The 72,089-nt window shown below is 39.4% G+C and overlaps 1 long non-coding RNA gene across 1 annotated transcript; it reads left to right on the plus strand.

The window, feature by feature from the left end:
• The first annotated feature begins 648 nt into the window (after positions 1 to 648).
• Positions 649 to 34,046, plus strand: LOC118245063 (uncharacterized). The gene is made up of 3 exons (XR_004777746.2): positions 649 to 1,050; positions 11,930 to 12,043; positions 33,706 to 34,046. It is a non-coding gene; the product is annotated as an uncharacterized LOC118245063 (long non-coding RNA).
• Positions 34,047 to 72,089: the final 38,043 nt, after the last annotated feature.

Raw genomic sequence — 72,089 nt, forward strand, 5'->3', positions numbered from 1 at the left:
ATGATCCATATGTTCTACAAGTTTCTATTAGTAACATAAAAAAAAATAGAAAATGTTTAGAAGGCTGAACCTAACAAATCAAGCAAGAAAACAACTTTAAAAAAATAGAATACTTAGAAATTCACTAATTCCTTGCAGTCCAGGTATCATGATAGAAATTATTATTTTCAAACCAAGCATCTCCAAAAGGCTTGAGAAGCTTTAATACACACACACACTGTAAGCAGGAGAGGCAGATGTATACAGCAGGAATCACGTCTCCAGCAAGTCATGGAAAGGCAGATGATGTAGAAGTGGGAAGTGTTTCCCTTCTCTAGTTTAAAAAAGGAGAATGGGGCTGTCTACATTGTCTGCACATTGTGAAAGTCTTTAAGCCTGTCTCACTCTGAAAACAGCGAGGGAGGGGAAGGCTTTTTTTTCCTATCTAATGTACAGAAGCGAGGGAGGTTGGATTCCATCACTTCCTAGCCTGCCAACCAGCCAAATATTAGAGCCCACAGGAAGACTGGTTTGTCACGTTGTGCTGTTAACACAGGCTTGCAAGGCAGTCCATCTGCTCCCACTGTCATGCTGGTGCTGTTATAAGGAAGAGCTGCCGGAGAAGACACCCAGCTTCTGTGCTTTTTATTGAGTCCTTGGGAATAACAAGCATGGTGTGTTCAGCGGTGCTGGAGAAGACTGTGGGAATGGGAAACTCGATGGATTTGGGGGCAGGGAGAATGTGAAGCTGCTGGATTTTCTGGGAAAGTGTGCATGAAATCAGTGGGCTGTTATAGGGAAAAGAAGGAAGAATTTCTAATTCATATATTTGTTCTCTGATAGGGAAATATAATACTGGTGGATTTGCTTTTGAGAGAGGGAATAAATAAATAAATAGATAAATAAAACTATTTGAGAAGAAGGTTACTTGCATGACTAGAAAATGATTGACGGAACTCCATTTAAAAGGACTGGATGCCTAAGCCTGAATTAATGAACTATGAACTGCTGTAGCAACAATGCAAAGAATTTCTGAAGGAAAGGCAGAGGGAACCTTGGAAAACCAAGAAGGTAGGAAAAATCAACAATTTAATGATCAGTTACAAAACATATCAGAGATAATTTTACTGGCTTATTTCCCCTCCCTCCTTTTATAATCCTTTTTCACAGAGATATATTTTAAGTGGAATTATATATAATTAATACCCTATAAATTCTTTGGTTTTGAAGGGAAAAGAGAAGGGCTGCATGTTGTTTCCTTTCTGGGGAAAAAAAAAAAAATCAGAACTGAAAATTGACTCTCAGGGTATTGCTTCACTTTTCAGAGATATGACCATAGATATCACCTAGGCTGAGATCTCATAAATTTTCAAAGCATATTCCAGTGTTTTTCCACAGTTTGTTTTTGAAATTTGATATTTCCAAATAGTTCTATATTAGGAGGGGAAATGTGTAAATAAATTAGAATTGAAAACCTAAAAGATTTGGCTGGCTCAAATTCTAATGTGTTTGCAGTTGTTGTCTTCTGTATTATTGCCACTGGTAATTAAATGGTAGTGTAATGGTAATGTCTTTTTGTCAGTGCTGCAGAGTGAATTAGGAGAGTGGATTTCACCGATGCCAGCTGCAATTAAGCATGAAATTTCAATTTTCGTTTTTACCCCTTGTCTCAGTGCTTGTAGAATTTTTACCCAATCTCTCTTTGATCCATGGGAGCCTTTTCCTTTTTTTTACAACCAGATGATCTCTAAAAGTTTCTTTTATAGACAGACCTTCCTTTGGTTCCCAAGTAGAATTTTATTTCTAGAAAGCCTGAACAAAGCAGCTTGTATTTTGTAGGAAGACACTTGATAGTAGACAAAAAGCTACAGGCTTTCTAGCTTAATTTCCTATGAAAACAAGATTGATGTTAACTAATTTTGATGTCTGTTATTCTCCCCTCTGAACAGAATATGCCTTTGAAACCCCTTTCCAATTTCAGCCTGATTTGACACTGCAGTTTTCAAAGACTGAACTGCAAATTACAATAAATTGGCATCTGGGACAGTAGAACCAAAGTAGTCTTTACTGAGTGAAAAATTGGTGCACAAGCTCAAATATAATATCTGAAACCAGAGCAACAACTAAGCAGCAATGCAATGGAAGTGCTCTAGACACGAAACATGCTTTGGCCAGAATTTGTAATTCAGAGGACAGTTCAGCCACAAAATTTAGAATTCCAGGGTATTTGGATTCATGTGTTCTGCTGACAATGGAACAATTCATTTTTCTAAGAAAAATGACTTGTGACTGAAGTATTTCTTTGGTGATCTGGATTTTTTCATTTATTTGAAGACAATTACATTTTTTACTCTAAAACGTAACAGGAAATGAAGAAAATGTTCTTTTTCTTACCTTTCTTTCTTACTTTCTGACAAGACAGTAAATCCCATGCATCCATTTACCTTTCTCTGAAGCCCTTCTATTATTTCATATGTATAATAAGCACATATATTTGTATTTTTATTTATGAAAGACAAATAAGAAGTCATTGATTCCTTTTACTACATCAAGATTCAAATGTTGCCAAAATGAAGTAATTCATACCCCAGGTCACTTTGCTATAGCCATTTGTAATAGTAGAGTATAGATTGTGTTAATAACTTTGGACTAGTGAAATTGCATCTAAATCTATATGGCAACATTTTTTTTTTCTCTCGTTCCATCATTGTATGTACAATTCCTCTTTTGGATTGGAACATCTTGTCTTTTGAATTCAGAAAATGAGTGGTTTTTTTGTTTGTTTTTGTGTGTTTTTTTTTTTCCTTAACTCAAGAATTTAAATAAATGTTACAATTAGAAGAAAAAGCTGAGGAAGAATAAATGCTGTACTTTGATAAGAACTGTCAAGGGGATAAATACAAGGTCTGAAACAACTGAGTAGACAGTGGTCCTACAAAAGGTAATTTGAATGCGATTGAGCTAATAAATACTGCTGAAAAAAAAAGAAGTACTCATAGAGGCTGTATAAATGCGGGTGTGCTTTATAAGATATGGGAAGTAATACTTCCCCATACGAGTAAAATTTCAGCTAAGATAGTGTGTCCAGCTAAGGGCAGATATCAGTTCAAGAAATGTCTGTACCAATTGGCAAGAATCTGGAGGTGAACAAAAATAATTATTAGAGGTCCAGAAAATAAGACTTGTGAGAAAGGATTGAAAGATTTGGGCTTGTTTAGTCTAGTGAAGGGAAGAATATGGAGGGACATGACAGTAGTCACAATGAACAGGACAAGACATGATGTGTTTGAATTGTCTCAACAGAATTAGGGTGGGCATTAGCCAAAAAAACCTTTTTAATGGTAAGATAGTGAAATGCTACATTAGCTCGATAAAAGAAGCTGTCGTGTCTTTCACTAGATATCAGGATATTTAAAGAGCAATTTAGACAAACATTTAAGAGATATGAGACTGAAGTTTGCTCTTATGTAATCTTGCTTAGGGTAAGAGAAGGGACTGGATGGCCTTTGAAATAAATTTGATTTTTGAGAAAATTTGCTGGTGATACTAAACTGGGAGGAGTTGTTGACTCTGTTGAGGGTGGAAAGGTCTTGCAGAGAGATCTGGACAGATTGGAGAGCTGGGCAATCACCAACCACATGAAGTTTAACAAAAGCAAGTGCCGGGTCCTGCGTGTGGGATGGGGCAACCCTGGCTATACCTACAGACTGGGCGACAAGATGCTGAAGAGCAGCCCCGCAGAGACGGATCTGGGTGTTTTGGTTGATAGCAAGCTGAATATGCGCCAGCAGTGTGCCCTGGCAGCCAGGAGGGCCAACCGTATCCTGGGGTGCATCAAGCACAGCATTGCTAGTCGGTCGAGGGAAGTGATTGTCCCGCTCTACTTCACGCTGGTGCAGCTCACCCAAGTACTGTGTGCAGTTCTGGGCACCACAGTACAAAAAGGACATAAAACTGTTGGAGAGTGTCCAGAGAAGGGCTACAAAGATGGTGAAGGGCTTAGAAGGGAAGACATATGAGGAGTGGCTGAGGTCACTGGGCCTGTTCAGCCTGGAAAAGAGGAGGCTGAGAGGGAACCTCATCACTGTTTACAGCTTCCTCACGAGGGGGAGTGGAGGGGCAGGTGCTGATCTATTCTCTTTAGTGCCCAGTGATAGGACCGGAGGGAATGGAGTCAAGCTGCGACATGGGAGGTTCAGGCTGGATGTCAGGAAGAGGTTCTTCACCAATAGGGTTGTCGTGCACTGGAACAGGCTCCCCAGGGACGTAGTCACGGCACCAAGTCTGTCGGAGTTTAAGTAGCGTTTGGACTATGCTCTTCTTAGTCATATGGTCTGAATTTTTGGGTAGACCTGTGTGGTGCCAGGAGTTGGACTCAATGATGCTTGTGGGTCCCATCCAACTCAGGATATTCTATGATTCTGTGAATCTATGACGTCTTAATGTCTATGGCAGCCTACTTTTTATTTCAGTTGCACTAGAGAGCAAGTGATTTTTTATCTCTGTTTAAAATCATGTTTGATTTTTTTAAATATTTTTTTTTAAAAAATGGGATCTAATCCTCTGTTTCCTCGCATACAATACTTCTACTTACCTGCAAATAAGTGTATGCAAACCATCATTATCTTGACTGATTATTACAGTCTGTTCATTATCCTGAACATTTTATGTCCAGAAACAAGTAAATTAAAGAATCTTTATATTAAATCTAATTTATATTTTATATTTAGTGTTCTCCATTCATACTAACTATGCAGTGTGATATACCTTTTTTTTTTTACCATTAAAAATAACTTCTATTAATAACTGATATATATTTTACTCAAGATAGTTACTTACGGGGCATATTCAGTTATACCTTCTAACATGAGAATAATGAAAAATTCTGTTACTTTCGTTCTTCTTAGCTGTGAAAAATACATGTAACAGGCAGATGAATTTGACATTGACTGAAATATCATTTCCCTTTTATCAATTTTAACTTTTCTGACTTTTAACTCTACTTCTTTTCCTCTACTCCTGAGTTATAGGTCAATGTAAACAAAATGGCATGGTTTGCATGCCTTATACCAATCCTTTCAGGTACATCTTTACCCAGTCACCTTTGTGAATGACCTACCATTTTCAGTCTCTCTCACTTACGTCCATTTGTCCATTCTGTGTCAAAATATGGTGTTGACTGAGTGTCTTCTGAGCAATAGCATGTCACATGCAGTGAGACATGGAGAGACACCTGACAACAGCATCTTTGGAGTAGTAGCAGAATGGGCAGGTGGCTTTATTTTGACATTTTGGACTATTTTATGTAGTCAAGACCACAAGACTTACTAAGAAGACCAGTTACATAACATTTTTTAGTATCTTCCTCCTGACGGGAACTTCTAACAGCTACAGAAAAGCTATCAGCCTTCCAGGAAAAGAAATTCTGTATTCAGAGGGTGGTGAGGCACTGGAACAGGTTGCCCAGAGAAGTTGTGGATTTGCCATCCCTGGAACTGTTCAAGGCCAGGCTGGATGGGGCTTTGGGCAACCTGGTCTAGTGACCCCGCCAATGGCAGGGAAGTTGGAATTAGTTGATCTTTAAGGTTCCTTCCAACCAAAACCATTCTGTGATTCTATGATTCTATAACAAAATATAATCTACCTCAAACAGTAGATTTCAATTTTATTGCTTACAATCAGAGACTGAATTGAAGCATGAAGAATACAGCTTCATGGTAGGAAATGTAACTAATGCTCTGAGGAAAAAAAAAAGAGACAAGTGTAATAGGGACAGGTAATAAATACCTTCTTGGTCCAACAGAAATAGCTGGAAACAAGAAACAAGCTACTGAAAACAAAATCATCTCATTGTGTCGGTCAAAACATGAAACTTAAAGCTAAATATATGTTTTTAAAAATCTTGTATGATTTTGTTTGGACTGATAATTTATTTGAATTGAGATAAAAACATAGTTGCTTTTTTTGGAGGAGAGGGGTATTTTGCTATGTATGTGACAGAGAGAGAGATCAGCACATGGGTGAAAAGATTGTAATAAGTGTAAAAACAGTATGTCTATCAAGTCAGTATGTTTCATTATCTAACAGAATAACAAATGTCAGTTTTCCAGATGTGCAAGATTTGTTTCCCTGACAGCTCAGAAATAGATCTATTATTTGGTGAAAAATGTTCTGCCAATAATGGATACTTCTATCATTTATCTGCTGTTGAAAAGCTCATCTTGGTCCAAAGGAGATTTTTTTTTTTTTTTTTTACCTGTTTTAGTGGTTTTAAGAAGTTCAGTTTATTTTATATACACAAATATAGGGTTTGTGGATGTTTTGTGGATGTTATAGTTTTATTGACAGCAAACACTGATTATTGTGGTTGTGAAGGTATTTGAAGAGGTTTAGACAATGCTACCTTAGAAAGGCTGTTCTTGACTGTTGTTGGCTTTGTTGAGTATTTAAACAATTTAAAATCTATTAATGAGGACAACAGGCTAATTTTGTAGTCCAGAGTACATGGCAGTCATCTAGATGGTCCAAAGAGTCAAAGCAAGGATTTGAACCTTAGTCCCCCTCAGTGGCACAATTTTTCTGTCTGTCCCTCAATATGCATTGTAGTGGTGGGGCTGGTCTTTTTTTATTTCTCCTAAGAGGGGAAAATGTTTTCCAGTGCAATTTTTGCTCAAATTCACTTTTTCTTCCAAAAACAGCAGAACAAAACATATGCTGAAACCCCTAAGATGATAATAAAAATGTAAAATTCTTGTCTTCCAAACAGCTCTAGAAGGTGCTTGTTGCCAGTTTTTGAGAAAATATTGATACAGCTTCAGGAAATTAAAAACAGGGAATAACCTTATATTGGAAAGATATCCAACGATATGGCCTCTGGTTTGTGTGTGTATTCTGAAGATCTCTGTGATGTGCAGTTCACCAAAAGTCATTTTCCACACTGGAAACAATAAGGACCCAAAGCATTAACTTGTGCTAACCAGTCTTGATGATGTTGTGCTGTCTTGGGGTTTTGGTCAACCTTGAAAACAAATTGCATTATTGCTTTATGAAAAAAAAAAAAAAAAGTAAACCTGCATATTTTCCAGCTGGATATCAATTCCCTATATGGGACTGCAAAGTGACATCTAAGTTGTGATTTATTTGTATAAATTAATGGCAGAACCATCATACCAGCCATATAAGACTTTGTGTGTTCGCTACAGCCAATTACTGCGGAAACTGCTTAAACAAATTAATGATTGGACTATGATTTGGAATAAACTCCATTAAAAATAATAATAATAATAAAGTAGAATATCATTAGACCAAGAGGTTCTAACCACTTCACTTGTTTATCACTAAATCTATATCCTTCCCTGAAATTCTTCACTGCAGATCTACAAAGGAATAGATGAAAAGCTGCTGTTCTCCCACTTAACCTACAGCAAGAAGCCTTTAAAAACCACTCTTCTCATCTGTTACATTCCAACCATATTGAGCTGTTTTTATCAGTGCTCCAATGTCTGGCTATAGGCTCTTCAGAAGGGACAGGCAGCACAGAAGGGGTGGTGGTGTGGCTCTCTATATTAGAGAGTGTTTTGATGTTGAGGAACTTGAGGCTGGGAATGATGAGGTTGAGTCTCTATGGGTTAGGATCAGAGGGAAGGCCAACAAGGCAAGCATCCTGGTGGGGGTCTGTTATAGATCACCGCACCGAACCAGGATGAGGAGACAGATGAGGAGTTCTACAGGCAGCTGGCAGAAGCCGCAAAATTGTCAGCGCTTGCTCTCGTGGGGGACTTCAAATTCCCAGACATATCCTGGAAGCACAACACAGCCCAGAGAAAGCAGTCAAAGAGGTTTCTGGAGAGCATGGAAGATAGCTTCCTGACGCAGCTGGTTAAAGAGCCTACCAGGGGAGGTGCCCCGCTAGACCTTCTCTTCACAAACAGTGACGGACTGGTGGGAGATGTGGTGGTCGAGAGCTGTCTTGGGCAGAGTGACCACGAAATGGTTCAGTTCTCTATTCTTGGCAAAGTCAGGAAGGGGACCAGTAAAACTGCTGTCTTGGACTTCCGGAGGGCTGACTTTGAGCTGCTCAGGACACTGGCTGGCAGAGTCCCTTGGGAGGAGGTTCTGAAGGGCAGAGGAGTCCAGGAAGGCTGGGCACTCTTCAAGAAGGAAATCTTAATGGCTCAGGAGCGGTCTGTCCCCACGTGCCCAAAGACGAGCTGGCGCGGAACTAGACCGGCCTGGCTGAACAGAGAGTTGTGGCTCGAGCCTAGGAGAAAAAGGAGGGTTTATAATCTTTGGAAAAAAGGGCGGGCTACTCAAGAGGACTATAAGGATGTTGCGAGGCTGTGCAGGGACAAAATTAGAAAGGCCAAAGCTCATCTGGAGCTCAATCTGGCTACTGCCGTTAAAGATAACAAAAAAAGTTTTTACAAATACATCAACACAAAAAGGAGGACTAAGGAGAATCTCCATCCTTTACTGGATGCGGGGGGAAACTTAGTTACAAAAGATGAGGAAAAGGCAGAGGTACTCAATGCCTTCTTTGCCTCAGTCTTTAGCGGCAAGACCAGTTGTTCTCTGGATACCCGGTACCCTGAGCTGGTGGAAGGGGAGGGGGAACAGGATGTGGCCCTCACTATCCACGAGGAAATGGTTGGCGACCTGCTACAGCACTTGGATGTACGCAAGTCGATGGGTCCGGATGGGATCCACCCGAGGGTACTGAGCGAACTGGTGGAGGAGCTGGCCAAGCTGCTTTCCATCATTTATTGGCAGTCCTGGCTATCAGGAGAGGTCCCAGTTGACTGGCGGCTAGCAAATGTGACGCTTATCTACAAGAAGGGCCGGAGGGTAGACCCGGGGAACTATAGGCCAGTTAGTTTGACCTCAGTGCCAGGGAAGCTCATGGAGCAGATTATCTTGAATGTCATCACGTGTCACTTGAAGGGCAAGCAGGCGATCAGGCCCAGTCAGCATGGGTTTATGAAAGGCAGGTCCTGCCTGATGAACCTGATCTCCTTCTATGACCAAGTGATGCGCTTGTTGGATGAGGGGAAGGCTGTGGATGTGGTCTACCTTGACTTCAGTAAGGCTTTTGACACCGTTTCCCACAACATTCTCCTCAAGAAACTGGCTGCTCGTGGCTTGGACTGGCGTACGCTTTGTTGGGTTAAAAACTGGCTGGATGGCCAGGCCCAAAGAGTTGTGGTGAATGGAGCCAAATCCAGTTGGAGGCCGGTTACTAGTGGAGTCCCCCAGGGCTCAGTGCTGGGGCCAGTCCTCTTTAATATCTTTATCGATGACCTGGGTGAGGGGATCGAATGCACCCTCAGTAAGTTTGCAGATGACACCAAGTTAGGTGCCTGTGTCGATCTGCTCGAGGGCAGGAAGTCTCTGCAGGAGGATCTGGATAGGCTGGACCAATGGGCTGAGGTCAACTGTATGAAGTTTAACAAGGCCAAGTGCCGGGTCCTGCATCTGGGGCGCAACAACCCCAAGCAGTGCTACAGGCTGGGAGATGAGTGGTTGGAAAGCTGCCTGGCAGAGAAGGACCTGGGGATACTGGTTGATAGGCAGCTGAATATGAGGCAGCACTGTGCTCAGGTGGCCAAGAAGGCCAACAGCATCCTGGCCTGTATAAGAAGCAGCATGGCCAGCAGGTCTAGGGAGGTGATTGTCCCTCTGTCCCTCTGGTGAGGTCGCACCTCGAGTACTGTGTTCAGTTTTGGGCCCCTCACTACAAGAAGGACATGGAGGTGCTCGAGAGAGTCCAGAGAAGGGCGACGAGACTGGTGTGGGGTCTGGAGAACAAGTCTTACGAGGAGAGGCTGAGGGAGCTGGGGTTGTTTAGCCTGGAGAAGAGGAGGCTCAGGGGAGACCTCATCGCTCTCTATAGGTACCTTAAAGGAGGCTGTAGAGTGGTGGGGGTTGGTCTATTCTCCCACATGCCTGGTGACAGGACGAGGGGGAATGGGCTAAAGTTGCACCAGGGGAGGTTTAGGTTGGATATTAGGAAGAACTTCTTTACTGAAAGGGTTGTTAGGCATTGGAATGGGCTGCCCAGGGAAGTGGTTGAGTCACCATCCCTGGAGGTCTTTAAAAAATGTTTAGATGTAGAGCTTAGTGATATAGTTTAGTGGAGAACTTGTTAGTGTTAGGTCAGAGGTTGAACTAGATGATCTTGGAGGTCTCTTCCAACCTAGACGATTCTGTGATTCTGTGATTCTGTGTGAAATTAGTTGTAAGGGTTTTACAATGTTGAAATACGAGGCTATGTGGATATGCAAATACTGCTCTGAATCCACTATAATCCTGAACATATGAATTTGTCCCATTGAAACCAAATTCATAAAAGCATACTTGTACACACCTTTCCTCAATTCAATTCCAAGTCCCTCGGTCAACTGTAATCCTGCTGTCTGTGGCAAATCTTGCTTCTTCAAAGAAAATCATACTTTAACAATAATCCAGTATCTTACCTTTTTGTACTCATTCCCTTTAATCTTTCCAAACAGCATGGATGGAACAAGTAAGAAAATGCACAGATGGCACACAAATTCAGTATGCTTTAATACTTATCAACAAATACAGACATATGCAGACATAATTTTACGTATACTGAAAGAAAGACTGTGAAGTATTAGACTGTTTCAGAAGTGTTAAAAGCAATGCTTGCTTTGTGTGGATTCAAATAAAGAATATCACATGCTAGTTGGTCTACTATCATGTTATCACATGCTAGTTGGTCTACTATCATGTGACATTACCTCAAACATGCAACATGTTATCATACTAAGTTACTAATTCTCTTTTCAGTTTTCAGTATTTTTATTAGGTTTATATAAGATTACTTTGATATTAATCCACACAAAACATTTATTTCATTTATCTTCTTTCTTCCTCTACAGTTTTTGTTCTTTTCTTGCTGTAATCACAGGTTTCCCAGGCAATCTTGTTCTCAATGTCCTATTTACCACATTATCTACATTCACATTTCTTATTTTTAGTCACAAGGAGAAAGGCTTATTATTACAATAATATTGGCTGCAGAGCTCCCAACTTCATACATACAGCATGAAATGTTAGGAGTCTCTAACGGTTACTGAAATTCATTCTATTTATAGTGAAGTTAACAAGGTCTTGATTCCCATAGGTTTATGTCTCAAGCTTGACCTCTGTTGTGTATTTTCTTATAGTTAACAAAGACTCAAATCATACTCCATCATTACCATCAATGAAGAACTAATAGAGTCACTTTCTGCTGTCCAACAGCCCATTTTTACAAAATGTATCAGGACTTACGAATTTTGAGATTTCTGGTCCCCTAAAAATAGGGCTGATATGTAACATTTGGCCAATTATTAAACAATTTATGTTTGGAGGGGGAGTGCCATGAAGTAGTTGAGTTTAAAATCTTTGGTGATAGAAGGAAAACTACCACCAAAACTTCAGCCCTGGATATGAGGAGAGCAGACTTCAGGCTGCTCAGGAAACTAGTTAATAAGGTCCCCTGGGAAACTCCATTTGAAGGCATTGGGGTCTATCAGTGCTGGTGCCTTTTTAAGTACCACCTTTTAAGAGCACAGGAACAGGCAATTACAAAATGTTGGCAGGTAGAGCAGGTTGGTGTGGCTAAGCAGGGGTTGTCTTCTAGAGCTTAGGCAGAAAAAGGAAATGTACGGCCACTGGAAATGAGGTCAGACGACATGGGAAGGCTACAGAGATGCTGTTCGCCATTGTAGGGAGAAAATTCATGCTGCCAAAGCTCAATTAGAGTTGAAGCTGACCAGTACTGTGGGGGACAAAAAAAAAGGGGGCTTTTTTATATATCTTGACAGGAAAAGGAGTACCAGAGATAACATTGGTCCATTGCTTGACGAGGATGGTCACTTCACAAATAGGGACGTAGACAAAACAGAGATGCTTAATGCCTTTTTTGCCTCTATCTTCAACACAGATGATGGGCCCTGGGACCACCAGAGCCCTGAGTTGGAGGACCGTGACTGTAGTAATGATAATCTCCCAGCCAGGTCTGAGACTGCGTGGAATTTGCTGCCCCAGCTGGATGCATGTAAGTATGATACTTGATGGGATCATCCCAGGGTACTCAAAAGAGCTGGCTGATGTCATCGTGAGATACCTCTCAATTATTTTCCAACTGTCTTGGGAATCTGGAGAGGTCCTGGTTGACAGGAAGCTGGCAAACATTGTTCCAATTTTCAAGGACAAAAAAGAAAACCATGGTAATTACAGGTCTGTCAGTCTCACTTCAGTGCCTCTTACAGTTATGTAGAAGATTATTCTGGGAGTTACTGAAAAACACCCGAAAGACAACACAGTCATTGGCCACAGCCAACACGGGTTCATGAGAGGCAGGTCCTGCTTAACGAACTTAATTTCCCTTTATGACAAGACTACCACCTAGTTGACCAAGGGATGTTAGTTGATGTAATCTTTTTGGATTTCAGCAAAGCTTTCAATACCATTTCTCACAGTATCCTTCTGGACAAAATGTTCAGCATACAGCTAGACTAATATATAATGTGATGTGTGAATAATTGGTTGATGTGTCAGGCTCAAGGGCTTATAGTAAATGGGTTTACATCAGGCTGGCAGCCAGTCACTAGTGGGGTTCTCCAGGGCTCCATTTTAGGGCCAGTTCTCTTCAATGTTTCCATAAATTGCTTGGATGCAGGACTTGAAGGTATACTAAGCAAGTTTGCAGATGACAATAAATTGTGAGGAGCTGTTGACTCCCTTGGTGGGAGAGAGGCCTTGCAGGGAGACCTTGACAGATTAGAGGGATGGTCAGTCACCAACAATATGAAGTTGAACAAGAGCAAGTACCAGATTCTGGACCTGGGATGGGGCAACCCTGGATATATGTACAGACTAGGAACAAGAGGCTGGAGAACAGCTTCCATGGAAAGGAATCTAGGGGTTCTGGTTGACAGCAAGTTGAATATGAATCAATGATGTGCCCTGGCAGCCAAAAGGGCCAACTGTATGCTGGGGTGCATCAAGCACAGTATTGCTAGCCAGTTGAGAGAAGTGACTGTCCTGCTCTGCTCTGCACCTCACCTGGAGTACTGTGTGCAGTTTTGGGTGCCAAAATATAAGAAGGACATAAAACTATTAGAGAGAATCCAAAGGAGGTCAACAAAGATTGTGAAGGGTCTAGAGGGTAAGATGTATGAGGAGCGGCTGAAGTCACTTGGTTTGTTTAGCCTAGAGAAGAGGAGGCTGAGGGGAGGCCTCATGGTGGCCTGCAGCGTCCTCATGGGAGCGGCAGAGGAGCAGGCACTGAGCTCTGCTCTCTGGGGACAGTGACAGGACCCAAGCGAACAGCAGTGTCAGGGGAGGTTCAGGATAGATACTAGGAAAAGTTTCTTCACTGAGAGAGTGGTTTTGCACTGAAACAGGCTCCCCAGGGAAGTGGTCACAGTAGCAAGCCTGCTGGAATTCAAGAAGCTTTTGGACAACACTCTCAGATATACAGTTTGATTTTTGGGAGGTCCTGTGCAGATCCAAGAGTTGGACTCAATGATCCTTGTGGGTCCCTTCCAACTCAGGATATTCTGTGATTCTATAATTATCCTCAACTTGTAAGTAACAACTGGTAGTCATCTGCCACAGTAAAACCCTCCTTTTAGCTCCTAAAATTACTACCCAGCAATTTGCAGAAATATATTACTCTGTAATATTGAAAATGCAGGGTAGTCTAAGCAGGTTGAATGTAATTAACTGCACTGCAACCCTAAATCTCTTTGCCCTCTCCAGTCTTATGAAAGGTGGCAGTAGATTTTTAGTGATTGTAAGTGATCAGTGACTCCATTACCTCATTAGGAAATTGGTGCTGAGCTTGCTCAGCTTCATGTGTGGAATGAGTCTGTGAGAAAACAGTGTCTAAGTGCCCTCCATGTCCTCTTAATCCACACCATTTTTTTGGGCTCATTTGCGACTTATCTTGTGACAGTCCCTGGACAAGAATCATAAATCTCAACAATCTATAGAGCTTCAGCTGTGTTTTGATGTTTTACTATTTAAAATGTCTTCATTTTTTCTATATCTCAGTGCACAGAGTGGGTACCATCAGAGTAAAATGCATTAGTTGCTACAAAAATAAATGTTGTCAAGGAGTACAGGGGCGAAGGCAGAGGTAATGAAATATTTGTTTGAAATGCTCTCTGGTTATCTAATATTTGTACATCTCTGTTATGGCATTTCACCAATAACTCTTGACCTAATCTAGCCAAAAAAGTATCTTTCATGAAAGCAGTTGAAACAATTTTGAAAACTAAGACGGTTCTCTATTTGCATGATTTATCTGTAATATTTCCCAGGTTAGCATTTTGGAAACCTTTGAAATGAAGCAAAAATTCCTCCAAATGTTTACGTGTAACAGTATAATTGCATTTTATATATGAAATTATAATATATGTGTGTAATATATATGTGAAAAACCATCCTGGATCACACAAAATATTGATTGAGCTTAGATCTTCTTTATTTAGACTTCTCACATTCATAGCCTCATTGCTGCCTCTAGTTCTCACTTGCTGTACTACATCATAGGCTCTGATGCCCATTGCTGGTAGGAACACTTACTGAATTTCAAATTGATTCACACCCTCAGTTTCAGAGGAACAATGAGAATGCCTGTAATCCATTGGTTTTAAATAGTGCTTTTGTAGGCGTTATCTAGCTGGGGGGATAGGTCTGTATCCAATTAGGAATTCTACTTGGGTTAGTGAAGACTGCTCTAGATGTTGCAATTACTGTGAATTAAACCATTTATTGAATTGGATAAAGCTGGCATGTCTCAAAGTCCTGTGTCTGGAACAGTGCCTTATGATTCTCAAGCTGTGCTGGTGTGATGGCGGGTACTATCACTAGTTATGCTAGCTGTTGCCGTCTATCCTTGCCCTTTTATTCATAGAGGGAGCTACAGAAAATAAAATCCTGCAATATGGGAAAAAAAGTGACATTGCATTAGTCTTTAAGAATGGCATATACTCTTCAGCTACAAGTACTGAACTATTACCATATGCTGGAGAGTGACAGGAAAGGGAACTTTGTCTTTTGTCTTGAAGATAGTAACCAAAATCCACAGACTTTTAGGAATTATAAGAATTATGAAGGACAGAAATGCTCTAAAAGTTTTGCTTTATCTTTCTATGCCCTATTTGTAATTCTCTCCAGGGATTCTAGGAATGGTATGGGATCTGACTGTAAAAGTGTGTGGGTATGATCCTTCATCTAAGAAGTCCTTATCTTTGTTATTTTATCTAGCACAAAATTCTCAAAGAAAGTAACTAGGAAAAAAAAGGAAAATAAATAAATAAATAAATGATCCCAGAATCAGTTGTCCATATCCTTCTGTTACAAGGAAGCTTAGGTCATTACATCTACCTGAAGGGCAACCAAGGCATAGATGTCCCAGAAACAAGAGTGTTATCAGAGACAGGGACTGTATTGGTAAATTGATATGATGATCACTAGCTAGCTCTAGGGAGCTTATTATACCAGGCAGATTCTGGATCCTGTTGACAGGAGAGTAATGTTCATGCAGAGAATAGGACATGTGATTTGAATGTCCTTTAGCTTTATATTTTGGTTTAACACTTCACCTACGTCATTTGTCTTTTTATGACAAGCATGGAAAGATTATCACAGTCAGTCACTATAATGATTTTCAAGCAAGACTTGCAATGAAAGTTGATATCCTATGTAAATACACTATCATATATGCTATATAATAATAATAATAATAATAATAATAAGTAGTAGTTTTTCTGACCTATGTATAGCTGGGGATCACAGATGCTATGGAAAGAATTACTGATGTTTGGCAAGCTCTTCCTTTTTCTGATATATCCTGGAGATCTACCTCACACTCCATTTTCTGTCCAAAAATCAAACCAAACCAAAACAAAACAAAAAACATCTGGATGGTAGCAGTAACATGTGTCAAGACCACCTCCCTGCTTGTATTTATTTCTTAGCAGACCTACCTGTCTCAACTTATTTTGCAGTCACACAGAATGTATGCTACAGCTTTCACCTAATTTTTTTGTACCGTTCAGCAGATTACTTTTGTCTTAGTTATCTGCTGAAGGGAAAGACGCTGGGGTAGAATCTTCATTCTATGCATGTGTTGTCAGATCCTACTTCAGTGCCAGTGGTAGGAACAAAGGTAAAACTTGTCAGGATTCTTTGTGATTCTCTGAGTAACACCCAGATACCAGGTCAAGTGAGAGAAATGATGAGTGATTTGCAAAATCCTAATCTGGACTGTGACACTAACACCCTGTGTGGCTTTAGACAAGTCTCAACACCTTCCTTCTGCTATCTTCCCATTGCAAAGTGTTTATTTGTATATTATGCTGTGTTTTTAGGGAGAATTTCTTATTCAGCACACTCACAGAACATAGTGCTCTCCTTTCTGGTACAGGGAGTTGAAATAAATCAGCTCCAGAAGTAAGAGTTTATAATACAAATTATTATTTGTTGCCTCTTTGCAAAAACTATTCACTTTGTCTTCCTGTGAGTTAATCGGTGCTACTGAAGGTCATAATCCTCTTGTCTAAATTTATGTTATAATGAATGGTGGGAGCGGTTACCTTTGTGGACTAATGAACAAGGCTGAATTAATCATTTATATTAGGATTATCTAGTGGAGTTAAAATCTTAATATTGATGGAAATCTTAGACAGTTGACATTCTTGGGCCTTTTTAGAGACCTTAGAAGATTGAAGGGACTTTGTGTCTGGGATCTCTTTAGGTTTTATACCATATTAGACTATACAAGAAAATCAATGTAATGTAGATAAGGAAAAAAAAAAAAAAAAAAAAAAAACAAGAAGCAAAATATAAGAAGCTGATGAAGAGCATTAATCATTTAAGAGTAATAGCTCAGTTGGGAAAAAAAATAATATGGTAATAATTAGGGCATTACAAATTGTATTTCACAGCTGTCACAGGTGATAGGGTTTTAGTTTAGTGGGAATGAAAGAACATAGCACCCTAAATATCCATCACCATGTAACACAGAGCACTTGTGTACCTTACAGACCAATCCTATAAAGTATGACTTGCCATAGAAAGATCAAACATACCACCAGTTCCTTTGTTTCTTCCATAAGAGAGAATTTGTGGGGGTGAAAATGTCCAGAAGTGGCATTAGAACCATGAATCGTATGCCTCTTTTTTTTTTTTTTTTTTTGCACAAGAAGTGTTAAATCATGAAACCTGTTATTTATAACAGAAACATTGATTGACCTAGGCATGAAAGCTCTACCAATGGACTATATCAGATTCTCATGCTAGAACACACCAGGTCTGAAGCACTAGAATGGACAAGGCAGATGTTGACCACATATACAAAAAAAAAAAAAAAAAAAAGGAAATGAGTATCATGATGCAGTAAACAGAAAAGATAAGGGATACACAGGCAATAAAATGTAAACTATATGAAGTCATGGACATACATGAATATACAGGCTCATAATTTAGGAATTTATATGGCCAGCCATTGAGAATTCTTTCTCTCTATACAGTCTCTACACAGTCATTACAGCTTCAGGAGCAACTGCAAAATAGGAAGGAACCAGAACAAAGTAACAGTTCAGAACAAGCTTGGAGGACCTCTTTAAGGACAAGCAGGAGTGGAAGGTGTAACAGTAACACTGCTGCAAGGGCAGGAGGAAAAAGAATTGTTCTCTGTTTCCACATATAGCCTAGAAATACATTATTCCTCTAAGTAAGAAGGAAAAGGCAAAACCAGTCATTAGTAAATTGGCTATTATGAGTGGAGTAAGTGGGTAAAGGAATTGATTCCTTGGGAACTGACAGTCTGTAGCAATTCAAATCCAGACATATGAAGATATTAGGATGATTAAAGGATAAGATATTGAGTAGTCTTTCAAAGTGGTGAGAATCAGATTGTTTTACTGAAGAGGGGGTTGGGGTTTTCTTAGGACTACCTCTGAGAGTTTTTTCTATCTGTGATGCCATAATGTGCAGTTCTTTAGAAAAACTCAAATCAATTTTATGTGAACGTTTCTGTAGAAACAGTTAAACTGTACATCAGCACCCTCACAGCTAACAGATGATGGAAAAGATCTGTCTACAAGAGAAAATGGAAATCAATTTTCTGCAGCTCTTTGCAAGCACTAATTAAATTGTGCAGCATAGAATTAAAATTCATGGAATCATAGAAACTGGAGATAGAAAAGAGCTGCTAAGGTCATTTGTGTCCAAGCCCTCCCTTCTGCGAAGTGCTTTGTCCAGCACTTTGTAGCCAATTTGAAATGCTCTCTAGTTACCTAGTGCTTTTAAGAGACCTGTATTTGATTTATGCACAGTAGAAAATTATACCTTTTCTCTAGAGATGGACAATTAGCCTCATTCAAACAATTGTGTAATCAATTTCATTTACCAATTACATGTCTTTGTTAACATGCCACCACTAGGGCACTTTGGAAAGCAGAAAGTTAATGAGTTTGAGGATGGGATCAGGAGGGTCTCCTGAACGCCTTGTTTTTCCCTGACAGTCTAATAAATCTTCAGTTAGCTGAGTGTTACTGAAGGAGGAAGCAGATTGAGAGGATTCATTTGAGGTACATCACCATTTGTCTGGTCTACTGCTTTACAGGGACACTCAGGTTTTAGCAGGGTGGAGAGGGACTGACCAGTGAATGAAACTTCTTGGAAGGTGCTGGGTGTTCCCTGGGAGGTGTGGGAACTGAAGTTGTGTTCTGTGTTATGTTTGGAAAGAGTTAATTTTCTGGTATGCTGCTGTGTTTCGGCTTTAGGGTTAAAATAGTGCGTATAACACATCAGTGTTTTAGTTGCTGCAGAGCAGTGGTTACATGGTCAAAAACTTTCTTGCTTCTCATGCTGTCCTGCCAGCGAGGAGACTGTGTGTGCACAAGAAGCTGGGAGGACAGCTGACTCAAATGGACCCAAGGGATATCCCATATCATATGCTGTCATGCTCAGCAATAAAACTTGGGGGAAAGAAGGAATAAGGGGGGGACACTTGCAGAGATGGCATTTATCTTCCCAGAAAATCGTTACATGTGTGATGGGCCCTTCTTTCCTAGAAATGGCTGAACATCTGCCTGATGAAGATAAGCAGTGGATGAATTCCTTGTTTCGTTTAGCTTGCTCATGCAGCTTTTACTTTATCTGTGCAACTGTCTTCATCTCAACCCATGAGTTCTCTCACTTTTACCTTTCTGGTTTTCTTTCCCATTCCACCTGAGGAGAGTGAGTAAGTGGCTGTGTGGTTCTTGGTTGCCTGCCAGGTTAAACCATAACACGTGGTCATCAGTCCTCAGTTTTACAGGGGAGAAAATGCTGTCTGAAGAAAAGAAACTGTCCTTTAACACAACAGAAGATGTGAATTTTGCATCTTTCTGGAAATATTTCTGTTTCTAGCCTAAGCCTGCAAAGCCCAAAGTGACTTTGCTCTTATATAAGCTCGTCCCATACCCCTGAGGCTTGAGACTGAAAGAGTCTTTCTGAGGCCTCCACCATCCCTTCCAGAGCTTTCCAGAATGCATTTCCCTTGGGACTGGAGAGCATGTTGTCCAAAAACTTAAATCTGTATCAGCATTTTTTCAAATAGATATAAATCGTCTGTTCAAGACTCAAGCCAAAAATATTAAACTAGGCTTTCCCTGGGGATAAACTGCAGTAGTCTACAGCTGAATTTCTTTTGAAATAACTGGCATTGCCCACAGTCAGAAATAAACCAGAAGGGATACAAATCTGATCTGATAAAGGCTTCCTAGGCCTAGCCCACCCCCCTCGTATGACTTGTCTTGAATCTTGGCTCACCAGCCTCTTGACAAGGGTCCTGCTTTTCAAATGGTTGTCTCAAACCTAATCCTTATATGGCCTAAATTGATGTTTCTGGTGACACATATCAGTGAGAATTCTGTGCAGCACCAGGGTCTCGTCTCCACCACCCGCTGAGTACCCTGCAGCAACTCCTAAACTGGCTCTGAGAAATGGGCATCCAGAGCTGGAGCAAGTTAGAAATGTCAGTGGGGCAGCACCCCAACACAATAAACGCTGTAGCGAGGCAAATGCCGTGGGCATAGCACTTTGCTGCACTATTGCTGGTACACAGCTTTCAAGACTGAGCTGGCTTCTTCTTCTGGCAGTGTGTGGTGACATCTATATGTGGCAGCAAACTCAGATCTCACACCAGTATTTCTGTGGGTCTCCCATGCACCACCAAAACTTCTGTGCATCTCCCATGCACCATCAGATGAAACTGAGCTTGGCAAGGGATGCAAAAAATAACAAGAAGAAATTCTACAGGTACATTGCTGAGAAAAGAAAAGTCAAGGAAAGTGTACCCCCTCTGACGGATGAGAAAGGTGAACTGGTAGCAGACACAGTGGCCTTCTACAATGGAGTGACTGCATCAGTTGACAAGGGAAGACTGACTAATGTCATCTACCTGGACTTAGTAAGGCCTTTGACAAGGTCCCACAAGACATCCTGATCTCCAAATTGAAGAGAGATGGATTTGATGGGTGGACCATTCAGTGGATAAGGAATTGGCTTGAAGGCTGCACCCAGAGAGTGGTGGTCAATGGCTCTATGTCCAAGTGGAGGCTGGTGATGAGTGGTGCCTCTCAAGGATCAGTCCTGGGACTGGTACTGTTGAATATCTTTATCAACATCATAGACAGTGGGACAGAGTGCACCCTCAGCAAATTTGCAGATGACACGAAGCTGAGTGGTGCAGTTGATATAACAGAAGGAAGCGATGCCATCTAAAGGGACTTGGACAAGCTTGAGAAGTGGGCTCATGTGAACCTAATGAGGTTCTAAGTGCAAGGTGCTGCACCTGGGTCAGGGCAATCCCAGACAGGACTACAGAGTGGGAGAAGAACTCATTGACAGCAGCCCTGCAGAGAAGGACTTGGGGGTTCTATTGGACAAAAATCTTGACATGAGCCAGCAGTGTGCCCTTGCAGCCCAGAAGGACAACAGCAGGTCGAGAGAGGTGATTGTCCCCCCTCTGCTCTGCCCTTGTGAGACCTCACTTGGAGTACTGCATCCAGGTCTGGGGCACCCAGCACAAGAAGGATGTGGATCTGTTAGAAGGGGTCCAGAGGAGGGCCACGAAGATGATCAGAGGATTGGAACACCTCTCCTATGAAGAAAGGCTGACAGAGCTGGGGATGTTCAGCTTGAAGAAGAGAAGGTTTAGTGGTGAACTTATTGCAGCTTTTCAATAATTAAAGGAGGCTTATAAAAAGGATGAAGAATAACTTTTTGCTTGGGCAGACAATGACAGGACAAGGGGGAATGGTTTTAAACTAAAAGAGGGGAGATTTAGATTAGAGGTTAGGAGGAAATTCTTCACTCAGAGGGTGCTGAGGCACTGGAACAGGTTGCCCAGAGAAGTTGTGGAAGCCCCATCCCTGGAGGTGTTCAAGGCCAGGCTGGATGAGGCCCTGGGCAACCTGATCTAGTGGGTGGCATCCCTTCCAATATCAGTGGGGGTGGAATGAGATTCTTAAGGTCCCTTCCAACCCAAGCCATTCTATGGTATGATTCTATGATATGATTCAGAGTGTCTGAGGGGTTGTTATGTTTACCTTCAGTAGGATGAACAATTTACATAATCCTTCAGGTGCTTAAAAACTTCTCTACATTTCTTCTGCCCCCATTATCCCAGTACGAGAGAGATATAAACATACTGGAGAAAGTGCAATGAAAGGCCACAAAGATGATCAAGGGACTGAAGCATCTCTCCTATCAGGAGAGGCTGAGAAATCATGGACTGTTTAGCCTAGAAAAAAGAAGGCTCAGGGGGGATCCTATCAGTGTTTATAAACACCTGAAGGAAGGGTACAAAGAAGATGGAGCCAGGCTCTTTTCAGTGGTGCCCATTGACAGGACAAGGAACAATGGGCACACACTGGAACATGGGAGGTTCTTTGTCAACATCAGGAAGCAAGTATTTACTGTGCAGGTGACTGAGCACTGAGACAGGTTGCCCAGAGTGATTGTGGAGTCTCCCTTCTTGGAGATAATCAAAAGCCATACGGACATGGTCCTGGACAACCTGCTTTAGCTGGCCCTTATTGAGCAGGGGTTTTGGACCAGATGGCCTCCAGAAGCTCCTTTCAGACCTCAAACATTCTGTGATTCACTGGTTCTGAGATTCCAGGAATCCAGTGTGTTGTCAGTTGCATTTCATATGCACATTCTATTGGGTCCAAATAACCCAAAAAACATGGATCCACTCTGTGTCTACTTCTTTCCAGAAAGGGAACAGGTGGATGAATAAACATTTCATAGGTGACCTAAATATAAATGTGGTTGTACTGTATAAGTGAAAAGTCAATCATAACAACTCTGAAGATGATGACCCAGAAGACTGATTCTTATAAACCTCAGCTCTCTTCTGAATGTTTTCACTCCCTTCTTTTTCTTTTTTCTTTTTTCTTTTCTTTTCTTTTCTTTTCTTTTCTTTTCTTTTCTTTTCTTTTCTTTTCTTTTCTTTTCTTTTCTTTTCTTTTTTTTCTTTTCTTCTCTTCTCTTCTCTTCTCTTCTCTCTTCTCTTTCTTTTCTTTTCTTTTCTTTTCTTTTCTTTTCTTTTCTTTTCTTTTCTTTTCTTTTCTTTTTTCTTTTCTTTTCTTTCTCTTTTCTTTCTCTTTTCTTTCTCTTTTCTTTCTCTTTTTTTTTCTTTTCTTTCTTTTCTTTTCTTTTCTTTTCTTTTCTTTTCTTTTCTTTTCTTTTCTTTTCTTTTCTTTTCTTTTCTTTTTTCTTTTCCTTTCCTTTCCTTTCCTTTCCTTTCCTTTCCTTTCCTTTCCTTTCCTTTCCTTTCCTTTCCTTTCCTTTCCTTTCCTTTCCTTTCCTTTCCTTTCCTTTCCTTTCCTTTCCTTTCCTTTCTTCTCTTTTTTCTTCTCTTTCTCTTTCTCTTTCTCTTTCTCTTTCTCTTTCTCTTTCTCTTTCTCTTTCTCTTTCTCTTTCTCTTTCTCTTTCTCTTTCTCTTTCTCCTTTCTTTCTCTCCTTTCCTTTCCTTTCCTTTCCTTTCCTTTCCTTTCCTTTCCTTTCCTTTCCTTTCCTTTCCTTTCCTTTCCTTTCCTTTCCTTTCCTTTCCTTTCCTTTCCTTTCCTTTCCTTTCCTTTCCTTTCCTTTCCTTTCCTTATAGTGACAGCAACAACACAGAAAATCAAATAACAGTTTGATGACATGAATAATTTCAGTTTGCTCTGCATTTTTTCATGTATCACACATAATAACCTCTGGTATATAAGAGAATTTCCATTTTAAATTTACCTGTCCTTGTTCATGTTGGTTCAAGACAATTTCAAAATGTGAGAAAATAAAATAAAATAGCTATACCTATATGGTGATGTCTGCTCAACAAGAAATAAACGTGTAAATTCCAAGAGGATATTTTAATGAAAGCAGGCAAAGAGGCTCATATGAAAGTATTTTCCTTATTCTATTCATATCTCATAACATATACAGAAGTCTACTGAGGCAAAAATAAAAACAGTGTGTATAGGGGCACCTCAAGTTCCATCAGAACCACACCCATTCCTTTGAATTTCATAGACCCTCAAATAATTATTATTTCTATCAGCATTCTGGTTCTATGATTCTATGATCTTCATCCAAAGCCCAGATTTATTCCTGGGTCTTAGGGCTGCTTTGGCTCTAGAGAAACTGAAAGACCTGTATGTAGGTGTCTGAATGCCTTAAAGTAAATGACGGATTGGAGAATCTTTGTGCATTAAATATAATTCTAGCCATAGCGGGTGTGATCCAAGTCTGAGTTTTCCCAGCTTTGCTTGTAACAATTCTGCATAAATTGTACACTTTTTAAAACAACGTAAGTGTCCTTCATACTTTACTAAACCTGAAAAGAAAATAATGTCCTATAGGTAATTAGAACAGTTTTTATTTTTAGCTACTACAAAAACTGTGTTAGCTGTGTTATATGCCATTGTAGCAGGTGAGAAGATGACCACTGCCTTTATACTGACCACCTGCTTGGTCTTTGTTTGATGTCTAACAATATTACTGTCACTTTCTGACAGCTCGAGAAAACTTCCAGTTCTGTGTTGTTCTTGGATTTTCTGTCAATGCTAAATAAAATTCCTCTCTTGTTGCCTTTTTTTTCCAATGTGAAAGAGGATTATTTGGCATACAGAAGTGTTTTTTTAGTGCCTGGACTCCAGCCAGAATCAGCTTAAGGGCAGACTTGGCTGTTTTAGAAGGATTTATTGGGTACTTTTTTTTTCTTTTTTCTTTTTTTTCCTTTCAAATTGCTATATGTTTATTGAGTGGCTTAGAAAATGTTGTCCAAATTTTAAAATCAAGTACACAAGGGTAGGTACCTCATGAGAGCAGCCTCATGCAGACAGAGACCAAATGGAGCTCTAAGCATGAGTGCAGTTCTGAGAGAGGAGTGTGGTGAAAGCAGCACCACCCTGATGATTGCTGCGAGGATTGTGACTCAGATACAAGTCTGAGTCACAGTTACTCCCTCCCCTTCCTCTGGCCAGGGAAGGTATTAATGTTCTGCTGGTGCCTTTGAGATGTAAATGATAATACTCTGTGCTGCAGAAGCAAAAAAAAAAAAAAAAAAAATTAAAAAAAAAAAAAATTAGCTCTTGCACTCTTCATGTCGCCTTGTTCTGTGTAGTCTAGTTAAGGAGGAAAAGGAGCAGCATGATTAACATCAAAATGAGCACTAAAATCAGAGGCCAGTCAGTGCAAGTTCCCTCTGTAGTCATCAGGGTAGGACAAGTTCCTCAAGGGCATGGTTCAGGGCAGGAGACTATGCTAGAAAATATCAGTATGTGTGGGAGTGAATATGTCTTACAATGTCCATTGAAATGGACAGTCATGGCAGATTCTGTCTAGTAGTGATTATGATTGAAATCAAAGGATTAGTAAAGGCAAGTAGAAACTCCTACATATTCAGATAAACTTAATTGCCTAGAAGAACATACTCATTAGAGTCAAAAAATCAATATAGTTTAAATCTAAGATAAGGTAATACCTACTGAAAGATGTGGTCTCTGTATTAACATTGGCAATTTTTTTTAATTTTTTTTTTAATAGGGCTTAGAAAATAATACCAGAAGTTTTGTCAGTGTTGAGAATGACTACAGAGGCATTCAGTCCTCCATTCTGGTCCTTCTCTAGCTTCCATTGGTCTTCCTGCTCCTACTAGGTGGCGTCTAATTCTCCAGTCATCTCTTTCTTAAGATGACATTGTGTACCTGTGTTCTTGATTGCTCTATCTGCAAAGCAGAACTGTCTAAGTTTTTAACTACTATGTGACTTTTTTTTTTTCTTAAAACCAAACCAAAACAAAACAAAAACACAAAAACAACAACAACAAAAAACACAATTTATTCATTTGTTTCTAATGAGTCACATTAACATGTCCCTGATGGACATGTATTTTATCATTTTTCCTGGTTTTATGCATCTGGGATTCTGGTTTCATTTTGACTCTTTCTCCCCTTTCTGGAATACATTTTTTTTTTCTAATTGTAAAGTTGTTGAGTGCAATCCTTTCTGTTCAGCAGCCTCACAATACCATATAATTGGTCTGGTAATCAATACTGTGAATGATTCAAATCCTTGTTGTCCAGTGCTACTTAGAATAACAAAAGTCCATTTACCCAGAATTACCCCAGAATCAATGGCAGATGGATTTCTTGGGTTGCCTAACAGATTAGAAATCATATCCAATTTAGTTCTGGAGATACTAATTTTTACTTCTTTGGCAACTAGCAGATCAAATTCCTTTCAACAGCATAATTCAAAAACATAATAGTTTCCTGATCACCAAAGTTTTTCAGACACACAGTAATAACAGTTCATGAAATGAAATGTTGTGACAGAGGTTACTGACAGCCTTATTGTATGAACACATAATAACATTCAAAATTTCCTTTGGCTTGCAGAATTCTCACTCCTTTGCTACTACAGTGATTACAAATGTTCTGGTCTTGCTCAGGAAATGTACAAGTGAAGCTCAGAATGATAGAATGAGACAGATTAAATACACACACACTTGTACATGCCCATTTATATCAATTCAAAGATTCCATGATTATTGTAAGAAATTCCTAATTGTCTCTGAGGAATTTTTTAGAGGTTGGCAAAGATGCTGAAAACATGGTAAAAAAAAAAAAATAGAGAATAAAGCAGATCTGATTAACTAGTCACATAGCAAAAGTGAAGTCTAAATAAGAAAAATAACCATCCAACATGCTTGCTGCAGATGCCATGTTCCTTCAGAACTGAAGTCAAATGTTACCTTTATTCACAACCACAGAGGTGATATTTCAGTCTATAATTAAATAGATTTTCTCCAATCTTCCTAATATATTCATAGAACTGATTGTTCTGATTTACTTATTCATCAGCTGCTAAATACTTTGAAAAATTCTTTTCCTGTGTGGTGTCTGAGCCCCAGTTTTGATGATGAGAATGTTGGCTACCGGTCAGGTTTGCCTAATATGAGCCAGGGTTTTACACCTCAGCTTGACCAGCTTTCATCCATTGAAAATAAGTTACTCACCTTCTAAACCAGAAAACGAAACAGTACTTTTCTGATCTCACTTGGGCAGTCCGGATCCATTTACCCTAGTTTTACCTAGTTCATACCTCAAAGTAAAAGTGACCATTTGCAGGTATAAAACTGCTTAGAAATGCTTTGAAAGGCAGCAGAACAGAGAGTAGGAAAAGCTGAAATTGCTGCAGTGATGAGGTGAAGTTGTACCACTACATGGAAAACGTGTGTTGCTAGTTCTGCTGCTTACTGTTTCAGTTCAGGACCTCAGTGCTTTAGAGCTTTCCCCCAGATGTGAAAAACAAACAAAAAAATTAATTTCATCCTTTGCCTTACAACATCTGACCCTTATCTACTACTTCATGGCAGATTATTTTAATAATCCAGTTGTATATAGGTTTTCAAAGGGATGGAAAATACTCTTGGCAAATTCATGCCAGTCTATAGCAAAGAACATAAGATTTGTTGAGCCCAGCAAGCTATATAAATATGCAGAGAATAACTTTTTTGCTTTGTTTTTTAGTCTGTTTACCGATTTTAGTTTGCTTTAGATAAAATGCATGAGAAACCTTTGAGCTAGCAGGGGAATTATGAGTTCTCCTTTCCCAAGCATCTCATAGTCTACTGGCAAGACTGAACTTTGCTTCACCTTCCTCCCTCTAGAGCTATGAACTAGAGCGGAATGGCTACTGCAGGAGAGTGTTGGAAGCCCTTTCACTTCCCAACAATTAGTTTATGGACTGGTGATTAAGGCACTCTCACAGAAACTAGAACCATAGAATCATAGAATATCCTGAGTTGGAAGGCACCCACAAGCATCATTGAGTCCAACTCCTGGCACCACACAGGTCTACCCAAAAATTCAGACCATATGACTAAGAGCATAGTCCAAATGCTACTTAAACTCCGACAGGCTTGGTGCCGTGACTACGTCCCTGGGGAGCCTGTTCCAGTGCACGACAACCCTGTTGGTGAAGAACCTCTTCCTGACATCCAGCCTGAACCTCCCATGTCGCAGCTTGACTCCATTCCCTCCGGTCCTATCACTGGGCACTAAAGAGAATAGATCAGCACCTGCCCCTCCACTCCCCCTCGTGAGGAAGCTGTAAACAGCGATGAGGTTCCCTCTCAGCCTCCTCTTTTCCAGGCCTAGTGACATCAGCTGCTCCTCATATGTCTTACCCTCTAGGCTCTTCACCATCTTTGTAGCCCTTCTCTGGACACTCTCCGACAGTTTCACGTCCTTTTTGTACTGTGGTGCCCAGAACTGCACACAGTACTCGAGGTGAGGCCGCACCAGCGCAGAGTAGAGCGGGACAATCACAAATTTATTGTGGCTCCCATCCACAAGAGTTAATGCACCTTCCTGTTAGATCATACAGTGCTGACAAGGGTAGCATTCAAGCCCTTTGTAAAGGCAAGCCACAATCTCTGTTTTAATTCCTTATCTTGAAAATGGACATACTGTGTAGATCTGTTCAGAGAAGAATTAAAAAAATATACAGCTCTCAAATACTGCAGTAACTGAAGTGTCTAAATAACAGAGATTGATAAATAGTTTCAATATAGCTCAACAACTAATTCATACCAGTTTACTCAGCATCTCCTGCAAATTCTCTGTAACCCACCAGAGTTTTATTTGAATTAGTCAGAGATGCTCATCTTGAATCCATGTACTTGAATCCATATATTGTGTTACTCTCTAGACACAGAGCTGACAGTATGCTATTAGAAGCATGTTTTGTTCTGTTTTGTTTTTCTGTAATAAACTGTTTTACATTATTCAAGGCCATATTTAACCAATGGAAGAAACCTTCCTTGTGGAATATACTTTGTTTTAGAGTTCTAAAAGGTTTGACTCCGTTTACTGTTTCCTTTTAATAATTAATTAAATTACTTTTCCTCACTCTAATTCTGTTAAAATTCCCTTCTGCTCTCAAGACACTCCTGTGATATAGCAGTTCTGCCATACCAACCAGCATAACTCTCTGAACAGTAAAAGATATATTGTATACCACTGCATTGATAGTTTTCCAGATGAAGCAATTTCTCAAGAAAAACTAAGTTTATGTCACAGTGAATGCAAAAATGTTGCACTGTTATTAAGTGCTACTTCCACAGAACTGTCTCAAACTCCTCCAGTGGGAAGTAAACAGACACTTCTCATGATGACTCCCATATTTTTTTTCACAAACTTTGAATGCTGTTTCCGATATCTTATAGCATTCAAACATTGTGTGGATCTACTGTCCAGGAATGGCAAGTGTTTCACCCTGATTAGCCTGAGGATGTAGTCAATGATGTGTGCAAAGTAAGGGAGCATGTTGCATCTTAGAAGAAAATATTCATTGCAACAAGGCAGGATTTTAAATTCCTGTTCCTTTAAAATATTTGGAGATTACTATCTTCCCTTCTACAGCTGAATAGGGCAGGGGAACCATTAAAGCCTTAGAGTTTCCAGGAAACAGCTTTATCAGTGTTAGAATGTCTAGAAACTCTATGCAACTTAGATAAACAAGTTTGTGTGTTGTATAAACTATTTTAGGATATATTTTTTTTTTTAATGGCAAAATATTTCTTTTTGTCAGCATACATTTGTGAAAGTAAATAACTTGTAGAAAGGTGATTTCTTACAGTGAGTTTGTCTTTACTACTTTACTTCTTTGCCTTTTAGACTCGACCTTTTGTACCATTATACACTGCCAAAGACTTTTTTTTTTTTTTCCCCAGACTGCTTGAATTTGTGCTCCATATTTAAATGATTAGACCTGTTTACACGGGATTGGAAATGACCTATGTTTAGACATAGCAACACAATAAAATTTTGAATACAATCATATACAAACATAACCCTCAGATTTTCCTTTCAGTCTTGTCACATACAAGGAATAAATGAGCAAAAAGGGATTTCCTGGAAAATGTCAGTTAATGCTGACATTTAAAATGAAGAGTATCTAGCAAGCAGAGGGAATCACTCACACTGTACTACTATAATATGCAGTTTGCTGTGCTTACAGATTATTCGTTTGTATTAAATAAATCAGCAGTTACTGTCCTTCCAGGAAAATGATCTCATTTCTTGGGTACCAATGCAAAGAGCAAAATATAATGACTCAGATAGATGATAGATAGGGGTGTATTCCGAAGTCACTCAAACCTGAAGGTGGCAAGCATTAAAAAAGCAGGACTGAATATTTGTATTATTTAAAACAAAACAAAACAAAACAAACAAAAAAAAACAGGTGAGATTTCAGTGCTGAGGTTTAGAAAACGATAGAGGTTTAAAAATTAGTCGAGCTGATAGGTGAACGAACTGAAAACTCAGCTGCTACGCTGAGCATTTCCAGAGCTAAAGCTGGGGATTTTAGAGCTAATTGAAGATCTGTTTAACAAACATTACTTGGAAGCTGTCTGTAAGGTCTCCAAGCCAGAGCAGCTGTACATGTGTGATTATTTTCAAAGGAGGGGGAGGGGGAGAGAAGGAGGGGAGAAACAAGGAATTAGGACAGGTATTGCAGCTGCTCCTCATTAACCCCACCAAACAGCAAATTGGAAATCGACAGAGTACATTCCACCTGAAATTCAAAGTGGAAGTGGTAATCAGAAGGCTAGACTGTCAAGTTCTGGCAAGTTGGGAGGGCATTGCTAGGGAAAGAACTGGCAACTACAAAGCTAAGGGACTTTCTTCTCTTTCCTGCTTTCTCCCAACCCCTAACCCTTCGTTTCCTCCCAAGAGTAGTTGTTTCATTTCATCTATGAGATTTTGATTGCTGAGATTCATTCACTTCTATGCATGCAAGGGAACAGACAAATGCAGAAGCTAGTAGTACAAGAAAAGCTGAGAATCTAAGTAACCTAAGGAAAAATTTTGGTTTGCAGGGGAGAAGAATGAGAACATGAGTGAAAGAAAAAAGACAGCCGAGTAGTAACTGAAGGTTAGGTTCATTCTAGAGGAGATGACAAGCTGTGTAGTGGGGAAGCACAGGTCCCCAGTGGTGTGTCTTATTATGTATATAACTAGAAACTATGTGACTTCTGCTCTGGCTGAAGTCAATGGCAGCAAAAGCTACGCTTGCTCTGTGCTGTGGATAACTCCATATGAACTTCAACAGTGGTGTATTAGGAGATATTTAATAATTATCTATTAATAACAATTAATAGATGATTATTATTAAATAATTATTAAATAAATAGTAAATAAATATTATGTATTATATATTATATATTATATATTATATAATATAAATTTATTTATAAATAAGTAATAGATAATAATTATCTATTGAGACACAAGGGACATGGATCAGTTATGTTGCAATGCAGAACTTAAGTTGTCAACAAAGAAGAAGCGGTACTGAGACAGAGAAACACCTTTTGCTGCATTTGTACAAGGAGCCATTGTCGTTCCAGAAAGTTCTTTTCCTGCAGTCAGGGTACATACAGATACACCAGTGACGCTTTCCTTCATAGCACTCCTCTGCACTGCCTTCCCTGGGGATACAGATTGCTTCTTGAAATCCCTCTTTTAAGCTTGTTGAGGTCTTGATATAAGTTTTACAGTACTTGAAAACAAGTCCCTGGTGTTCACCTAGACACTGATCAGCCTGCAAGGTCAAAAGGCACACTTCTCAGGCTTGATGAAAAGGGAAATACATTTTGGGTTTGTAGTAAAATGAAACTGTGTCCTGTTCCTGCCTGTAAACATTCCATAGGAAATTGAAGCAGTTTTCAATGGAGACTAGGAAACCACCAGTAACCAGGAAAAGTTGCTATTACTGTGGAAAATGGCAAACTTCTGCTTATGGCAAATGAATTGAAATGTACACTTTTATCCAGGGGGTTGGAATTACACCCTTTGCACAGAGAACAGCTGCATATGCTGGTGGGAATGGCAAAGTTTTGGCCTGGATCCAATTTGATAATACTCAAAGAAAGATGATTTTTGTTTGTTTGCTTTCTTTTCTTTGAAGATGAATGCTTCCAAAACAAAATTCAGTCACTGGACCATCAGCCTTGCAAGGTGCTGAGTATTCTGGCTCTGATCCAAAACAACACTTAAGTGCATGCTTAATTTTGAGGGCATAATTAGTCTTGCCAATTTCGCTGGGGCTATTGACATGCTTAAAGTTAAGCATGTGATTAAGTCCACTGCTTCAAGAATGCTTAGCCCTTTGTAGGATTAAGCCCAGCTCTACATTACACAAATGATCTTTTGTTCTGTCCTGAATGACTAGGACAGGCAATGGAGGAAATACGCAACATTCTTTAAAATAAATAATAATTCTGCTGATCACAGAGATAGTGCACACAATATTAACACTGAAAATGTCATCACATTTTATCAGCAACATTTTAGCAGCACAAATTAGACAATTCACTTCCCTGAACCATGTCTCCATTATCTCTTTTTACCTGAAATGTCTCATTGGTTATGTCTTATGTGATGATGTGTGCCTCATTAGCTGTCCATAATGTCAGCATAACGCTGCTTACACAGACCCACATGCACCTTCAATATCATGCACCTCTACGCTCAAAAATCACCCAGTTAGTGCTGAGCAAGCTGCTGTGTCTGTCCTATACAGTATCACACAGAGGCACTGACTTGCAATGTAGCATAAAGTGATACTGGTGGTGTGATGATCCTGTCCCAGGCTTGAGCTTCACTCATCGCTACCACAGCGCATCCCTTTCTAGTGACAGGGCTGAGTGAGATCATTAACTTAGCTCTGACAGAAGCCAGTGGATGCCTAGGCAAGGAGTATAAGAAATGAAAAAGAATACAGTGATGTTTCTTCACGTCCTGTCATCCTGGCAGTCTCTGGTCAGGAGGTCTTCTTGAGACAGAAGTACTGACAGCTTAAAGCAATAAGGTCCATGCAATTTCTGCGTGGAGTTGTTCTCTCCGTTGTGGCCAGTACTGTTAGTGACTGGTAGCGTGGGATTTTTCATAGCAGGCCTGCATAAAGCAGCAATGGAAATGATAGTGGTTGCGGGCATTTTCCTCTATAATGTTCCCAGTTTTGGTAACACGGGCAGAGTTGAAACATGGCTGCAGTAGTGGTAAGGTATCAGAGAGAAAGATAGTGGAAGGAACAGATTTTCATGTTGAACTGCAGTTGTAGGCTTGATCTGTAGGCTGAATCAAAGAGCCACTGATATTCACAACTAAACTGAAGCATTCTCAAAAAAAAAAAAAATTAAGAAGCTTAAATAAATCATACATTTTGCAATCTTTCCCCGATCTTCTCTTTACGCAGTGTCCTCTTCCAGATACACTTAAACCTTATCCTTTTATCCCTTTTGGCTTTAGTTTCTGCTTTCAAGGTTTGATTGTGGGTGGGTTTTTTGTTTGTTTGTTTGTTTGTTTTGTCTTTTTGTTGTTGTTGTTGATTCTAACTCTTTTTATTTGGGTATTTATATAGTTTTACTTCTTAAACTCAGCAAATAGTGTTTTGAAAATTACTAATTCCAATCATGGAAAAATGATAGAAAAATCAGCAGGATTCAGTAAACAAAACAAAACAAGAACTATAATAGGTTAAGCAGCTGCCAATTCTAATGGAAGAATTTTCAACCAGCACAATATTTTGAAAAGCTGCAGAATCAGATATGAAGTTGCCCAGTCTACAGATTCAAAAGGACTCCAACAGGTCTTGAGAACATATTGTTATTTCCATGAGGTCTGATGCAATCCCTGCCGTGTCTGCAGGCAAGGTCTGGAACTAATTTCTGCTCATGATTCACCAGAGTTCAGCAGCCTGGAGGGCATAGAGAAAGGTACAGTGCATCTGTTTTGGCAGGTTTAGAGATGAATTTATGAATACTAAAAGTCATTTCTTTATAATTCCATCCCATAGTGTTTCCAAGGACCTGACATTTTGCAAATTTTAACAAAGTGAATCTTGCAACACCTCTGTGAGGTCAATGTAAATATTAGCCCTATTTACAGATGAATGAAATCATAATCCACATGGAGATGAAGGCCTTAATTCAGGACTCTTATGCAGACGTATGCTTTCTTACAGGTGCTGGCTGAGGGACCTATTGAGGGACATATTCAATATGCCCAGAAGTCTTTCTTTTTCCTTTTCTAAAATTAAATCTGATTGGGAAGTCACTGCCTAGAAACATAATCCTATTTTTGTCTCTAGGAAAAGAGTACACATTACTCATGGACAACTCTGGAAACAGTTCTCCCTCAGGTCAGAGTCCTCTGGAAGAAACTGAAAGCAAGAACAGTTATGGAAGAATGTTGTTTTTTTGGAATACCAAAACTATTTTTTTTTTTTTCTGGGAAGAAATGAAAGCAAAGGAACAATTCAGAATTTCCTAGGTACCATGACTATGAAGAAAATGGAATCTCAAACCCATAACTCAAAACCATTCTTTTGAAAAATTTTGATACTTCACCTTAACATTTGTTATTAGTTTTTAATTGTATAAATAGTTTTGTAACAAAAAATGAAACATTCCTCTCCAAGAAGTGCAAATAGATTGGGCAGCACCCGAACAAAATAAAGCAAAACAAAACCTTTCAATGAGTATTGTTTGTTTTCTGTTTTTGTTTTTGTTGTTGTTGCTGGTGGTGTTTTGTTGTTGTTGTGGTTGTTTTTTGTTTGTTTGTTTGTTTTCCTCATGGGAACAAAACGGCCTTCATAGATCTCAGAAGGTTTTATCTCCAAATTTTTGCTTCTGTCTCCTTCAGATTCTGGGAACTGGAGACATGAAAAAAAAATATATATATATATATATATAAAATACCTTGGTGGACTCAGTTTTCTAAAAAAAAAAAAAAAAAAAAAGCTTTTTATTTCACAAGTTCTATGAAACTAGTTATTCATTATTATCTGGTTGTTCACAATATAACCAGTAGGGAAAAATAAATTAAGGGGAAGGAAAAATGGCAGAAGGTAGAAGTAAGAACAAGATTGATTTCATCTATACTTACCTGTCCTTACTGAATTTAATCTCTTAGATGAGAAAGATGAATCGCCTCCTAGAGGTGCTTATACTTTGACTGGGGAGAACTCCACATGATTAGCTTGAGCTAGACATATAACTTTCAGATAGCTAAAACTCACTGGGGGTGAATCCCACCCCAGATCCTTCTTTTCCTCCAGCTGAGAGGTGCTGGAATTGAGTTGAATGTTAAAAGAGGACAAACAGCCCTGTGGAACTTCAGTTTCCCAGCACTACCAATGAGGAATGTAATGATTTGATTGTCTAATAGTAACAGAGACATAAGTACCTATTTACATGACTTGTTATGCTTTTTATTCATAACTTTAGGTCCTGAATATTGACGATTTGATAAAGATGCAGATGAGAATGCCTTTTCATATTTTTGTATTTTCAGATTAATTATTTGTGTAAGGACATTATCCTTTTCCTTCTCTGGAAAGCTTTCCAGTGACATCTATTTGCAAGGATGATAATTTTCGTATCCACCAATTTAATATGATATCATAAGCAGTTCAAAAACAAGAAAAGATTTTTTTAAAAAAGTGGTCTTCTATGAAGTTTTGTTTTTTCTTTTTCTTTTTCCTGCAGGAAAACAATAATCTGCTTCCTGACCTGCTTGAATTATTGGGAGGAAGAGAAGTTAACTCCCTCTCCCAGTTCCATGCAGGCAATCATCTTTTTAAGCATCAGCACTTGAGCACATATTTAATTAAAGCTTGCATTGTTGTCTAAATATACTGAATTTAACCATAGGCAGGAGCACTTTTTTCCACTAGCATTTGTGATTTGTACTTTCTCTGCAGGTCTAATAGGAATAAAAAGCAGCAACCAAGTAACATCATCATAGAAGTCAGTAGTTTAGATTCTGATTATTCATAATGGGGGTCTGATCTGTGTAAGATGTCATTTTACATCACCTGTTTTCCAAGTAGAAACAGATACCTGGTCCACACTAGGCACGAATCTGACCCACAATTTTTTTAATATTTTTTAGCAAATCACAATATTTTTAGTTCTGGAAAAGCTGAGCAAACCAATGAATTGATCTCTTCTATATGATATTAAAATGATTTATAAATGATGTAAAAAATGTATAGATAAATGAGGGCCATAACCTATTAACAGATATGTAGAGTAACAAGAATGCAAACAATAAATGAACCTTCTATTGTTCATTTCTGTTTACTGGCTACAAAGAAAAGAATTTTGGTATAACTCTGTCCTAACTTGCAGATGGCACTTGTTACATTGGTGGATAATTTTATATTAATAAATATGAAGGCTAAACGGAGAGGAAGAGTTTCAGCAATGCAAAAAGAGAAAAGAAAAAAAAAGTATTCTGCTATGATTAAAGGTTTGATTTGGGAAAATGTGTAAACATGTATGGATGCAGTTCTTTTCTGAAGAATACAGATAGCCTGGAGTTCTCTTGATTTAATCCAAGCATGAGTTCAGCAAAGCATATGCTCTAAAAATGATAACATGGGGCTGGACATACATTTTGGCTGAAAGCCAAGATTCTTACAAGTGTTTGAACACGGACAGCTTGTAGGACCAATTCCTTAGTCTCATTTACAAATCCTTGTGCGTTGCAACCGAACGTGTTTCAGAACTCTTATGGAAGGTTTATCAATCATGAAGTAGTTTAAGCCATCAGATCTCTGAAAGCTATCACATGCAGGCATGTTCATTCCCAATGTAAATACTTGCCTTCAGTGGTGGTTTATGAGGGAATTACCTTATTTCAGTAGTCACAGAAGCATCATCATGCTCTGGGTAAGATGGTTAGTGATCAAACCAGCATAAACCTTCCTGCTGACCTAATTTTCCTTCCACTTTATGCTCTGTAAGTCAGGAGTGTATATGTTAAAATTCAGAGAGCAGCTACAATTAAAATAAAGGTAACATGAACTTGAAAGACTATTCATAATTTTCACAATCTTGAAGCTGTGTAACTTAAGTATATATTGGTCCCATACCTTGTAAATTAGGCCCCGCTGGAGTAAGTCTTTAATCATATACCATGATAAGTTATAAATGGTCCTCATGTTTTATATATTAAAGCAAATTCAACTTATTTTGGCCTTTAATTATGCCGGGAAATATTTTCAAAAGCAATTATTTTGATAGAATATGTATTATTTTGCATTCAGAGAATCTGAGCCAGATTCACAATATTGAAGGTGTTGGTCCAGTTTCCTACAGTGAAATATATCTGGAAGACCCTTACCGATAAAAAGGAGGGAACAACCTTAAAAAAATAAAAATAAAAATAAATAAACAAACAAACAAAAACTTATAACTGGTATCTGATAGCAGAATCTGAATCAAAATATTTTCTCTGGCAAATGAAGTAAAAAATTTGTATACCGTGAGACTAGACACACCGAAATCATATTAATCTCTCAGCTTCCCCAGTTGCCCTGAGCACATAAGCATGTATTTATTGTTGAGACTATATGGACTTAGAGACGCATTGACCCTTAAACGTATAGCATAATTCATACTGCCCTGCTGAGATTTTGTTCCTTGAAAAAAGCTAGATGTTGATTTTACACTATGGTAGAAAGCTCCAGCAGAAACATGTGAAACAGAAAAAGTAATCATTGGTAGACTTAAACTAAGAGTTTGGACATTGTTGAAGTGAGCTTTTAAACTGTGTCTTTGTGGAAGTAATAGTCATCTCTGTGGTTGTGATAATGGCTGAATTTGTTGAGATGAAGTTTATGGGCAACTAACCATTAGAAGTCCTCAGCCATAATGAATTCTTTCAGCATTTATTATAAAAGCATTAATTGGGGTACATTCTGTGGGCGTTAGTGAGGATCTCACAAGTATTTTCCAGATATTTGACTGTAATTTAGCATTAGTCAGGCATGAGCTAATGGACACCTTGATTAAGACTTGAAAGTCATGATTCCCTAAAAAACACTACTTGTTTTGTAAGTCTCATTGCTATTATATCATTTAATATTCATTTTCATGATATTCGTGGTATTCGTTTAAATATTGTACATTACCATCAGCAGTCCATTTTAATTCAGCATTAGTGCAGCATTAAAGTGTAAAACAAAAGTGTTAGCATTTTAAGTTAAAAGTGTGTCTAAAATATTTTCTGTTGGTGATATTCTACCGTCTTCACTAAGTCAAAGAGTCAATCCAGATCTTGCTTAAGATTGTAGATTGTAAACAAATGTCATGATGCTTTTTATTTTAGCAACCAAAATGTTTCTGGAGTATTTAGGAGACCTAAAGTACAACAAAGTTCTTTGCAACAGTGAAGACCTTTACTTTGATACCCAAATTTAGTGGGATGTTTGTCTTTGATTTCAGTAGCAACAGAACTGACTCCAAAGATTTTGCCACCTGTGTAAATATTGTAATGGTGTTGTTACATGCTAAAGGGAAAGGAGGGGTTCTGTTGAAGTTAAAACTTCTCTAAAGTGGAATTTTCTTTTCTTTTTTTTTTTTTTTTTTTTCAAGCCACAATACAGCTGACCCAAGAGGAGAGCCAGAGAGGGAAAAAAGCTCTAATCTTTTCCCTTGTTGATTCTCGTGTATTGCCCATCATGTCAACAAGACTACAGAATCCTTCTTCTGAGCCTAGAAAGCTCTCACTCATGTCTGTGAAAATTCCACACGTGGCATTCAGAATAGTGCCCTCGATTTATTTTGATGGCTTATGATTTCTTTTTCGCAAGCCTAATGGACTCACTGAAATCTGTTAAGATACAACTCTAAACTTCAATTACATGTACATCAACTCATATATATTACTCAAGATGATTTCTCCTATTCATACCGATCTGCCAAATTTTATGCTCATTTAGGCTTGCATACCTTTTGTTTTTAAGGGAAAAAAAAAAAAAAAGAAAAAGAAAGGAATTTAGTCACTACTAGACTTTAAGAAAGTTATTTAAAAAAAAAAAAAAGAATATTCTTTTGCTGGGTTGTGGCCATGATAATTCAGAGAGCAGCACACAGTTAATTATAAGCCACTTTTGTCCCATTCATTATGGCTGTGAGATGCTCCAGTGTTAGGGAGCTCATTTGGAAAGCTTTAAACTAGATCCGAAGGGAGAGGGGGTTGTAGCTGGGCTTGCACTGGTGGGGAAGCGCCCTAGCAGTGGTGAAGACCGGGAGACCTCCCACGCCCCTAGGGTGAAACAGGCATGCTCAGTTCGCTCCCTGAATTGCCTGTACACCAACGCACAGAGCATGGGGAATAAGCAGGAAGAATTAGAAACCCATGTTCGGTCAGGAGACTATGACCTAGTGGAAATTACAGAGACATGGTGGGAGAGCTTACATGACTGGAATGTGGTCATGGTTGGGTATGTCCTGCTCAGGAAAGACAGGCCAGCAAGGCGAGGTGGCAGAGTTGCTCTTTACGTGAAAGAGCAACTATGTTGTATTGAATACTGTCCAGGGGCAGATGAGGAGCGAGTTGAGAGTCTGTGGGTGAGAAATAAGGGACAGCCTGGCATGGCGGATACTGTTGTGGGTGTTTATTACAGGCCACCAGATCAGGATGAGGAAGTTGATGAGGCATTCTAAAGGCAGCTGAAAGCAGCCTCGTGATCACAGGCCCTGGTGATCATGGGGGGATTTTAACTACCCAGACGTTTGCTGGAAGGCATACTCAGCCAGCCATCCGCAGTCCAGGAGGTTCCTTCAGTGTACTGATGATAACTTCCTGATGCAAATGGTGGATGTGCCAACCAGGAGAGGAGCATTGCTGCATCTTGTCCTCACTAACCAGGAGGGGCTGGTTGAAGCAGTGAAGGTTGAGGGCAGCCTTGGCTGCAGCGACCATGAGATGGTGGCGTTTAGGATCTCATGTGGCAGGAACAGAGTACTGAATTGCAACCGTGGACTTCAGTAGGGACAACTTTGGCCTTTTCAAGAATTTGCTAGGGGAAATCCCATTGGACAAGGTACTTGAAGGAAAAGGAGCCCAAGATAGCTGTTTAGAGTTCACGGACTGCTTCTTCCAAGCTCCAGAACAGAGCATCCCAACAGGTAGGAAGTCAGGAAAGAGAACCAGGAGACCTGCATGGTTAAACAGGGAATTGCTGGGCAGACTAAAGTGGAAGAAGAGAGTCTACAAATTATGGAAGGAGGGGCTGGCCATTTGGGAGGAATATAAGGCTGTTGTCAGAGAATGTGGGGAGGCAACTAGGAAAGCTAAGGACTGCTTAGAATTAAACCTTGCAAGAGGGGTAAAGGACAACAGAAAGGGCTTCTTCAAATACACTGAGGATAAAACTAGTACTAGAGGCAATGTAGGCCCACTAATGAATGAGGTGGGTGCCCTGGTGACAGAAGATAAAGAGGAGGTGGAGTTACTGAATGCCTTCTTTGTCTCTGTCTATAATCCCAGAGGCTCTCCTGAGGAGCCCCATACCCCTGAGGACCCAGACAACGTCAGAATAAAGGAGGAGTTTGTCTTGGTTGATGAAGGATGGGTTAAGGACCAATTAAGCAAGCTGGACATCCACAAGTCCATGGGTGCTGATGGGATGCATCCACAGGTGCTGAGGTAGCTGGCAGAAGTCATTGCTAGACCACTCTCCATCATCTTTGGTAAGTCATGGGCATCGGGAGAGGTACCTGAGGACTGAAGGAAAGAAAATGTCACTCCAGTCTTCACAAAGGGCAAGAAGGAGGACTCGGGTAACTATAGACCGGTCAGCCTCACCTCCAACCCTGGAAAGGGGATGGAACAACTTATCCTTGGCATTGTCTCTAGTCATATCAAGGATAAAAGGGTCATTAGGGGAAGTCAACATGGCTTCACCAAGGGGAAGTCATGCTTGACAAACCTGACAGCCTTTTATGAATATAAAACCGGGTAGATAGATGATGGAAAGGCAGTGGATGTGGTGTATCTCGATTTCAGTAAAGCCTTTGACACTGTCTCCTACAGCATCCTTGCAGCTAAGCTGAGAAAGTGTGGTCTGGATGATCAGGTAGTGAGGTGGACTGTAAACTGGTGGAAGGGAAGAAACCAGACAGTTGTGGTTAATGGGACAGAGTCGAGTTGGAGTCCTGTATCTAGTGGAGACCCGCAAGGGTCGGTACTGGCACCAGCTTTGTTCAATATATTCATCAATGACTTGGATGAGGGAATGGAGTGCGTCGTCAGCAAGTTTGCTGATGACACTAAACTGGGAGGAGTGGCTGACATGCCATAAAGCTGTGCTGCCATCCAGTGGGACATCAACATGTTGGAGAAATGGTCGAGGAGAAATTTAATGAAATATAACGAGGGCAAGTGTAGAGTCCTGCATCTGGGCAAGAACAACCCCAGACGCCAGTATAAGTTGGGGACTGCCCTGCTGGAAAGCAGTGAAGGGGAGAGGGACCTGGGGGTCCTGGTGGACAGCCAGATGACCATGAGCCAGCACTGTGCCCTTGTGGCCAATAAGGCCAATGGCATCCTGGGGTGTATCAGAAGGGGTGCTGTTAGTAGGTCAAGAGAGGTTCTCCTCCCCCTCTACTCTGCCCTAGTGAGACCACATCTAGAATATTGTGTCTGTTTCTGGGCCCCTCAGTTCAAGAAGGACAGGGAACTGTTTGAGAGAGTTCAGCGCAGAGCCACAAGGACGATTAAGGGAGTGGAGCATCTCCCTTACGAGGAAAGGCTGAGGGAGCTGGGTCTCTTTAGCTTGGAGAAGAGGAGACTGAGGGGTGACCTTATTAATGTTTATAAATATGTAAAGGGCGAGTGTCAGGAGGGTGGAGCCAGGCTCTTCTCGGTGACACCCAATGACAGGACAAGGGGCAACGGGTGCATGATGGAACATAGGAGGTTCTGCTTAAATATGAGACAAACTTTTTTACGGTGAGGGTGACAGAACACTGGAACAGGCTGCCCAGGGGGATTGTGGAGGTTCCTCCTCTGGAGACTTTCAAAACCCGCCTGGATGCATTCCTGTGTGATGTGATTTAGGTGTTCCTGCTCCGGCAGGGGGATTGGACTAGATGATCTTTCAAGGTCCCTTCCAATCCCTAACATTCTGTGCTTCTGTGTTACTACCTTCACTGAGGAGGAGAAACAAACAATGATTTTCAAGTTTCTTTAATCAGGTGGGAGGAGGGAAGAAGATTTTTACACTGTCAAAGTTCAAACCTGCTATTTTAGCCTCCTAATTGGCAGCACTGCACAAGATTATTAGAATCCCAATATGCAGAAGGATAGATGCATACCCCAGATTCATGTCTGTTAAACCAGTTCAAATTGTATATCCAGAAAGTGTCCCACTAATTCTAAAGCACCTGCTGTTCATTTAAGGCATGTATGTTCTGTTCCTGGAACAGAGAAAAATAGGTAAACTGGAGGATACAGGGGTAGAGCAGAAGAGAAGATAGGAAAATGAAGGAAAAATGGAGAAAAAAAATCTCCTGTGTGTGAGAGAAGGACAAATTGCTATCCAGAATGTTTCCAAAGATGTTTATAAAAACATCAGTTCCAATAAAAACCATGAGTCCAGACCCCAGGCTCTTTCTCTTCTCTCTAATCCAAGACTGCACAAGGAAATAATCCCAAACAGAGAAAGAAATCATGCATCTGCTAGTCACCACATGCTCTCAACGTTCCCCTGCTCCATCTCACCACATCCACCTTTCTGCTCTTTCTGCTAACAGTGATAAATGGCATGTTTGTGCAAACCGGAACTCATAGTAGGACTCCATGGTGATACATCTAGTTTTTGGGTAGCAGTTCTCTGCTTGCACTTCCTGGCTGAGTAGCAACAACTGAGATCAGAAATCACAGCACAGTGAGACATCCATTTTGTACATTTAAAAATATGCTGTCAGCGTTGCAGAACAAAGCCTAGCAAGCTGCAGAGCAATTCCTCACTTGAGTTAGTGGAAGTTTCTTTAGATCTCCCTGGAGCATAATTGCTTTAGCTATGCTCTGCAAGACAGTGAGGAAGCGAAATGAGTTATTACATGTGAGAGACGAGAAGAGATGAGAAAAAAGATGTAAGAAGAGTTAGAGAAGCAAGGATTCAGCTCAGTGAGCTGTTCATTTCCTAAACTGTCTTGTGTTCTTGTTTGTCAGGAAGATTAAGATTTATTACAACCTTCTCAGATACTGGGCCTATTTATGTTTCTTCGCTGATGCTCTATTGACCTGCTAACACATCCTTATGATCCTGTTCTCATGAGTTATGACTTGGTCTAAGTAACACAGTAAAGTTAGACTTGCAGAACAGTTTTAGAAGCATCATTTTAGTGAAATTTTATGAAAGGCTAAAATATTTTAGGAATATTGACATGAGATTTAGAAAGAATCATGTCTTGGATATATCATGAAAAATACAGTTCTAGACTGTATCATTTAGCCAGTTAGGACTGTTCTTTTGACTACTTCTGGCCAGTGCCAAATTTACAGAAATATACATGTTAAAGCATATAAAGAAAGCTGAATTAGAATTCAGTGCCAACTGGGAACACTTTTTTTCACTTTCACCAGTGCTTTATATTCAGGGCTTAAAGGATTTGTGTTTCTTGATACGTGACTGGTAGACATAGTCTTCTCTTTTGCATCTCAATTAACTATGTTAACTTAATTAGACCACTGGAAAGGTGGCTGAAGTGACAGTCTTTCATAAGTCGATTCCATGATAGTTACAGCCAAAAAAAATAAATCACTATATGCAATGTAACAGTAAAAAAAAAAAAAAAAAAAAAAAAAAAGGCAACTACATAAAACTTCAGGCATGCTTGCATGCTTTAGACATTTGCTTAGACTGCTATTAACCTACAGCCATTGTGAAATCCTGGTGTTCAAGGCCACATGACGAGCCATTTTTTTGCTCTGAATTTCAGCACTATGCTTTGCTAGTTCTGAGTCTTCTACATTCCTCTGTGGAGTCTTGTCCTCTGACAAGAGATTACTTCAAACATGAGGTCATCAGCAACAAAATATTCTTCAGGGGTTCAGGGGTTATACCTCAAATATAAGAAACCTTGTAATCTGTTTAATATCTTTGTTGGTGACATGGTCAGTGGGATTGAGTGCACCCTCAGCAAGCTTGCTGATGACACCAAGGAAGTAAGGGATGGGAAGGGAAGGGATTGGAGGGAAGGGATGGCATCCACGGGGACCTGGACAGGCTTGAGAGGTGCACCTGTACAAACCTCATGAAGTTCAACAAGGCCAAGTTCAAGGTCCTGCATCTGTGTCGGGGCAATCCCAAGCACAAATACAGGTTGGACGGAGAATGGATTGAAAGCAGCCCTGAGGAGAAGGACCTGAGGGTGTTGGTGGATGAGGTCAACATGAGCTGGCAATGTGCGCTTGCAGCCCAGAAAGCCAACCATATCCCTGTCTGAATCAAATGACTCATGTCCAGCAGGTCGAGGGAAGTGATTCTGCCTCTCTTCTCTGCTCTTGTGAGACCTCACCTGGAATACTGCGTTCAGCTCTGGGGCCCCCAGCACAAGAAGGACATCGACCTGCTAGAGTGGGTCCAGAGGAGGGCCACAAAGATGATCAAGGGGCTGGAGAACCTCTCCTATGAAGACAGGCTGAGGGAGTTGGGGTTGTTCAGCCTGGAGGAGAGAAGGCTCCAGGAAGACCTTATAACAATTTTCCAATACCTAAAGGGGGCCTACAGGAAAGCTGAGGAGGGACTCTTTGTCAGGGAGTGTAGTGATAGGACAAGGCATAATGGCTTTAAACTAAAAAAGGGTAGACTTAGACTAGACATTAGGAAGAAGTTATTTCCTATGGGGGTGGTGAGGCACTGAAACAGGTTGGCCAGAGAAGCTGTGGATGCCCCATCCCTGGAAGTGTTCAAGGCCAGGCTGGATGGGGCTTTGGGCAACCTGGTCTAGTGGAAGGTGTCCCTGCCCATGGCAGAGGGGCTGGAATTAGACAAAGTTTAAGGGCCCTTCCAAACCAAACTATTCTATGATTCTGTGATTCTATGATCCCTATGTAAACATAGCACTGAGCAAGGGCCTAAGAGACACTGATCTTTGCTAGAGGTCTAGGGTTTAATAGTCTCAATATGTGCAACGCCTTCCATTTTATTGAGAATATACAGCTCAACATGCTGATGGATTCAGCATCTTCGTCATTGCCCCAGCCACTTCATAGCAAGTAGGACTGGCTTCCTTGAGTCCTACTATTTGATAAGCAGCAAAGATCTGGTACATTTGTTATCAATGAATTTCCAACTGAACCATTTTTTTTTCCTTTGTTATGCTCTCTAAACATCTTGATCATAGCATGGTTTAGATTGTGGAAACAGTTCCACATGGCAGCTGAGAACAGAGCAGCACATACTGTTCTTGTTGACAACATCTGGAAGCTCAGAGTAAATTTACCAGAAGAGGAAACATTTGAAATCTATGTATTGTTAAGCTTGTGGCATGATAACATCAGGCTGGGCTTCTCAGAGTGACTGAACTTGTCCTTAAGCTTTTGTCAATAGAAGCTGAGTGAGGTCCTTCCTGTCAGGTTTGGAAGGAATAAGGGATATGCCAGGAGTACAGTCCAGGAAGCTTGTTCACTTTGTTCACTTCATCTTTTGGTAACCTTCTGGACTTCAGTGCAGAGATGAACAGCAGCATAGTAAGTTTGTACCATGCTTGAAGCACACTGGGCATGTCACAGCTCAGAGCTGCATAGTCAGCGTGCCTTGACTTCTAAACTAGGTGTGTGGTAACACAGGATAGGCCTAACACTATGGCTTGGGTCAAAGAGAATTTGCTTAGGTTTGATAAGAAAGAAGTTTGTGAGCAGGACCAGTGCTTTGGATATTAAAGCAAGGCCCAGATACATGCACTATATTTCAAGTGTTTTGCTTGCTGAAGAATGCGTTTTGGGTTGACTCAATGAAATGATGCATTGCTGTTTTGCCAAACTTGTCCGAAAATTTCAATCAAAAGAAACAGTTTGGGTAGATACACTAACTCAAGTGGAGAAAGGATCTTTATCCTCTTTTATGAGAATACTGATGTCCCCATGTGAAACACCTTGGTTCAGCCCTGCCTTGATAGATTTTACCCTCCTCCGGTTCCAAATCTGAGGACATCACCATATTAACGTTTAGAGAAATGGGAGAAGATTCCTTAATCCGGTTGGTTGTTGTTCTCAGATGGATATCAATGTGTAGGAACTGCCCGGGGCAACAGACATTGAAAACAGTAACTGGTTAGTGCCTTCACACTTGTGGTTAGGCTGCTCACCTGGAAAGTGAAATATCTTGATTCCTGTCCCTGTGCTAGTGATCACTTAATCGCATTCTAAAAGTCAGAGTAACTTCAAAGGAGAGACTGAAAAGCTGTCCAGTCTAACATAGTGTGTGGGGGCCTGGGCATTTTTCTGGGACCTGGCGATTTGAAACTTCTCAGTGGGAGAAGGCAATAGATCAAAGCCCATAATGTTCTAAGTAAGCACCTTAGGCACTGGGTTAGGTACAAGGAGTGACACTTCTTCTTTGTTATTTTTCAGTGTTACCTAATGAAGCTTTTCATTTCCAGTACTTTGCTTTTGTTAGAATTGCCTGCAATGAAAACAAAAATATTTCTTTTGACTCATAATGATTTTTTTTTTGGTCTTTTGTTTCACTAAGAAAAAAAATCACTTAGGCTTAAGTTTAAATGCTTTATTTGTTTGGACTAAGAACCAATAAAATAAAATAAAATAAAATCATTATTTGCACAAAGTATTAACAAAGGATAAGAGCTCAACAGCTCTTTTCAAAAGAACTGAACATCATATAGAGAAAAAGGAAGTTCCAAGGGTTTGGAGGACTGAATCAGAATCCAAAACATCTTGAAAAATTGAGATACTGGTCCAAAATAAACAAAAAGAAGCTCAGTGAAGCCAAGCAAAAAGTGATGCAACTAAGAAGGTACCATCAAGCATATATATACATAGAAATAAAGCAAAAAATAATTGCTGGACAGAAGTATCACTAATAAGGGTTCACTGTTAGTGATGGCATGACCGCCATGAAGCTCTAACAGTGACAGAAAAAAGATAAATCTCATTGTATGATGCATTTGGAGGTCCTTCTAGGGCAAGACACCACTCAGCACACCTATGCTGCCAAGATCTCAGCAGGTGCACTATATGTCACTTTTAGCACTACAGTTCAAGAAATGTGTAGCCTTCCTGGAAAGACAAAGCAACAGAAAAATGACCAGAGATGGAAAAGCCTGAAGGGCTGCATGGTTTTAGCACAAAAGACTGAAGCCACAAAGGCGAAGTGAATCACTTTATATAAGACCAATCAGTTGCTCTCTCCTTCCATTAGTAGAAGGACGTAAGTTGATTCCCTCTTACTTTTCAGCAGAGATATAGGTTATATATTGGTTAAAAACAAAACAAAACAAAAAAGGCAGGTGGTGTGGGGAAGAGGGAGGGTATTTTATTTTCTTCCTAAAAATGTGTGGCCACATAAGGGGTTGTTGAAGCTCTCCCACACCTTTAGAGGTTATTTCTCAGGACATCCAGACTCATGTTAGTAATAAATGAAAATTAGCTGGGAAGTCTTTTTTGTGCACAGCCCTGAACATGTCTTTATTGGGTATTTCAACCCCATATATAGTATAATACAGTGAGGTAAAGGTTTGCTGTGAACCACCCACTATGCTAATTCCATCCACCAAAATGATACTACAGGAAAATATGAAGTAACATTTTTTGCTTGCACCAAAAGTCTATCTGCAATGCTGTGTAAGGGCTAGTACTGCCATGGTATGGTATGAAATATGTGTAGTTACTCTGAAACTTACACTGAGATCAGAAGCCATTTCTTCTTTGGAAAGGCTACACATAGTAGGGAGAGAGCATGTGACCGACATAAATAGACCAGGTGAGGTTTGGTGGAGTAAGAATGAAGCAAACTATTTAGACCCCCCCAAATCTAAGAGATTTTTTTTTCATTCTTTTTGTTATTATCACATTGCTGCTTCTGTTTCTTATTACTCTGTATGCCTTTTATATCACTTGAACAGTTTAAAGGGCCCTTAAAATGACTATAAATACTTTTTATGTATTCTTAATCACTCCTTTATGTGTTCAGAGAGGGGTAAAATGTCTGTAAGGACTAAAGTGTGAAATTAAACTCTGAATTGGGGAAGAAGAAGAATGGCGCCCTGGTTTATAACTTCCACAGATGGAAAGGAATTGGTCAAGTTATAAAGTCTGCAGATTTGGTAACAGGAATATATTGGTGTGGAATGAAGAAAGGGTGCAGAGTTGTCCCTAAGTTTTATCTGCTCTCACCTCCTGGTTAAGAATTGCTAGGGCTGTAATACAGCTGGAAGATCTGGACAAAATCGTGCTGAGAGACCCATCCGTGACATTCCTCACTAGGCAGCAGGTGTTATTCTTGTTCAGCAACTGGAGGCTTTCATTGTCCGGGTTATAAGAGGACATAGATAGTCTGAAAACTTTCATTTAAGGAAAACCCATGAAGCTATTTAAGTTGCATCTTATAGGAAAATAAACTCTTAAAACTCAATGGCTTGCTGAGACCAGGTTTGCCAAGACTTTTGCCCATTGAGACTTTTTATAGCCAGCTTTTATACCCCTGAAAATAGGGCTTTCCAATTGAAATAATGACATAGCTACAACATCAGTGAAAATGAGGCTGCAGTAACACTGTTGGGTCCCATAAAGGAGAAGGTGCAGTGCAAGGGAAAGCATTCACCTGGAAATCATTTGTTTGGTATCACATCCAACTTCCTCTTCACTTCAATATTATTTTTCTGCATTTCACACCAAATGCAAAAAAAAAAAAATCCACTTTGGTTCCTGGGGATCTCTTAAAGTTTCTGTGCCTCTTGTCTTGGTGGCTTTTCTCATCTCTGCCAAGGAAAGTGGGCACAGTTTTTATTATTATCGTTTACTACACGAGTAATAGAGAGGTAATTGTAATTTTTTAAGCTGGAGTAAATTGTAAATATAAAAACAATCAGGTCTAGTAATGTCAAGACAACTCAAGAAGTGACCAAAATTGGTTGGAGAGCATATGTTGGAATTATTCAACTCTGAAGGAGGAAGCATAGAAGAAAACTGAAAAAAACTTCCAGATTTCAAAATATCCTTTATTCCTATGATTAACAATGGTATCTCATCAAGGATTTTGGTCATTTAACATGAATACAGTGTGTTGACGGATGGAGGAACTCCCTACTGTTCTAAAGTTTACCTCAGGCTAGCAGGGGAAGAAGAACTCACCTGAGGCTGATGCAAATGTAGCTCCTGCATAGGCATTACTATGGCCTACATGTGCTATCAATACTATTTAGTATGGGATTAATGCTGTTAGTCATCAAGAAGCACTGAAGTCAAACATTTAGCAAGATTAATCATGAAGGACCTTCCTGAAACTTTAGACTTCTGAGAGTCTGGGAACAGTGATGAAACTAGGAAAATCAGTTTTTAATACAAGGACCTTAATGTCTGCTTTGCTTGTCCTCTTATTCTTTAGAGGAGATGTGCTGCTTTGTTAATATGGAAAAGTATAAAATGAAGACCCATGATTCAGAGCTCTCCTGTAGGTGAAGTGTAAGGAATGAACTCCCTCTTTGGTCAACAATGTTCAAGGCTTCTTGCAAATGAGCTGCCTAGTGCAAGGCACTACATGAGAAAGAGCATAGATGGACTGCTAAGGTGTAATATTGTTTCTATGTCATCTTTTTTGAACATTTTAGAATGACAGTGCTGGCACAGAAATTACACTCTTCTGGAAATGTATGGCAATAGATGAAAATGCTCTTTATTGTGTTGTTAATGGTAAATTCTCTACTGGGAAAGGAGGAAGCCTCAATAGCCGTGAGAGAATGCCACAAACAACAAGGTTTTGGTGCCTCACATATACACATGCAGGAAGGGATAATAGATGGATTTGGAAATGTTTTTGGTCCTGTTGCTTTGCAAGGTGTCAAACAAAAGGCAGAAATGTGCCTTTTCAAAGTTCATCTCTTAGGAACTGGAAAGGTCATGGTCCCAACATTGGTTAGAGTATCTTGAAGGGCTGCTGCTGTCTATGGCAGACCATTCACTGGTTGCACAGCACTTGCAATCCTAAGGCACTCGGAGCTCTGCACCCTGTCACTTGTTCTGCATGAGTTCATGCATTGTGGCAACATATCGTTGCTTTAAGGTCCCTTGAACTACACGAGATCTTGCTTAGCCTGCAGGGCCTCCTCCTGAATGATCCTCCTATGCTAAAATGTCATACAGAGCCCAAGAAGGATGTTAACTGTTCCCTAGGCTTCTATGGCAGATACCTGTGGGGATGCTTTGGCATTGCAATGGGCAACTTTCTAGAACCTTAAGGCCTCTGAGAATCTGAGAGCAGGGATGAACCTAGGGACAAAACTTTTTAATATTAGGTCCTAAATAACTGCTTTGCTTGTCTTCTTACTCCCATTTTAGAGGATATGTACCTTTACTGTGCTTACACTCCCTTAATGTAGAGACAGAGGTACAACATGGTAGCAGCCTTTTAATTAAAAAACAATACTTAATTGAACAGGAAAACTCAGCTGTAAGAGACAGAGTACTCCCATGTACCCCACTGCCTCCCTGACACTGCTGAAGGAGGTAGCTGCATGCAGTGACTCAAAGCCTCTCCACTTTCCTTTCTGCCTCCTGTTGGGAGGTCATCCTTGTTGCAAACACCTCTGACAGCCACAGGAGTATGGCTGTGTATTGGGGTTTAAGATTTCTCATACAGTAGCCTTAGCTGGCAGATCCTAACTTAAAATAGTTTTTGGCTTTTGCCACAGCATAACTTGGACACGTTTCACACCTTTGTTGTATTCATCTAAGTCCATCAAGTACAAGTCATTGTGTGCACACCTAGTTTAGTGTCACCTGGGACATTAAAAAAACAAAAATCTGTTTTCAGGCTGAACAGTTATAAACTGATCCAGTGTTATAAATGCTTACAGAAAAAATAGGCACCACACACATTGCCACTATATGCCTAAAGTCTTCTGTAATCCCCACAGTGATATTAGATTTTATTTTTCTGTATTTCTAAATTTCATTTTTTTTAATTTCTTTTATTACCAGATTTATTTGCCAACACAACAAGCAGAATAGTTATAATAGTCATTCTGTCTCATTTAGAGAACAGTTAGTAGCTCAAAGAGGCCAGTTCAATGGTAATCTTTTGCAGAGAATTTTGAGGTCTGTTAGATTATAGTCTCAAGAAGTAACACAGAGCAAAAGTTGAAGGAATTTAAGAATCACAAGACAAATAGAAAATTAACCACAATCCCAACAAGATGAAGGCTGGAAGAAAAACAATGCCTTTAAGCTTTGTTTCCCTTTACTGTTAGAGAATCCATCTTGGGAACTTGGGAAAGTACATTTTACAGGGATACATTAACAACCGTTCTTTTAAATTTAACAAAGAGTTATTTAAAGGTTCAACAAAGCCTTGTTAGAACTATAGCTAATAAGCGGAAAATTTTCAACCTCCAAGGCTTTACTTGTAGGAATATGTCACTGAAAAATCCTTTTGTATTAGGTTTTCCTTTTTCTTCACCCCTTCTTCAGCCTTCTAATGTTAACTTGCAGTATAAAAATGGAGTTTTCAATACCGTCTAAAAGACATCAGCTCCTTTTTTCCATTACTGTGCATTGTGCATATATATCTACAGGTAGCTGACACTCCCAGCCGTCATATATATAAATGTAGGTGGAAAAAATTATTCTCATGTTTTCAATAGAAAGCAAGGCTTCATTTCTAAAAAGATTAGTTAAAGTAAGTTAAAGCTGACAAGGTTCAAAGTTGTAAAGTAAGGAAACTGAAAGTGTGCATGAGAAGGATTATTCCCTACAAGCAGCCCACTATGATTTGTAAGATTTTTCTGTTTTAATGCACGGATGCATGAGGAGGGATTTTCTTGTCCCTATAAAAATATAAATACAGATATATCTAGATGTGTCCACTTTGGACTCTTCCATAATTAGTGGAAAGAAATAGACAATACAGAACATGATTATTCTTAACGTTTTACTATCTTTCCTTGAGTATATTTCTTCATATGAAAAATTATGTGTATACCACATATACATTTAGTGTGGATTTGCACAAATTCTTGAAAGCAGTTACTAATATTTTCAACTGTGATATCCACAGCAAGAGTTAGAGTGCATATGGGTATTTTAGAGTGCAAACAAAAGTACATAGGATGATAAAACACACCATGTCCACACTGCAATTCAGAGGTGTGGCCACAGCACTCTTACACATAGCAGATGTACCTTAAAATTTACAAGTTCTGTTATAGAGAGCAGTGCATGTGCAGAAGTACTTGGTCTTACATGGGCTGAGTAAGGCCTCCTCATGTTCTGGGTAAGCACAAAATAGCTGAGCACTCTTAACAGTATTTTTAGTTTTAAGCAACTTCTCTGTCTGCAGAAGCTGCAATACCACTTCTGGACTGCAAAGACATATCCTGACTACAAGAGAGAAATTCACATAGGCAACAATATATTCAACTCTATATGAGGCAGCCAATGCCTGAGATACACATGCTACTGTGATAAGTGAAGAGAGGGGAGGCACATACCGCCCACTCCTTCCTCAGGAGGGAACAAGGCGAAGGAAAATGATCCTCAAAGATTATTCCCGAGGAAGAAAGAGACAAATTCCCTCTGAAGACAGAATAACTCTATGGCTCTGTTTGTTTCATAGCAAATGTTCCATGCATCCTGAAAAAGACCTAAGTGATGGGACTCTAATTTTCAGTATTAAGAACAATACACATTATCAAAACTTTTAAATTTAGCTGGGTGCTGGAGATGTTCAGCAGTACAGACTGGAGAACTGAATCTGTCATAGTTTGGTTAGGAGCAAAAAGAAGCCATCACCAAATTCTGTTGCCAGTTCCTAATTTACAGGCTGACACCTTCAGGGTAAACAAGGATAGTGTTAGGTGCTCTGCATATTTTTCTCTACATTTTTTGGACAATGAATATTATACTGTGTCTTCTTTTATGCATTTCTAGCTTTCAGAATGCAAACTTCAGTTATGCTTCCTTAAATACAATGACAGGAAAGGGTTGTGCTGTAATATGATCCTACAATAAGCAGTATTGTATTATAAATGTCGAACATAGCAATACATTTGGAAAACATTAAGAAGTTTGCAAGTGGCTACACAGGGTAATTTTGGTATTTTGTTTTGGTTTTCAAGAATGCACTAAAATTACAAATCTCTTGATTTCTAGAGAAGACTTTGTTTAGTGCTTGTGGAGCAATCCACTTAAGTGAGTTTAGTTTTAAGCCAAAGGAAACATGTACTTATTTACATCCAGTTGACCTCTTCAGGTTCAGTGGAACTCCTCAAATGGACAAAGGGTTTAAATTTGTTGTCTGTCATCTCTATCTAAATCCATGAGTCAACCAACACTTAATTCTGTCTTCCAGAGTAATCTATCTATCTGAACATGTAATATGTAGTAATCCTCAGGGGGTAAAATCCTAGACAGGTCAAAGTAACTGTAGCTTCAGGAGGTGAAGACAACCTCAAGACCTGCTAACATGCCTGAGAACTGTGAATGGCTTTGTCTTCCACTGGAATTTTCTGCATGTCTGCTAACATGAGCTATCACATGTCCATGCTACGAGCATTTAAAGTCAGCATACTGTCCAAAAACTGAAATGGACCCACTAGGATCGGAGCATGATATAATATAATAAGAACTGATAAAAAAATACAAATAGTTGTTCTAATTTCCAGGCCTTTTTCCATCTTACACATAAACCACATAATTCACACTTCCATTGCAGTATAGTTTCATGACAAGTCCTTATATTTTTGGCAGAATATACAAACCTGTCTCTTTATGTCCTCCACCATCAGGATAATCCTCTTAAGACTTTTTTGTTTGTTTGTTTTTTCTTTAAATTTCCAAATCTCCTAAGGTGAATTTTTGAAAAATGGATTATACATATTTTATTGTTCTTTGCTATAATATTCTTGGGTTTGATCGTCTAATTTCTTCCATTTAAATCTATGGGCAGAGACACCCTCTATTTTGGCCGTGTACAGGTGTTTCGGGGGAATGAAGTAGGATGATGCTTTCAATACTTACTAGTAAATATTAATCAAATCTTTAGAAAGTAGTGAAGACTGCTTTTCTTTTTAAAAATTACATTTTTAAGGAATGAATTGGAAAAAAAAATAATACTATTCCAACAAGGCATAAAGTAGAAAGACAGGCAAAGCTCTCAGTTATGCTAGTAAATAGAAGCTGGGCCTGGTATAAACCCCACTGAAATCCATAGAGGAAGTTTGCATCTTACCCAGGTTTGAGTCTAGCCCTTACTTCCAGCAGTCAAAGTTTCTTGGGTCTGGCATTTCTAGTCCTGCTCAAACATCTCTGTCTCTCACTCACAGCCCCTAACTGTCCCATTCCTGAAGGAAACTTTACAGTATAACTTATTGGCCCAGTTCCAGTAAAGCTCACTGTCCTGGTCCTTGGCTTGGTGTAAGCACTGCTCTGCAACAATTAAAACATCAGCATGTTATCAGCACTCTTCTCATGCTAATCCAAAACATAGCACCCTACCAGCTACTAGGAGGAAAATTAACTCTGTCCTAACTGAAACCAGGACACTCACAAGGGTTTGAACTCTGGTTTCTTGCCCAAGAGCAACAGCAGAGCCTCTCTGCATTACAACAATGTACCATTGGCTGTTGGGTGCACACTTGATGCATATAATCATACTAGCCCACTTCTCAATCAGCCCACTGAGCTGTGGTGATGGGATTTTACACATGGTGGGATACATTGCAAGATATGGACATGGTCCCTGTCAATGTGGCTTCTCCTCAGGGATTTGTTCTACTGTTCCAGGCCTTCGTGCTCAAGATGGAAGAGGAAGAGTTCAGTCCTGAGTCCCTTGCAGCCAGAGACCAGTCTAATGCAGACTTTCTGTGCTTTTGATTTCTTCAGGCACTGCCCTCCCAAGAAAGGCAGCCTTGCTGCTGTGCCATCTGCATTTCCACTGGCTGGGGACAAAAGCCCCTTAACAATCACCATGGCCAGGTTATCTGATAGCCATTAAATGCAGGCCAGATTAGCGGAGCAAATACTTCTGAGACTACTTGATATCTCTGCAATAAAAGACTGAACTGTGGCAAATCTGGAACTCAACACTGGCATTTTTACGTTAGTACTCAGGTGCCATCTAAATGCCAAGGCTCCCAGCACTGCAGTGCAGGAAATGTCTGTGCTCCAAGAGGCAGGAGGCAATACAGTGTTAGCAAGAGACTTGGGTACTGTTAGCCAAAAAAAGAAAAAACAAACTTCTGATTATCTAAATGCAGTGCAGTCTGCATGATGGCACTGTATGCTCTCTTGTTTCTTACAAAGACTAGGTAGCATTCTCTCACTTTTACAGTTTTTTGTCTCCTGCTTTTTAAAGGAATACTCCCTCCTTTTTTTGTATGCAACATCTACGTATGGATGTAAACATTTTTTATTGTTTCACCCCTCTGTAAGAGAACACAAAACAGAGAAGGGTTGGATGGAGAACCTAATATATTGCCTCTTTATTCTCAGAGGTTAAGAAGAAACTTCTGCAAATATAATTTAGGCTGCAAGGTTGTTGTTGTTTTTCCCACTGGCTTTTTGTAGCATGTAGACCAGCAAGGTATTCAGACTGCAGTACAGCAAACTACTACTGTAAGTCAGACAATCAAATACAGGACATATCCTCAAATGCATCAAGACTACAATTGCATGGAACTTTCTAGCCATTTGCAAGTAGCTTTTCTCCCAAAGATCAGTTTTCTCACTAGATGTAAGCAGAAATATGTATTTCTTAACTGGCGGAACAAATTCTAGAATTGAACGTGCAAGTTTTCTTCCTAAAGACTCCCCAGATGCCCAGAAGAAGAGCTGCCATGGCACAACCCTCACCTCTGACTGGGGTCGTGGTACTGCCCAGAACCCTCTGTTCTGGTTGAGGACTCTGACGTGGAACTGTTACACAGGCCCAGAGCTCGTGACTTCAGCAGAGTCAGAATGAGCTGTTCCCTCCTCAGAATTAACAGTCAGTGATCTCTTTGGTTGTATTTTTATCCAGGGCTGCTGCTCAGCCTTGTGACCTTTGTTTTGGCTGCCACGAGATCCTACCACCCAAGAACATGAAAACATGATTAATGGATGTCTGGCTTATGCTTTATGTTACATCAGCCCTCCACGTTCAGACTGGGTTGACAGATAGGCTAGGATTTCCCTTGTCTGCTCTCTGTCTGTTAAAAAGCTCTGGTTATTGATTTTTCTAATTATGTTTTCCCACAAATCCTGAGAATTATGTTTTCACTTTAGATACATTGTTCAGTTCTCATTCATGCTTGCAGCCTTCTGAAAAGTAGTCTCAGTCTGAGATCATCAAAGTGGACTGAAGAAGTTAGATGTTCATATTCAAAAGAACTTTAATTCCCTTGGGCTTCTCTGAGAAGCTTTGCCTCAGTTTTAAAACTCTTGAAAAAGCCAAGTGTAAATACACATGCAAGGAGGCCTGAGCAGCTATAAATGATGGAGACATCATACCCTCTAGCGGCAGCAACAAATGTCACTCATAAATCCCTGCAGCCCAAGCCGCTTCTCTGTGTTTTGGGAGAAGCTTTTGAGGATGGAAGCTCAAAGGGGGCAACGAAGTACATAGTAAACCTGACCTATACTCTTGCGGACCAGGCACCAGGCAGAGTCCTTTATAACACATTAGAATCCCAAGCATCAAACAGGAAGACTTGAAGAGAAAAATGAGTGATAACTATATCCAAACTCATGTACTTAATGGCATGTCTCTAGATACATGAACTGTCCCCTTTATTGTTGTCTACTTCAACAGAACATAAATCAGGAATAACTGCAGGAAAGCCATTTGTATTTTATTTTCCTTTTCATCCATTTTATGTTCTTATATAGTCTTAGCTATTAACATAGAATCACCGCTAATTGTATGAAATAATGTAGTCAAATGTTAAACGTCTTGCATGCTTGGTTTACATTAGCTATATATCCTGCAGGGTTAAAAAATTTTGGAGGAAGCAATGTCTGCTGGGTTTGGGTATTATTAAAAGTATAAACATAAAAATTTACTGAGAACAGGAAAGGTTTATTACCTGACATTTGAGATCATATCCCTCTAGGTAGTTTTGTTCTTATACAACAGTTGTCTAAGCAAAGCAATGTTTAATTCACGCCTGCTAATATATAGTGGGTTGAAGAAAGCAGCTTATGAATTTGCTTTTGAAAGTTCAGTGTTTGGGGTTTGCTAAGCTATTTGCCTGAGGGCAGGATGACATTCCTGTGGCATGTGCTGTCTTGAATTCCACATAACTCACACTCTTTTTTTTTTTTTTTGCCTAAAACCAGATTAAAAGAAAAAAAAATGAAAAAAAGAAAATAAAACTCAAGAAATAGACATTGCAAAAAGCAATAGGTCTTTAACTGCATTCTGCACTGTGATGAAGTATAAATTGTTTCTACGGTTTGGTAATGGCATATCAGTGTAATAACCATTAGCTTAGAAACACATATTATTTACTGCAATACTGATCCAAATCTCCATCCCATATTCTTCCCAACATAATTCAAACCAAGGTTGCTTCATTTCAGTAATGCTCAGACTCATAGTTTTTCTGTTGTTACACGTTAGTGTAATTAATTTGAGGTCTCCGACTAATTTCTGCTTTCCCTATTTCAGGTTTCCTATGAAGGAGATTTACTAAAACGTGATGGCCAGTGTTGCTGTTTCTTCTGCTCTTGCCAGGGGCCAGAATGCTTCTGTAAGTCCTATTGCCACTGGCACTCCACTCTGCAGTAATTATTACACAGCCCATGTATCAGCACTGATAAATAAACTATTAATTTATAGGTTGGACTTCATAATCTTGGTTTTGTTCATTTAAAAGCAACGCAGGATGTATAAGTATCCTCAACCATATTCTTATTTTCTTTTCCAGCACCAGATAATATGCTAACATATTGAAGTAAAATGCATTTTTTTAAGATTTCTTTTGCAAAGATTTTGTAATGGTCTAGCTGGGAGCATAAGGCTTCAGGCTACGTCCTCATGTGCCAAGCTTGTGCAGGCACACACATCTGTGCGCCAGACCCTAGGCATCCCCCTACAGCATGCCACCAGTGAGACAAAAATTAAAAAACAGAAAAGACTCTGCTTAGCTGGTCCATACACACAAAGGGACAAACAACTATCCTAAGGGGTAACAGCCATTCGGATATTACTATTAAATGGCGTCTGGGAAAAGACAAGAGGTCCTTTAAGATTCCCCACGAGCAAAAGACTAAAAGGTTACTTTTCTTTTTTATTAGACATCAGAGATTATGTCCAGCCTGTTTTCATGACACAAGCCCTTTAGAAACCCGGTTTCGGTACTCCTACTGTTTGTGAAATGACTAATTTCACAACCCATATGGAAATCCATAGAGAATAACAAACATGGGAGAAAGAAACAGGTTTGGCTGTGCATGTGGCATGTAAGTGAGAGAAAACAAACCCAGAGGCTTGGGTAAAAAGTAGAGTAGAGAGACTGAAGGCAGAAAAAGTCACTGGGGAAAGGAGATCTCTGGAGAACAGGAAAAAGAGTAAAGGACCTCCAATAGCAGAGCTGAGAGACATGAAAACAGTCAAGGGACAGGTGAGTTGAGAAAACTGAATGTAGATGGAAACATGAGCAATCAAGGGCAAGAAAAGGGGTTTAGGTTTTCATTTTTTGGGCTTGGCTGATGATACAGCACTGGAACTGTTCCTACTATAAAGAAAAGCCTGTCAGTAAGTGAAAAAAAAAATTCTACAGCCCAAACTCTCCCTACGTTTTGTAGCTGGTAGAAAAAGGAAAGTGAAGAGGCTGCAAGTTGAAAATGTCTTTTAGAAATGTACTTTGTTTTCCAGAGAAACGTGGGCATTTCTCATGACATCTATTTTTTAAATAGCTAACAAAAACAGAGGCCTTTTCTTGCTCCATTTGAAGTTAATAGCAATAATTCAATTACTGTCAAGTGATTAAGTTCAGAATAAGACAAAATAATGATGCTCCTTCAGGTAGATAAAGTACATAAAAAGGATTAAGAATCAAATAGAATTCCTAACAAATAGTTATTACCTTATGCTATTACTTGGACAAAAATTAGAATAAACTGTATGCCAAGCAAACTATTCTTGTCTTGTTTCTCTCATGCAGATACATGCATGAAAAGTTGGAAACAAAGTTTCGTATGAGACTTATCAGCTCCTCCTTCACTGAAAATCTTTTCAGTCTCTAAGAAAAGAAGAGACAAAGCTGATGTAGGCAATGGAAGAGAAAGACATTTCTGATTATGGATGATCAAACTGTAGCATCCTCTTTAGTATCGCTCTTCCTCATTGTCTGAGGAGAAACTGTTATAAAAATAATCCTTCAACCGTAGAAATAAGAAAATTCTTTTGGCCCAGCACACTTCTCTTTAAATGTAATTGTTACTTTTTTTCTGGCTTAATGTACCAGTCATTCTGTGTATTCTCAAGGTAGTTTCTCCTTGCTTCTATATCTATATTTTTGCTGCTAGACATCTTCCTGAACACTGACTCAATGATGCACCAAGCCTCTATAAGGCAAAGTCATTTGGGAGATAAAGGTATTCCCAGAGTTCACGTAGCATCAGCATGACTTGATGTGACCTCCTTCCTGCCTGCCTCAGTAGATTTTCAGCTGAGAAGCAGCAGTTTTAGACCCACCTGAATCTTGATGGATTCTCCCATCTTTCTACCCTGTTTATATATCACATTTTCCAACATTTTGCTTCATGAGGTGTCTTGGGTGTAGGTGGGACAGTTTCAATAGCAGGGAGCTGCAGGTCTGGCCTCTGTGAGATGAGGTCAGGGACTGCCCTGGGCTGGACACAGCTGGCTCCAGATGGTCCTAACCAGCTCCTGTGAACACACAACAGGGCACAGCTGAGCTCATCAGCAAAACTGCTGGCACCTCTGTGAAAATGTATATAAGAAAGGCCTGCTACACAAGTAGGAGGGGGAAAAAAAAAAAAAAAATAAAAAATGTGAGAAACAGTCTTGTAGGCAGCAAGTGGAAGGAGGGGGAGGAGATGCTGCAGGCACCAAGGCAGAGATTGCCCTGAAAAGTGAACAGTAGGGTGGGCATCTGGCCACAGTCCAAGATCAACCCACTGTAGAGGGTTAGGCAAAGCAGCAGCTGAGCATACTACAGTCCAAATCAATAGGATATATTTCAGACTTAACTCATCCTATGCACAATGCTTATACTTCAAGAGCCAAGCCAAAATAGCAATACAAAGTTACTTCATTCAAGGGATTCAACTTCTTGAAGTCCTGTCTTGAGCCTATTGTCTGTCTCTCAGTCTGAGTAGATTTGGTATAAAGAATATTTATCTTCCTGAGATGATGGTGATTTCATTAATCCTCTGCACTAAACCCCTTACTGACAGGTATGACTAGAGAATGAGTGGTATTATTTAACTACTTGGTGTCACAGCTTATGGATTGATGTAGGTGGGGACTGATGCTTCTTATTCAAGCTTTTCTTTTCCTCTCTTAGGGAAAAGTATGTTCTCTATTTTTCTCCAGGTCTTTCAGTACATTCCCTATGGCATTTCAGAAATAATTGGTAGCAGTAACAGAAGATCTGCAAGACATTTTTGTGTCAGCACCAATTCTACCCCTTCCCTCCATGACCAGTGAATCTGTTTTCTCTTCCAAGCCCTTTTTCCCTCAGAAACATCTGCCGAAGCTATAATTTCTTTGCCCAGCTGTTTTGACAAAAAAAAAACACTGTTATTCTTAATATATATACAAGTTATGTATTGCTGTTTGTTGAGTTGTGTTGCTTGTTATTCTGTGCCCAGATAGCCTTTTTTGCTCTGCTCTCCATTTTCTTTTTAATGAAGGAACACTTGAAGAGCCAGTTCCCATGAGATATAACATCCTCTGCCAAACTGAACACCCTTTCGGCTGTAAGTGCTTTTGCATGGTTCTAGAGGGCAGAAAGGCAAAAGGAGCCTAACCAACCCTTGCACAAGCACTAGGTATTAAGGTCCTGCACTTCTTTGAAGTAAGATGTCATTGTGCTAGTCATCCTCTCTACATGGATTAGGAGGGCAGAGAAGACCAAACATGCACACACACACCTCCCACGAAGAATAGTATAGTAACTGCAAAGCTCTGAGTGCATGTTAGTCACAGACACAATGCCATGTGGACTTTTCTCTGAAGTAATATTTCTGCTCACTGCCAATATCACAGAGCTGTTCTCTAACAGCAGTTGCTACAGTACTCTCTATTTTTGTGTTTTGAGTGTGAGGTGATGGTTCTGTCTATGTGAGTGAGTGGGAACCAAGTGAACATACATAGGAAATTATTCTCTTGGCTCTGGGATAGCTGTTGAACAGGGCAAGTCCCAATGGTCTGCATTTGTTTCTAATCAACAAGGTTTGCACTGTAACAAGAAACATAAGACACTCTCCTGCCAGCAAGGTTCATTACACATAGAAGAGCACACACACTGCTTTCAGAAGAACTGCTAAGAAAACACGCAGAACAATTTTAAACCTTGCTGGTCTGTGTTAAAATCTGACAGTGTAGTTAAAAATGACATTAAGACTTCTTCTGTAGAAACATTCTTTAGCAGATTGGACCACAATAACCCTAGAAATTTACCTTCTGACTGTTCAAAAGAATTTTGTCAGAAAGAAAGAAAGAAACATGAACCACATGATACCCTTAGTACATCTCTCTTGTCTCTTTCTTAACCATAATAATTTCATCTTCACCAATGCCACCTCAACAGGGTGAGAAAAAGTTTCCAGGACCAGATAAAAGAGAAAGCAGATTGCAAGCTGTAACAAAGGAAAGCCTGCTTAAAAGTCAGCTGAACTTTACTGGGCGTAACCTAGACATTGGGATCAAGGGTATGAAAAAAGTCAAACTATTTATTGGCCCTTGCCAAGGTATTCTTAAAATTTGGCTGGAGCTGGAAGAGCCACAGCCTTCCATGGATGGTTTTATCACTTTAGGGAAACAGATCAAGATCATTAACTTAATTTCTTGAAATTATTGAAGTCTGTTCCACACTATGACCTTCAAGACAGGTGGACTGTGTTAAAAAAAAAAAAAAAAAAAAAGGTAACCAATATGATTCTGGATAAGAAAAAGCTTGATTAGGTATTAAAGAGAGAGGAAGCTTAGCCTCAGAATTTGCATGCAATGTGGGAATCTATCTTTAACTTAGACATTTTTTTGCAACTGGAAATATTTTATTCCTAGCTCTTCTTGCTCCTTCCCCCATACCCTTCCATTCTCTCCTCCTCTTTTCTAGTTTCTTCTCTGCTCCATTTCTCCAAATTTTAACAGTGTTGAGAACTAGGCACACAGTAGTTTGTGCGGAAGCATGTTATTTAGGGACTGCTAGTGAACTTATGCAATACGGATCTGATGGGGAAAAAATAATTAAAATAAATTTATATCTTCAAAAAAATCTGTATAATCCTCATTCATAGCATTTACAGCTATCTTAGATTGTCTTTCACTCACTGAGATTTTTCTGTGAATGTTACATGGGCCTGCTTTGTACACCAACTGATCTTGTGGCTGGCTCTATTGAGAGATCTTCCTTGCATTCAGGCAACGAAATATCTGGAAAAGAGAGCTCAGTGAAGCAATCTTTTCAACAGTATCCTTATCTCATATGAGACATATGAGAACATACTCCAAGTTAGAAAAGACCAAAGAATGACATGCCCTGAAGAGAAACTGAAATGACTGTAAATGTTTGACTGAGAAGAAGAGCAAATACAAGAAGATATCATGAGCACTTGAAAAATAACGTATGTTGTGAGGAAATCACACTGCAAGCTTCTGTTCATAACAGTCCGCAAAACAATAATGATGTGTACCTAATTACATTTAATTGCAGGAAGTTTCAAAGTGGTAAAATCAATAATACAAGGAATAAGTATAGAAGGAAAAAAAAGAATCAATGAAACCAAAAATTTAGTCATATTCAGAATAAGACTGAATATCCTTATGCATATGTGTAACCATTTGATAACAACAAAAATGTTGTGTCACATAATGCAGATCAAGTTTTCAAGTAGTGTTAGAAGAAGAAGAGAGGAGAACCCTTTACCCTCACTTCTGCATAGTATGTTGTCCTGGTTTTGGCTGGGATATAATTAATATTCTTCATAGTGGCTGGATTTAGGAGAAAAATAATGTTGACAACACACTGATATTTTAGTTGTTGCAGAGCAGTGCTTATACTGAGCCAAGGACTTTTCAGCTTCTCATAACTGCCCTGTCAGTGAGGAGGCTGAGGGTGCACAAGGATCTGGGAAGGGACAGAACCAGGACAGCTGACCCAAACTGGCCAAAGGGATATTCTATATCATATGACATCATATGGGACAACAAAAACTGGGAGGGTTGGATGGGGGTGGAGGGAACCACTGCTCGGGTGCTGGCTAGACTTTGGTCCGTGGGTGGTGAGAAACAGCATTGTTGCATATTTTTTAATTAATTTATTTATTATTATCATTACTTTCCTTTCCTTTTCTATCCTATTAAACTCTTTTTATCTCAACCCATGAGCTTTAACTTCTTTTCCTACCAATTCTCTCCCCCATTGCACTCAAGGTGGGGCGGGGAGTGAGTGAACAGCTGTGTGGTCCTTAGCTGCCTACCAGGTTAAACCACAACATAGGTCTTTCTTAGTGATATCTTCCACATCTGTGTCAAAGACAGAAGGCTTGCTTTCATGGCTATTGGTTCCCACCCAGTATGCCAATTCCTATTTTCTTTGAGGCTGAACGATCTTGCAATTGAATGAGACCACTCTTGTCACTTGCATATCATTGCATGCTGCTACTGTGCATTAGGCAAGAGGGGAAATAAATCAGCAGACTAGATTCTAAACTGGTATAAATCATCTGATCTCAAGTAATGCTTGGTGAACTATGTCTACATGTAGCAGGAGCTGGCTGATACTCTTCCTCAGTCAGTCCTGCCGGATGTCCTTCTTTGTTTAAAGGTTATGAAAATACATCCTTGGGGTACGTTTGTATGTGAAACGATAGTAACTGGGAGAAGATGACATAGTAGGTAGCCTGTAATTCCAAGAGAATAAATTTTGAGCTTTCTTATGTTCTGCATTACTACTGCTGAACAACTGCACCAAATATACTGCAGTAATGTTGCTAACGGGTATCTTTTTTTTTTTTTTTTTTTTTTTTTTCCAGGGTTTGCTTATATTGAAAGAAAGTCCCTGACTGTGAAAGCTATAATGATACTTTGAAATGTCTGGACCTTCCACTTTACAGGGGAAATATTGTGCTGCAACGCATCTCCAGATGTTGAATTCGTTCTATCAAAATGTGTGCCGGGCTATCTTATGTTGAAATCTGAGAGGGAGGAAATCCTCCAGTTCTTTGTTATGTTGTTATCAAGACAGGGCTGGAACAACCAAAACTAAAGGAAAACAAAAGTTCCTCCTAAAAAATAATAATAAAAAATCCCCCATAGCAAAATCCAAAAAGTCAAAAGGAAAAAAAAAAAAATAAAGGAGAAAAATACATCTCTTCTAAAGGAATTACTCCATTAAATAATTTCACAAAGGGCCTGTGCCAGACTGCAGTCCCTTGTAATAACATAACTATAATGATTCACTCAGTCAAGAGCTCATGAGTTGTCAATAACCACTGTATTTCATGGACTTTTCAGATTCAGTAAGAAGTAGCAAATTAACGATCAGTAAAAGCTCATATATACTATAGGCCATTTGTTTTTTTCCTGACCATTTCACAATAGTTTTGAGGAGTTGGATGTCATGATTTGATAGGCCACTCTGGACAGGAAAAGAGTCCCAGCACCACTAATGCTGCTCAGAACAGTCTGAGTTATGGATGGATCTTCAAATTTGATGTGTTGTCCATTCTCCTGACTATGCTTGCTGCTCCAAAACACATCATCAAAATCTGTGTACCAAATCATACCTTACCAAAAACACAATGAGGATAAGACTCAGCCATCAGCAACTTATGACCAATTGCAGTGAGATTCAAATTTCTATTTTCTCCACTGAGGAAAAAAAGTCTTTAACCTCTTTGGATGTGCTTTAACACATACATGTTGGACTTCGCTGCCTTTTCTGCTCCTCCCCTAAGTTTTTAACTCTCCCCACATGTAAATAAATATTTGTTCTTTATTCCTGAACTGCAATAGTCATTGATATTTTTGTGAGAGAAGTAGAAGGACTTGGGAACACAGAAAAAAAAAGTTCCTCAGGGGATTTACAGACTACAATTGTTTGTACATAGAGTAATCATTAAATAAAAAAATTAATAGCAACAAGAAGAAGAAGATGTTTATGAATGGATTATTAAAACATTTTTATTGAGATGGTGGGCAGACCTCTTAAATCTACAGAAGTGCCTCATAAAGCCAAGCATTTAAATACATTTTCACTAGGAACATGTATGACAAGAAGGTGGATTTAAACTGCTGAATAGGTCAGATTTATGTGACCCATTTTCTGCCCCTCCTAGGTAAGTCCAGCTCTGAACTCACTTCTTTTCCTTTCTTACAGTCCTCTGTACAATGACCTGATACATTCCTGATACAAGGAAGGAATATGCCTTTGCCTCTAGAATAGAGAGGAAGAACAGAAAAAAGTTTACATAAGGGCTTTTCTGTTGGAGTTGAGGGCACGAGGGAGAGAAGATGGTTATGAATGGTTTGGAAGTGTACTAGAACAAATTCATTTGTTACAAATGTTATTTCCCAGTTACTTCATTCGAGTTGACTTGCAGTAAACAATAAGATGTCATTCCCTAAAAAAAAAAAAAAAAAAAGTCTTATTCCTGAAAGCATTATTTACTTATAGGATACTCTACCAGTATAGAATAGCAAGTGAGCGCAAGTGTTTGGAAAACTCCAGGTACTTAAAAACCATTGAAAGTTAAATTCTCTGTCATCTTTCCTCTCTTCTAAGACCATAAAGTTTACAGGGTGGAAGATAGGGGGAAAAAATACTTAGCGTCTGCTTTGTGCAATCACAAAGGTAATTCATGAACATATACATGCATGCATGCATACATACATATATATGTAAAAAAAACGCTAGAATGTAAGTGGAATGAGCATTATATCTATGGGTGAGAAAAGCTGTTCCTGATTAACTGTATAATAATAGTAAATTAGACTGAGGCTGAGGTCAATCTGATAGGTGACGGAAGATCTCTACATGAGAAATGAAATAAATACAAGTACAGAAAGGATGAATGAGAGAAGCCAGAATCAGAACAGAAGAGGAGTATTGTGTGAGTGACTGTCAGTTAGCAGAGGTGTCATCACAACTCTTCATTTATATAGTAGCAAGAGCAATGATTACTTCACATGAAAAACATGAGAAATAAACTGACTTTTTCATCTCTGAGTGTTTTTCTTTCATATTATTCCTGGGTAGCAAAAGTTCTAGGGAAATATCTGTGGCCTTAAGAGCTATTAAAGAACAGATCACCTTAAGAGCTATTAAAGTACAGATCAGTGAAAAATGCATTAGAACATCTCTTTATAAAAGTTAAAACCAGTGGTATTAACTAATTTTGAAACTTTATTAGTTAAGTAGCATTAACTAATTTTGAAACTTTATTTTTATGGATGCACTTTGAAACTTTATTTTTTTTTGATGTACTACAAAAAAATGCAGTTTTCATCTGCTTTGTCCATTGCTTAAATGGATAGGTGGTATGTAAAAAAATATAGTTCCATAGAGATGTGCAAATTTTTATGGCTTAGTTTGAAGCACATTTCCTAGTTTTATCTTCTCCTGTAGATAATAACTGATAGTATTAAAATAAGAATGAATGGTTTCTCAAACCAGTTGCTTGCAGCATTTTAAAATTTAGATTTGATGTTTTAATTTCCTTTGGGACACTTACGAAAATTTATTTTGGTCCAGTATTGAGTGGTGAGCTTAAATTTGCTCTCAAGTTACTAAGCTTTCAAATTGTGTTTTTCTAACATTCTTCAAAAGCATTTGAAGTCATAACCTTCAAATCTGATCCATTTATCATTTTTACATATCAAGCCAAATCTGAGTACATACATGAGCTGATTTTGTAAGCATGTAATTTTTTCCCCAAATATTTTTATTAAAACGTTGACCTTAACTCTTAACATAATGGGGATATCTACTCTTGTCATAGTTAAACTTTATAAGTTCTAGAATGTGAGGATTCAGTGTACAAATACCAAGCCAAGCAGTAAGAGTTTGATACATTTTGCTGACATATCTAACCAAACTGGTGAACAAAAATACTCAAATCAGACTATGAAACATTATAATGATAGCCAAAGAAAGGTTATTTACGTGAAGGGTGTGTTTATATTTACAAGCTTTTCAAGAGATAGAGCTCTGGTCTAGAGAACCTCTAATAAAAACTCCATGATTCTGGTTTTGCAGGATCTACAGCTTGAATTGGAATAGATGATAACCTTCCTCTCAAAAACATGACTTTTTTTTCTGTTTCTTTTTTTTTTTTAAGTACCAATACTTATTTTAAATTGGTTTTAAATGCTTCATATGTTAACTAGGTGGCAGTAAGCAAATTTTAAAAAGTCTTTCTCACCCTGATACCAAATTCTCAACAGAATTGTTAGCAGAAAAACAGGGAAAATATCACCAGCTGGCACAAAAATAAATAAATAAATAAATAAACAAAAATCTTAGTAGACTACTATAGGCAAAGACTGACTAATTATTCAGTATTATACAGAACAGTTAGTTTAAAATATAAAAATCTGTCGTTTGGGGCCAGCTTTAATTTTATCATTAACCCAGGAATAAAGCCAACCTCTTTGCTGTTGTTTTTTCCCCTACACGTACTAAGGCGTGCTTAACTCTCATCCCAAATCTTTGTTCCCTTCATTATGAAACTAGTATTAATCTTCCTACAAAACAGAAGATACTTCTCTGCCTTCAGCATGATGAGAGGAATTGATATGGCTGATAACAATCAGTTATTCACTACTGGGTGAGGGGATTGGTAACAGAGCAAAATGTTAATGAAGGATTAGGTGTTAGATCTGGGATCTGGGAAAGATCACTTCAGAGATTATTTAAAATATGTTAAATCTTTCCTCTGGCAACAAAATCACCACCTGAGTGAAAGGGACATCAGCAAGGAAACTAAATCTCATCTCCTGCCTGCCAACATTTCACTCAGTGACTCCCATAAAGTCAGCACAAAAATATGCCACCACACATGGATATTGTTCAGTTTCTGAAACAAACATGCAGGCAAATGTCTCCATAGGATAAAATACAGCAGAGTGAAGTCTCCACACCTAGTCATATAAGCAGGGTTTTACTCTGAGGAAAGTGGGCCCTCTAGGATGAGGTAGAGGGAGTTTTAGTGGCAGTGCAGTTGTGGGATCCAGCTCCTGTCTGGTTGCTGGTTGTTGGGCTGGAGTGAGGTCTCATGCTAGGCTAAGGCCCTAGAAATGGGTTTCTCCAGCCTAATGCCTCACATATTTCTTAAGCTTACTCTGGCTCTGTACACAGATTTTCACACAGACAAGCTCCCCAGACTAAGCCTCTGAGCTGGGATGAAGTCATATTCTGAATCAGTAGTGCATGCTTTCAAAAGGAGATTTTCACCCCAGGATTCTCATATTCAGTGTGTGTAGCTCAATATCCCACATGCATTGTACTGGGCACACAAAACTTCAAGTCCCCAAAATGCTGGTCTGCTAGAAATTTTGACTTGCAGCCCTTTAAATTAACAAAAAAGTTTTCACCTACATTTTTTCTTTATCTCATATTGAAATATGAGTGAAGAGAAAAGCTTAAAAATCTGGCAAGGTACAGAACACCTTCTAAAAGCAAAGAAGGTCTGGGTGCCTCCTGGTGCCTGAGGTCTAAATCCTTGTTTTACGGAGTCCAGCATGCTATTCCCGTTTCTAGGAGACAATTCCTACCCTCTCACAAAATAAAGAGATGTAAATTTTGAGAGCCAAATTCCCAGAGTTTGGTATCCAACCAGAAGACTGACAAACAGGCATATTATATATGGCTTAATGTAATATATGAGCATGGGAGCAATATTTATCCCTCTTTGGCATATGTCTTTACTCATGACTAGGAAAAAAAAAAAAAGGATAGGCCAATTTTCAATAATTCACACAGAATTTCTCCTAGCTAACAGCTATCTTGTTGCCTTGTCACTTTTAGGCTACTGAAGTAGGTAAAGACAGAAACAACCCAGAGTCATATAAAACAGTTCTTCTGTGGAACGTGTGAGAAACACTCCGTAGCCAATAACTTAGGCTCAGGCGAGGATCTCAGTGAAGTAGTAATTTATTCGCGATTGCAATGGCGGGCGCCCCACAAGCAGGAGAGCGCACCTACTAGTTCCAAAACACAGTTTATATACTTTTTGATGACAGGACCCTCCCCTGTTTCCCCACTGGAGTGGGTAATCCAGGTTCACAATCTATCTGATGCTTCACAGACAATGCCTGGCCTTCAGTTGCCGGCCTGTTTTTGAGGTGGTAATGTTTTCTCCCCTTATCTGGCTTGACTTAACATAGTGATTTTTACCTGGTTGCTCTAAGGAGTCTGGTTGTCTGCATTTACGAGGTCACCTGCTGAGCTTTCTTATCACTGTAAGCATATCTCAATACCACATTCCTTCCTTCTAAACAATGTAACACTGCAAAAGCAACATTTCTATTCCCACACATGAATCATTTGTTACTCCCACAGTTCAACCACCTTTGACAACAAAACAATGGGTTTCCTTCTGCATTTGTCAATTTTGCTACATACACCAGTTTAAATAGTATAAAGTGAACAGGAATATAAGGTCTTTTCACTATTTCCACTAATCTGCCTTTATTAGAACAAATCCATGATATTCTCAGGGATTAGGGCCATACAAAGTCTGTTATACTCTCAGTCACACTGTTCCTGATTTTAACACTAAAGCGTAGAAATAGAGTTGAAAAGAAATTATTTGCATCCAAATCAGCGATTAGCCGTTAAATGCTGTTAAGTACCATATGCCAAACAGGTTTCAGTGCTTGATGTTCCTGTGAGTGCTGCTCTTGAGACAGGCCCGTCACTGTCCTGACTGCCCTGGAGCCCACAAGCTTTTCAGGGGAGAAGCAAAAGGAGGAGACAGCAGACTGGGAACTGTTTCAGACTTTATTATCATTCCTGAAATTTCATGAAGTTCATTAGAGAAATTATGTTTGTGGGTGTTGATTGCGTTGGGTTTTCTTCTCTTCATAAACTGCACAAAAATGCAATTTGCAGTTGGCTAGGCAGACAATGTCCACAGCTAGTGTGTTCTTGGCAGAGAACACTCTGTGGCATTCACTTAAATACAGCTTCATTTAAATTTTCATTTCATTTCTATTCAGCTGGTTATCTAAATGTGTTTCGCAAGTGACAATTTAGAGTTGGAGACAACATACTTTTTCCTAAACCGAAGTCACCTAGCCTCAAGCCACTGTATTAATCTGTGATGTATTTAGTATATTCAGCCTGTGCAGGCTGAAGCAGAAAGGATACATTGTAGAGAGCAGACTACAGCATAGTCTTAGAATGCAAAAGCCAGAAAAATAAATAAATAAATAAATAAATAGAAATAAAAAATCTGTGTCCAGCAGCCACACCAAAGAACTTTTTTTTTTTTTTTTTTTTTTGTGCTTATTACCAACAAATCTTGTCACATTATTTTAACTGTGAGAACTACATAGGCATTTGGGTATTGGGTTTACATGGCAAAGGTTTGGTAGAGGGAAGACTCCAGGGGTGGCCTCTGTGAGTCCAGAAGCTGCCCCATGCTAGGTAAAAGCCAGTTCTAGATGGCTCCAAAAGGGACCTGCTGAAAGCTGAGCCAATGAGCAACATTGGTTGCACATCTGTGAGAGCATATTTAAGAAAGAAAAAAATAAATAAATAAAAATGCTGTGCAACAGCACCTGGAAAGAAAAGTGAGAGAAACAGCTCTGCACACATCAAGGTCAGTGAAGAAGGAGGAGAGGTGCTCCAGGCACTGTAGCAGAAGTTCCCCTGCAGCCCATTGAGAGGGCCGGGGTAGAGCAAACTGTTCCCCTGCAACCTGTGGTGCATCATGGTGGAGCATATCTCCATGCTGCAGCCCATGGAGGAGCCCATGAGAAGGAATGTGTAGGGATTTGTCTTCACAAAGACAAGAAGGAATGTGTTTAGGCTACTGTAATGAAAGATTTTCCTCATGCATTATGTCCTGCTTAGAGTGCTGTGAGCACTGAGATGGCATCTTCAGTGCCAGAGTCTTACTCCAACTAAAGATTTGCTGTTTGTTAGCAACTGAACATAAACAGGTATTGACACCTTAGTAAGCAAATAAGAAGCTAAAGAAGTGCTCTTTGATGTCTTCCTTTATTTCTTGCCCAAGGTGTTCACTGAACAACAAAGAAAAACAACTTCAGCCCAAGCATGCCTTACCTCCTGGAGTTTGGGGACTAGTACATCTTGGAGGGATAAATACATTGCTACGTATACCTCCCAGACTGCACTGTACCTGCTGCAGAATTGAAATTTAAAAAACAATACACTAACTGCTTGCTTTATAGCTTTTCCATGTACTGGTTGCCGCAAAGAAGCTGACCCATGATTTTCACTCAACACTAATGTACAGGCTCAGAATTTGAGTAGCACTATTCACTGGAAAGAGTCATTTCAGGACAGAGAGGTATCAAATATATGCTAAAAAAAGTATACTAAAGATATAAATTATTTAATTCACAGACTATTCACCATAATTCTCAGATGCGTTTTTGCATTCTTTTTGTTTGGATACTAGGCAATATTAATCATACTAACTTTGCAAATACTGGCAATGGCCCGAAGTAGATGGCTGCTAGCCATGTGGCTCCTGCCTCAAATATGGTTTTATGCAAGACAGCATTGTTTTGCAGCTCTAGTCTCCTCAAGGTATGGTGGTGGCTATCATACTACATATGCTTAAAATGTTTTCCTTATAAAATATGGGCAGAGCTCAAGAGAGTATTTTAAGCCTGCGGAACAGATTCACTTAGTGGAAGCATGGATTGCATTGAACTAAGATTAGTGATAGGAATAGTAAAATCCACATCTTCCCAAATGGATATGAAAGAAATTTAGTACATGTAAATATAGTAAAACTTAATGCCATGCACAGTTCTACTGCTTTCACTGATAAGATGGCTGGCAAATGTTGGTTAAAAATCACAGCTCCTTGTAATGCATATAGGAATCCTTTAATGGCATCTGGGGATGAATGTGGTAATTCTTTAAAAGTATATATCAGCACTCCATTCTTTGGATACTTTGCAGTGCAAGAGAATATCTATGTATTTACTTGAGTTAATTTTGTTTCCTCTTCTGTTTTGCCTTTTTTTTTTTTTTTGTTAAGGCTGCAAAACACCAACATAACTAACTAAACCTATCTAGGATTTGAATATGTGAATTAATATCTAGACTTTCTACTTAAATA

This window comes from Cygnus atratus, chromosome 1 (genome assembly GCF_013377495.2).
Source record: "Cygnus atratus isolate AKBS03 ecotype Queensland, Australia chromosome 1, CAtr_DNAZoo_HiC_assembly, whole genome shotgun sequence".
Taxonomy (NCBI): domain Eukaryota; kingdom Metazoa; phylum Chordata; class Aves; order Anseriformes; family Anatidae; genus Cygnus; species Cygnus atratus.